The sequence below is a fragment of the Lolium perenne genome, chromosome 7, assembly GCF_019359855.2.
Source record: "Lolium perenne isolate Kyuss_39 chromosome 7, Kyuss_2.0, whole genome shotgun sequence".
Lineage (NCBI taxonomy): Eukaryota > Viridiplantae > Streptophyta > Magnoliopsida > Poales > Poaceae > Lolium > Lolium perenne.
The window spans coordinates 31,057,211-31,129,299 of record NC_067250.2 but is presented as its reverse complement, the minus strand read 5'-3'; the positions used below and the strand labels follow the sequence as shown (position 1 = coordinate 31,129,299).

At 42.4% G+C, this 72,089-nt stretch overlaps 3 protein-coding genes and 3 long non-coding RNA genes across 20 annotated transcripts; 3 read left to right on the top strand and 3 right to left on the bottom strand.

Annotated features, from left to right (window-relative positions):
- The first annotated feature begins 23,636 nt into the window (after positions 1-23,636).
- Positions 23,637-26,883, top strand: LOC127319119 (uncharacterized). Its single transcript, XR_007862400.2, has 2 exons — positions 23,637-26,538; positions 26,629-26,883. It is a non-coding gene; the product is annotated as an uncharacterized lncRNA (long non-coding RNA).
- A 1,099-nt stretch (positions 26,884-27,982) lies between these two features.
- LOC127319118 (flavonol synthase/flavanone 3-hydroxylase) lies at positions 27,983-31,015 on the bottom strand. Its single transcript, XM_051349328.2, has 3 exons — positions 30,841-31,015; positions 28,433-29,253; positions 27,983-28,314 (listed from the first exon to the last, which is right to left on the bottom strand). The coding sequence occupies exons 2-3, from the start codon at positions 29,222-29,224 to the stop codon at positions 28,102-28,104; spliced, it is 1,005 nt and encodes a 334-aa protein (XP_051205288.1). The 5' UTR covers positions 29,225-29,253; positions 30,841-31,015; the 3' UTR covers positions 27,983-28,101.
- Positions 31,016-35,744: 4,729 nt separating this feature from the next.
- On the top strand, positions 35,745-37,225 carry LOC127319115 (uncharacterized). The gene has a single exon (XM_051349325.2). The coding sequence runs from the start codon at positions 35,836-35,838 to the stop codon at positions 36,859-36,861; it is 1,026 nt and encodes a 341-aa protein (XP_051205285.1). The 5' UTR covers positions 35,745-35,835; the 3' UTR covers positions 36,862-37,225.
- A 129-nt stretch (positions 37,226-37,354) lies between these two features.
- Positions 37,355-44,348, top strand: LOC127319114 (protein FAR1-RELATED SEQUENCE 5). Of its 4 annotated transcripts, XM_051349323.2 has the most exons (10): positions 37,355-38,698; positions 38,809-38,910; positions 39,669-40,931; positions 41,013-42,624; positions 42,697-43,173; positions 43,256-43,314; positions 43,409-43,498; positions 43,593-43,670; positions 43,776-43,853; positions 43,947-44,348. In XM_051349323.2, exons 3-10 carry the CDS (start codon positions 40,551-40,553, stop codon positions 44,154-44,156), a joined length of 2,985 nt encoding a protein of 994 aa, XP_051205283.1. In that variant the 5' UTR covers positions 37,355-38,698; positions 38,809-38,910; positions 39,669-40,550; the 3' UTR covers positions 44,157-44,348. The 4 variants fall into 4 exon arrangements, with proteins under 4 accessions (XP_051205283.1, XP_071679512.1, XP_051205281.1 ...); XM_071823411.1 differs by having other exon boundaries at positions 38,773-40,931; XM_051349321.2 differs by having other exon boundaries at positions 37,355-38,910; positions 40,231-40,931.
- On the bottom strand, positions 44,343-45,304 carry LOC127319116 (uncharacterized). The gene is made up of 2 exons (XR_007862399.1): positions 44,880-45,304; positions 44,343-44,779 (listed from the first exon to the last, which is right to left on the bottom strand). It is a non-coding gene; the product is annotated as an uncharacterized lncRNA (long non-coding RNA).
- A 2,600-nt stretch (positions 45,305-47,904) lies between these two features.
- LOC127319124 (uncharacterized) lies at positions 47,905-52,173 on the bottom strand. Of its 12 annotated transcripts, XR_007862409.2 has the most exons (5): positions 51,390-52,165; positions 51,226-51,298; positions 48,898-49,720; positions 48,685-48,739; positions 47,905-48,418 (listed from the first exon to the last, which is right to left on the bottom strand). It is a non-coding gene; the product is annotated as an uncharacterized lncRNA (long non-coding RNA). The 12 variants fall into 12 exon arrangements; XR_007862412.2 differs by having other exon boundaries at positions 47,905-49,295; positions 49,638-50,825; positions 51,390-52,173; XR_007862404.2 differs by having other exon boundaries at positions 48,685-49,720; positions 51,390-52,166.
- Between the last annotated feature and the right edge of the window lie 19,916 nt (positions 52,174-72,089).

Genomic DNA, 72,089 nt, shown 5'->3' with positions numbered 1-72,089 from the left:
TACTAGTAACGGAGAGCATGCAAGATCATAAACAACACATAGACATAACTTTGATAATCAACATAACAAGTATTCTCTATTCATCGGATCCCAACAAACGCAACATATAGAATTACAGATAGATGATCTTGATCATGTTCGGCAGCTCACAAGACCCGACAATTAAGCACAATGGGGAGAAGACAACCATCTAGCTACTGCTATGGACCCATAGTCCAGGGGTAGACTACTCACACATCACTCCGGAGGCGACCATGGCGGCGTAGAGTCCTCCGGGAGATGAATCCCCTCTCCGGCAGGGTGCCGGAGGCGATCTCCTGAATCCCCCGAGATGGGATTGGCGGCGGCGGCATCTCAGTAAGGTTTTCCGTATCGTGGCTCTCGGTACTGGGGGTTTCGCGACGGAGGCTATTTGTAGGCGGAAGGGCAGGTCAAGAGGCGGCACGAGGGGCCCACACTACAGGCCGGCGCGGCCAGGGCTTGGGCCGCGCCGCCCTGTAGTCTGGACACCTCGTGGCCCCACTTCGTCTCCTCTTCGGTCTTCTAGAAGCTTCGTGGCAAAATAGGATCCTGGGCGTTGATTTCGTCCAATTCCGAGAATATTTCTTTACTAGGATTTCTGAAACCAAAAACAGCAGAAAACAGCAACTGGCACTTCAGCATCTTGTTAATAGGTTAGTTCCAGAAAATGCACGAATATGACATAAAGTGTGCATAAAACATGTAGATATCATCAATAATGTGGCATGGAACATAAGAAATTATCGATACGTCGGAGACGTATCAATCACCACCACCACCGTCACCACACCGTCGTGCTGCCGGGATTACGAGGAGGATCTACTACTTCCGCTGCCCGCTGGAACGGGGAGAAGGACGTCTTCATACACACCGTACGTGTGACCGAGTGCGGAGGTACTGCCTGATTGCGGCACCGCCGGAATCTTCTACTCGCTCCTGAGAGGGGCAAGTGATCCACTACATCATCCACGCGATCCAACTCGTTAAACGCTTAGCGATCTTCGAGGGTATGTTGATCCCATCTCGTTGCTACCATCTAGTAGATTAGATCTTGGCTTGTTGTTCGTTCTTGCGGCAGGAATTTTTGTTTTCTATGCTACGAACCCCTATATAGTGATGACATGCTGCGTGATCATGCACAACGCGATCGTTGAGAATGAGCATCCTGATGGCCACAATGAGCACCAATGGGATTTCTAAGGTGAGCTGGTTGCGCCAATCCCTCGGGCATTATCCTGGGAGGAGTATCTGCATATGAATGTAGAAGTCACTGACGAGATCGTGTCCAAACACCTACAAACGGATCTGATTGAGCATCAGTGGACATTGACTGACCATGAAGACAATGCCTAGAGGAATACCATCTTATTTTCATGTAGACTTATAAAAATTTGGATGTAAACTCTTTTGAACCTGTTTATTTTGTTGTAAACATCCCAATTCATGCGGATGGGCAAATACGTTGGGCCGCTGGAGGCACTCCCAGGCGCAAACAGACGCGCGGACAAAAACGGTCATTTTCGCGTCCACCAGGCGACGCAAACGGACGCACGTGAATAATTTGGGTGTCCGAAATAGATCGCCCCGTTGGAGATGCCCTTAATTCCCGTAGAAAGATCACAACGACCATGTACTAGAAAAAAAACTACACAGGCAAAGAAACAGAAAAAGGACGCGCCCGGCCTTGAGTCACAGCAGGTCGGCCGAGTGAGCGTGGGGATAGGCCAGCCGCGTGAGTGCCCGGGGAGAGGCCGGCGGGGCGAGGGCCACCACCGCCGCAGCCCGCGCCGTTCCCCAATCCTGAACTCGACCTAGCGCCAGGGTAACAGCGGCGCGTACATGGTCGCTGCAAATTGGCAGGGTGAGGAGGAGGCCGTAGGGAGGAGTAGGAAGAGGAGGGAGGAGGCAGGAGGGATGAGGCCGGAGCATGGAGAGGAGGTAGAGGCCGGCGACGTACTCGGGACTTCGGGGGAGAAGTTCGCCAATCAATTGGGAGAGAAGGAGCGCCTGGTATGTGGTACCGCTTCGGGATGCATCGCGGCCAAATTCTAGACCAATACGGAGGTCTCACCCTCCGAATTATGCATAGAAGAAAACGCTTTCGCCGGGTGGGCTGGAATTGCCTCCAGTTTCTTTTCACCCTAATTCTATGTTTTTAAAACAGAAGGCTCGAAAGCCCAGCTTTGAATTAACAAACCCATCAACCGGCCAGGGATTACAACAGGACACCGTAACACAAGGCCCTCCATACTACACAACACCACACCACACCACACCACACCAGACCACACACTACAGCCGAAAGATACAAAGGAGCACTCTGAGAAGCTTACAACACTACGCTACAGCAGAAGCACACGCCTTGCAGAAGCGAAGACCGCTGCTCCACGGCACCAAGGACGCCAAACCAGCGGGGCACGACGAGTTACTGCTAGGGGCAGAGAGGAAGCCTTGAGCGAGGAGAAGAACCCGGGACAAATAGCACCAAACCTTCCTGTTCTCATGCCGAAGAGGGCCCCTACCCTCTCGCCATGGCTCGGAGGCGTCGAACCATCGTACATGAGAGAAGCTCACCCGAGAGCTGGAGAAGAGTAGGGCTCGAGAGCCAAGTACCTCCTGCAACACGACCGCCATGACAAGAAGAGCATGTTGGAGATATGCCCAAGAGGCAATAATAAAATGGTTATTATAATATATCTTTGTGTTTATGATAATGTTTACATACCATGCTATAATTGTATTAACCGAAACATTGATACATGTGTGTTATGTGAACAATAAAGAGTCCCTAGTAAGCCTCTTGTATAACTAGCTTGTTGATTAATAGATGATCATGGTTTCGTGATCATGAACATTGGATGTTATTAATAACAAGATTATGTCATTATTTGAATGATGTAATGGACACACCCAATTAAGCGTAGCATAAGATCACGTCATTAAGTTATTTGCTATAAGCTTTCGATACATAGTTACCTAGTCCTTATGACCATGAGATCATGTAAATCACTTATACTGGAAAGGTACTTTGATTACATCAAACGCCACTGCGTAAATGGGTGGTTATAAAGGTGGGATTAAGTATCCGGAAAGTATGAGTTGAGGCATATGGATCAACAGTGGGATTTGTCCATCCCGATGACGGATAGATATACTCTGGGCCCTCTCGGTGGAATGTCGTCTAATGTTTTGCAAGCATATGAATAAGTTCATAAGAGACCACATACCACGGTACGAGTAAAGAGTACTTGTCAGGAGACGAGGTTGAACAAGGTATAGAGTGATACCGATGATCAAACCTCGGACAAGTAAAATATCGTGTGACAAAGGGAATTGGTATCGTATGTGAATGGTTCATTCGATCACTAAGTCATCGTTGAATATCTGGGAGCCATTATGGATCTCCAGATCCCGCTATTGGTTATTGGTCGGAGAGAGTTCTCAACCATGTCTACATAGTTCACGAACCGTAGGGTGACACACTTAAGGTTTGATGTTGTAATAGTAGAACTTGAATATGGAATGGAGTTCGAAGTATTGTTCGAAGTCTCGGATGGGATCCCGGACATCACGAGGAGTTCCAGAATGGTCCGGAGAATAAGATTCATATATAGGAAGTCATTTTATAAGTTTGAAAATGATCCAGTGCATTTATGGAAGGTTCTAGAAGGTTCTAGAAAAGTCCGAAAGAAATCACTAAGGAAGGAGGAGTCCCGGAGGGACTCTACCTCCCCATGGCCGGCCAACCCTAGAGGGGGGAGTCCAAGGTGGACCCCACCAAGGGGGCCGGCCACCCCCCTTCATGGAAGGGTGGGAATCCCACTTGGGTGGGAGTCCCACCTTGGGTAGGTTTCCTTACTACATGGAAGGTTTTGGGTTCGGGTCTTATTCGAAGACTTGTAGTCCAACACTTGGGGTTCCACCTATATAATGAGGGGCATAGGGGAGGGGGGCGGCCACCACAAGCCACCAAGCTGGCCGCACCCCTTGAGGCCGGCCACCCCCTCTCCCAAACCCTAGCCGCCCCCTCTCTCCTCCACCTCTCCCGCACGCTTAGCGAAGCTCCGCCGGAGTTCTCCATCGCCACCGCCACCACGTCGTCGCGCTGCCGGAGTCAAGGAGGAGCTACTACTTCCGCTGCCCGCTGGAACGGGGAGAAGGACGTCGTCTGTTGGAGATATGCCCAAGAGGCAATAATAAAATGGTTATTATAATATATCTTTGTGTTTATGATAATGTTTATATACCATGCTATAATTGTATTAACCGAAACATTGATACATGTGTGTTATGTAAACAAACAATGAGTCCCTAGTAAGCCTCTTAACTAGCTTGTTGATTAATAGATGATTAGTTTCATAATCATGAACATTGGATGTTATTAATAACAAGGTTATATCATTATGTGAATGATGTAATGGACACACCCAATTAAGCGTAGCATAAGATCACGTCATTAAGTTATTTGCTATAAGCTTTCGATACATAGTTACCTAGTCCTTTCGACCATGAGATCATGTAAATCACTTATACCGGAAAGGTACTTTGATTACATCAAACGCCACTGCGTAAATGGGTGGTTATAAAGGTGGGATTAAGTATCCGGAAAGTATGAGTTGAGGCATATGGATCAACAGTGGGATTTGTCCATCCCGATGACGGATAGATATACTCTGGGCCCTCTCGGTGGAATGTCGTATAATGTCTTGCAAGCATATGAATAAGTTCATAAGAGACCACATACCACGGTACGAGTAAAGAGTACTTGTCAGGAGACGAGGTTGAACAAGGTATAGAGTGATACCGATGATCAAACCTCGGACAAGTAAAATATCGCGTGACAAAGGGAATTGGTATCGTATGTGAATGGTTCATTCGATCACTAAGTCATCGTTGAATATGTGGGAGCCATTATGGATCTCCAGATCCCGCTATTGGTTATTGGTCGGAGAGAGATCTCAACCATGTCTACATAGTTCACGAACCGTAGGGTGACACACTTAAGGTTTGATGTTGTAATAGTAGAACTTGAATATGGAATGGAGTTCGAAGTATTGTTCGAAGTCCCGGATGGGATCCCGGACATCACGAGGAGTTCCGGAATGGTCCGGAGAATAAGATTCATATATAGGAAGTCATTTTATAAGTTTGAAAATGATCCGGTGCATTTATGGAAGGTTCTAGAAAAGTCCGGAAGAAATCACTAAGGAAGGAGGAGTCCCGGAGGGACTCCACCTCCCCATGGCCGGCCAACCCTAGAGGGGGGAGTCCAAGGTGGACTCCACCAAGGGGGCCGGCCACCCCCCTTCATGGAAGGGTGGGAATCCCACTTGGGTGGGAGTCCCACCTTGGGTAGGTTTCCCTACAACATGGAAGGTTTTTGGTTCGGGTCTTATTCGAAGACTTGTAGTCCAACACTTGGGGTTCCACCTATATAATGAGGGGCATAGGGGAGGGGGCCGGCCACCACAAGCTACCAAGCTGGCCGCACCCCTTGAGGCCGGCCACCCCCTCTCCCAAACCCTAGCCGCCCCCTCTCTCCTCCACCTCTCCCGCACGCTTAGCGAAGCTCCGCCGGAGTTCTCCATCACCACCGCCACCACGCCGTCGTGCTGCTGGATTCAAGGAGGAGCTACTACTTCCGCTGTCCGCTGGAACGGGGAGAAGGACGTCGTCTTCATCAACACCGAACGTGTGACCGAGTACGGAGGTGCTGCCCGATCGTGGCACCGTGATCAAGATCTTCTACGCGCTTTTGAAAGCGGCAAGTGATCGTCTACCGCAGCAACGAGAGCCTCCTCTTGTAGGCTTTGGAAATCTTCAAGGGTTAGTCTCGTTCATCTCCTCGTTGCTCCCATCTTCTAGATTGCATCTTGGCTTGGATTGCGTTCTCGCGGTAGGAAATTTTTTGTTTTCTATGCTACGAATCCCTACAGTGGTATCAGAGCCAGGTTTATGCATAGATGGTTGCACGAGTAGAACACAATGGTTTTGTGGGCGTTGATGCTTTTGTTGTCTTTAGTTTGAGTACTTTGCATCTTTGTGGCATAGTGGGATGAAGCGGCTCGGGCTAACTTTACATGACCGCGTTCATGAGATTTGCTCCACGCTCGACATGCAACTTGTATTGCATAAGTGGCTTTGCGGGTGTCTGTCTCTCCTACTATAGTGAAGATTCAATTTACTCTTCTATTGACAACACTAGTATCACCGTTGTGGTTCATGTTCGTAGGTAGATTGGATCTTACTCGAAAACCCTAAACCACGTAAAATATGCAAACCAATTAGAGGCGTCTAACTTGTTTTTGCAGGGTTTGGTGATGTGATATGGCCATGATGTGATGATGAATATGTATGAGATGATCATTATTGTATTGTGGCAACCGGCAGGAGCCTTATGGTTGTCTTTATATTTCATGTTGAGTATTATTTCAAAGTAGTTGTAATAGTTGCTACATGCGGTGAACAACCATGAAGACGGCGCCATGGACCTTGACGCTACGCCGACGATGATGGAGATCATGCCAGTTGATGATGGAGATCATGTCCGTGCTTTGGAGATGAAGATCAAAGGCGCAAAGACTAAAGGGCCATATCATATCACATATGAATTGCATGTGATGTTAATCCTTTATGCATCTTATTTTGCATAGAACGCGACGGTAGCATTATAAGATGATCCCTCACATTAATATCAAGATAATAAAGTGTTCTCCCCTCGTATGCACCGTTGCACAGTTCGTCGTTTCGAAGCATCTCGTGATGATCGGATGTGATAGACTGAACGTTCACATACAACGGGTGTAAGCCATGTTGCACACGCGGAATACTTGGGTTTGCTTGACGAGCCTAGCATGTACAGACATGGCCTCGGGACAACGGAAACCGAAAGGTTGAACACGAGTCATACGGATGATATGATCAACATGTTGATGTTCACCATTGAAGCTACATCATCTCACGTGATGATCGGTTTTGGTGTAGTGGATGTGGATCGTGTACCACTTAACAACTATGAGGGATATTGTATTAAGTGGGAGTTCATTAGTAATTAGATTAAAACATGAACTAATTATCATAAACATAGTCTGAGTAGTATTTTGAATTAATTTGTAGTATTGGCATCCGTTTTCTACCAAGCGCTAGTCTTATAATTGAGATAGAAATACTGTTAAAATCTGACAAGAAACTTTACGGACTGGTACCGTATTGTTAAAGAATCAAGAAATGATTAAGTCCTATTGCATACTTTTAGTAAACCTCACATTATTGATTCAAAGAGCTATGGTTTCAATTAGTACCTAAAGTTATCTTGTCTCCGTAAAACTTGAAGTTCAAATCTGTTTGAAAAGTAAGGAGCTGAAAATTTTGTTTTCAGAAATAATCAAGGTATGAGATATATGTGATATCTAAGACCTTATTGCAAGATGATAGAATATAATTTGGTGAGACTACATAAACTCATAAGTTTTATGGGAATGTAGGAAGGTTGAAGACGCAAGGCGTCCCAATCCTCCAACTATTGGGGCACTAACGATATTCGCATATCCATGAAGTGATCGTCCTTAGTATGCACCGTAGCTAAGACTCGTCGTTTCGTAGCATCACGTGATGATCGGATGTTATAGATTCTACGTGTGCATACAACGGGTGCAAGCCAGATTTGCACATGCGAATACTGAGGTTAAACTTTACGAGCCTAGCATGTACAGACATGGTCTCGGAAAAGTCGTCATGATATGATGGATAAAATTATGAGTGAAATTGTTCATCATATTACAAAGTTACTAATAGTGAAATCTGAAACACTTGTCATATGATGATCAACATCAAAGTAAGAACCTCAAGGTTATTGGTATTTGACCAACAAACCTAGAAGTTATTGAAGGTGAAGTATTTTCTGAATAATGAGGAAAGCTAAAAGAGAAACTAAAAAAAAAGATATTTTGGCAGAAAGAAAAGAGAAGACTAGAAAGTCTAGCTCAGGTGTATATACATGATATACATGTTATGGTTGTATTCCTAGTTTGGTCACACAATGAAATTCTTTGGTATTAGTACCATATTGGTTGGTATGAAATGTCATACAAAACAACGCAATACAAGAATACAATGGCCTAAGTGACTGACAAGGAATATGATAGGAATGCACTTCTGGAACAAAAATAAAGTGTTATTATGTTCGTCATTGGCATCCTATCTAGCCCTTAGAATTTATAATAAAGAACTTAATAATTGTTATTTTGCTCTGGTCAAATGAAAACAATGAGTTGTTCAAATTATGACATTACTCCATGTACGATGGATAAGTTATTATAAATCTTAATGGTGAAACACACATACATAATACTGACGCTAAAATGCTATAAGGCAAATGATTTAAATTCCACTTATTTGTGGAACCGCAATTTAGGTCATATTAGAAAGGAACGCATGAAGGAACTCCATGCAAATGGATTTTTGGAGTCATTCGATTTTTGAATCGTTTGGCGCTTGCAAATCTTTTCTAAAGAGAATGACTGAAATACCGTTCATAGGCCAAGAGTTGAACGGGCAACTAACTTAGTGAAAAATACATGATGATGTATGTGGTTCACTGGGCATAGGTTGTGCGGGAGATTCTGCTACTTCATAAAAACTTCCAACAATGAATTGAGTATATATATGTGGATATATTCGATAAGGAAGAAGTTTGAAACATTTGAATGGATTCAAATAAATTTCAGCATGAGGTGGAAATCATCGTAATAGAAAAGTCAAATATCTATGATTGGATCATAGTGGAAATATTTGAATTACGAGTTTTAGCGAACATCTAAGAGAGTTATGAAATTGTTCTATAACTCACGTTTCTTGGAGTATCATAGTGATGATGGAGTATCCGAGAGATGTATCCAAACCTTGTTGGGTCAATGATGAGATAAAATATTGATGCTATTATATTTTTATGGATTATGCTTTAGTGACTACCGCTTTTACACTAAATAGAGCATCATCATGATCCGTTGAAATGACACCATACGAGTTATGGCATGGGTATGAACCCTAATAGTCCTTTCTTAAATTTTGGAATGCATAGCATAAAGTAAATAAGTTTACAACCAAAATCGGATGAATGTCTTTATTGGTTATCCCACAGAATTGATTGGGAATTCTTTCCACTATGGAGACAAAGACAAAAGTGTTTGTCGATATTTCTTACTTATTTCCAAGAAATTGTTTTTAGCGAAGTATTTGAGTGGGAGGACAATAAAACTTGATAAGGTTTATGAACACGAGCATAATGATCGAGTAGCGCAGCATCGAATTGGTTAGGAGCGGCCACGACGATCATGGCTCCCATGTCTACAAAATGTTATAGTCATGGAGATCGAAGTACTTATTGAACCTTGTAGGTATGGTTTACTTTGTGATCAAATAAATGATTTATGAACAAAGGATTGTTTTTGAACAATGATAAACCAACTACATACAAAGAAGTTATGATGGGCCCTGACTCCGTTAAAATGGCTATACGTCATGAAATCCAAGATAGATGAATACTTTTTGAAAGTAAACGGATCTATAAAATTGATGAACTTGGATGGAATATCCTTGAATAAGCTCGACTTGTCGAAAAGTTGTTTACGACAAAGTTCAAAGAGTTGACTACGATAAGATTAGATCTTCCGTAGCAATGCTTATAGTCTATGTGGATTATTCTAGTAATCGCTACATATTTCTTTCATGAGATATGATAGTAGGATGGCAAAATACATTACTTAACAGAAGTGTGTATTAAAGGTGTATACAAGATACAACCAATTGTTTTGCTAGTCCGTGGAATACTAGATAGGTAAACGAACTTCAATTGGATGAAGTGAGTATCACGGAGTTGGAATCTTCACCGGATGAAATAGTCAAAGAGTTTTTGATTTCATCAGAAACGATGAAGAGGCTTGCATTTGCAAGAAATTAAGTGGGAGCGCTGAGACATATTTATAATACTTTATGTAGATACATATAGTTGGTTATAAATGATGTAATTATATACTTTATTATAAAAGGTTTCATTGAGAATTAACTTCAATGAGAGGATATGGACTGAAACATATTTAGTGTCAAGATCTATGAAGATAGATTGAAACACATAATAAGTTTAAGTCAAAATACATAGAAAGAATATTGAAGTAGTTCAATATAGAAATATTAAGAAAATGTTCTTGTCATGTGAAGTTTTAACAAAACTTGAGTGTATCTGACACTCAATGAGTAAAAACACATGAGTGATTTAGATCACAATTAATATGTACACAATCAGATGTCCTGTGCTCTAAAATGTTAGGAGCATATACCAGAATGATTCATGTGATAATCATTGGACAAACAGTAAGAATATCCCTGTGTACTTTAGAAGAACCAAGGATATATAAATAGTTTTGTATGGAGAAATGACAAATAAATCTCTGTAAGGTGTTACACCGATATTGGTTTTGTCACATATAAAAATAAAATTTCAATCTCAAAATTAGGCTAAGTGTTGTTTAAAAGGTAGCACAATGCTAGATTTAGATGAGTTCTAAATGTTGTGACGGATTCTACAAACGAAGGCAGAATATGTCATTGTTTTGACAATGACTGAGGATGTTAAGTCAAGAGGTTCTTTGAGAACTTGGTGTAGTTCCGATAGTGTCAGAACTTTGAAGCTATATTGTGTATGACAATATTAGTGAAATATTTCAGACCGCGGAATTAAGGTTCCACCAGAAGACCAAACATATTTAATGCCGACTCATTTAGAAAATGAGTGATGCGTTGAGACGCAAATGAATTGCAAAATACATACGTTTCTGAGCATGTCAGATCCGTTGACTAAAACTTCTCCCGTGAGCAAAACATGATAAAGCACCGGAAGACCAAGGTGTTATATCTTTACAAATGTAAACTAGATTATTGACTCTAGTGCAAGTGGGAGACTGTTGGAGATATGCCCAAGAGGCAATAATAAAATGGTTATTATAATATATCTTTGTGTTTATGATAATGTTTATATACCATGCTATAATTGTATTAACCGAAACATTGATACATGTGTGTTATGTAAACAAACAATGAGTCCCTAGTAAGCCTCTTAACTAGCTTTTTGATTAATAGATGATTAGTTTCATAATCATGAACATTGGATGTTATTAATAATAAGGTTATATCATTATGTGAATGATGTAATGGACACACCCAATTAAGCGTAGCATAAGATCACGTCATTAAGTTATTTGCTATAAGCTTTCGATACATAGTTACCTAGTCCTTTCGACCATGAGATCATGTAAATCACTTATACCGGAAAGGTACTTTGATTACATCAAACGCCACTGCGTAAATGGGTGGTTATAAAGGTGGGATTAAGTATCCGGAAAGTATGAGTTGAGGCATATGGATCAACAGTGGGATTTGTCCATCCCGATGACGGATAGATATACTCTGGGCCCTCTCGGTGGAATGTCGTCTAATGTCTTGCAAGCATATGAATAAGTTCATAAGAGACCACATACCACGGTACGAGTAAAGAGTACTTGTCAGGAGACGAGGTTGAACAAGGTATAGAGTGATACCGATGATCAAACCTCGGACAAGTAAAATATCGCGTGACAAAGGGAATTGGTATCGTATGTGAATGGTTCATTCGATCACTAAGTCATTGTTGAATATGTGGGAGCCATTATGGATCTCCAGATCCCGCTATTGGTTATTGGTCGGAGAGAGATCTCAACCATGTCTACATAGTTCACGAACCGTAGGGTGACACACTTAAGGTTTGATGTTGTAATAGTAGAACTTGAATATGGAATGGAGTTCGAAGTATTGTTCGAAGTCCCGGATGGGATCCCGGACATCACGAGGAGTTCCGGAATGGTCCGGAGAATAAGATTCATATATAGGAAGTCATTTTATAAGTTTGAAAATGATCCGGTGCATTTATGGAAGGTTCTAGAAGGTTCTAGAAAAGTCCGGAAGAAATCACTAAGGAAGGAGGAGTCCCGGAGGGACTCCACCTCCCCATGGCCGGCCAACCCTAGAGGGGGGAGTCCAAGGTGGACTCCACCAAGGGGGCCGACCACCCCCCTTCATGGAAGGGTGGGAATCCCACTTGGGTGGGAATCCCACTTGGGTGGGAGTCCCACCTTGGGTAGGTTTCCCTACTACATGGAAGGTTTTTGGTTCGGGTCTTATTCGAAGACTTGTAGTCCAACACTTGGGGTTCCACCTATATAATGAGGGGCATAGGGGAGGGGGCCGGCCACCACAAGCTACCAAGCTGGCCGCACCCCTTGAGGCCGGCCACCCCCTCTCCCAAACCCTAGCCGCCCCCTCTCTCCTCCACCTCTCCCGCACGCTTAGCGAAGCTCCGCCGGAGTTCTCCATCGCCACCGCCACCACGCCGTCGTGCTGCCGGATTCAAGGAGGAGCTACTACTTCCGCTGCCCGCTGGAACGGGGAGAAGGACGTCGTCTTCATCAACACCGAACGTGTGACCGAGTACGGAGGTGCTGCCCGATCGTGGCACCGTGAGCAAGATCTTCTACGCGCTTTTGAAAGCGGCAAGTGATCGTCTACCGCAGCAACGAGAGCCTCCTCTTGTAGGCTTTGGAAATCTTCAAGGGTTAGTCTCGTTCATCCCCTCGTTGCTCCCATCTTCTAGATTGCATCTTGGCTTGGATTGCGTTCTCGCGGTAGGAAAATTTTTGTTTTCTATGCTACGAATCCCTACATCGTCTTCATCAACACCGAACGTGTGACCGAGTACGGAGGTGCTGCCCGATCATAGCACCGTGATCAAGATCTTCTACGCGCTTTTGCAAGCGGCAAGTGATCGTCTACCGCAGCAACAAGAGCCTCATCTTGTAGGCTTTGGAAATCTTCAAGGGTGAGTCTCAATCATCTCCTCGTTGCTCCCGTCTTCTAGATTGCATCTTGGCTTGGATTGCGTTCTCGCGGTAGGAAATTTTTTGTTTTCTATGCAACGAATCCCTACAGTGGTATCAGAGCCGTGTCTATGCATAGATGGTTGCACGAGTAGAACACAATGGTTTTGTGGGCGTTGATGCTTATGTTGTCTTTAGTTTGAGTACTTTGCATCTTTGTGGCATAGTGGGATGAAGCGGCTCGGGCTAACTTTACATGACCGCGTTCATGAGATTTGCTCCACACTCGACATGCAACTTGTATTGCATAAGTGGCTTTGCGGGTGTCTGTCTCTCCTACTATAGTGAAGATTCAATTTACTCTTCTATTGACAACACTAGTATCACCGTTGTGGTTCATGTTCGTAGGTAGATTAGATCTCACTCGAAAACCCTAAACCACGTAAAATATGCAAACCAAATTATAGACGTCTAACTTGTTTTTGCAGGGTTTGGTGATGTGATATGGCCATGATGTGATGATGAATATGTATGAGATGATCATAATTGTATTGTGGCAACCGGCAGGAGCCTTATGGTTGTCTTTAAAATTTCATGTTGAGTAGTATTTCAAAGTAGTTGTAATAGTTGCTACATGAAGTGAACAACCATGAAGACGGCGCCATGGACCTTGACGCTACGCCGACGATGATGGAGATCATGCTCGTTGATGATGGAGATCATGTCCGTGCTTTGGAGATGAAGATCGAAGGCGCAAAGACTAAAGGGCCATATCATATCACATATGAATTGCATGTGATGTTAATCCTTTATGCATCTTATTTTGCTTAGAACGCGACGGTAGCATTATAAGATGATCCCTCACATTAATATCAAGATAATAAAGTGTTCTCCTCGTATGCACCGTTACCTGATTCGTCGTTTCGAAGCATCTCGTGATGATCGGATGTGATAGACTCAACGTTCACATACAACGGGTGTAAGCCATGTTGCACACGCGGAATACTTGGGTTTGCTTGACGAGCCTAGCATGTACAGACATGGCCTCGGGACAACGGAAACCGAAAGGTTGAACACGAGTCATATGGATGATATGATCAACATGTTGATGTTCACCATTGAAGCTACATCATCTCACGTGATGATCGGTTTTGGTGTAGTGGATCTGGATCGTGTACCACTTAACAACTATGAGGGATGTTGTATTAAGTGGGAGTTCATTAGTAATTAGATTAAAACATGAACTAATTATCATAAACATAGTCTGAGTAGTATTTTGAATTAATTTATAGTATTGGCATCCGTTTTCTACCAAGCGCTAGTCTTGTAATTGAGATAGAAATACTGTTAAAATCTGACAAGAAACTTTACGGACTGGTACCGTATTGTTAAAGAATCAAGAAATGATTAAGTCCTATTGCAAACTTTTAGTAAACCTCACATTGTTGATTCAAAGAGCTATGATTTCAATTAGTACCTAAAGTTATCTTGTCTCCATGAAACTTGAAGTTCAAATCTGTTTGAAAAAGTAAGGAGCTGAAAATTTTGTTTTCAGAAATAATCAAGGTATGAGATATATGTGATATCTAAGACCTTATTGCAAGATGATAGAATATAATTTGGTGAGACTACATAAACTCATAAGTTTTATGGGAATGTAGGAAGGTTGAAGACGCAAGGCGTCCCAATCCTCCAACTATTGGGGCACTAACAATATTCGCATATCCATGAAGTGATCGTCCTTAGTATGCACCGTTGCTAAGACTCGTCGTTTCGAAGCATCTCGTGATGATCGGGTGTGATAGATTCTACGTGTGCATACAACGGGTGCAAGCCAAATTTGCACATGCGAATACTGAGGTTAAAACTTTACAAGCCTAGCATGTACAGACATGGTCTCGGAAAGTCGTCATGAATTGATGGATAAAATTATGAGTGAAATCGTTCATCATATTACAAAGTTACTAATAATGAAATCTTGAACACTTGTCATATGATGATGAACTTCAAAGTAAGAACCTCAAGGTTATTGGTATTTGACCAACAAACCTAGAAGTTATTGAAGGTAAAGTGTTTTCTGAATAATGAGGAAAGCTAAAAGAGAAACTACAAAAGATATTTTGGCAGAAAGAAAAGAAAAGACTAGAAAGTCTAGCTCAGGTGTATATAAATGATATACATGTTATGGTTGTATTCCTAGTTTGGTCACACAATGAAATTCTTGGGTATTAGTACCATATTGGTTGGTATGAAATGTCATACAAAACAACGCAATACAAGAATACAATGGCCTAAGTGACTGACAAGGAATATGATAGGAATGCACTTCTGGAAAAAAATAAAGTGTTATTATGTTCGTCATTGGCATCCTATCTAGCCCTTAGAATCTATCTATTATATTATTAAAACAACAAACAACCAACGGTGAAGATAGAACTAGGATGCACAAACGGTGGGGATTTTCCAACCAAAGCAATCCACATGCAAGAGTCCATCAGATCCATCGCTTGATGGATTTCCGTTTCTAGCACGTCAAACAGTGACAATCAGATCCATGTTTCACGGATTTCCGTTGGAACTGCAAGCACATAAAACACAAAACGATCACGTTTGATGGATTTATTTACAAGACAACTTCTCCACGTATGCACATTTGTTCAACAACCGTGATATTGGTGTCGCTAAGCCCAGATTGATGAACAACGCTGAGGGATATTAGTGCAACGACGACGCATATCTAAGGGACAACGATGCCGGCGCTGACGACAGCGGCACCAGCGACCAGATAACACAGTGGAAAGCCATGAAGGAACTGAGCTTGGGGCGACGCCGGCGGCTCCGGCAACCACAAAATAATGCAAGAAGCCATGAAGCAGCTGCCAAAGTCATGCCATCGATGACGCCAACAGATCCATACAGACTCGGCTAACAACGGGCATCTTCAGGACCAGGACGATTGGCTAAGGCAAACGATGCAAGCACATCCATGCGCACAGACGATGCTCTGCAACATCCGACGAATAAAAGTCCCAATTCCCAATGGCAAGTACCAATACAGGCCGGAGATGATCCATCCGCCCTGGCGACAACTGGTGAGTCGAAGTCGGGACAGCAAGTATCCAATATAACCAAGAGATCAAAAATAAGCCGAAGCGACGTCCCGTGAATTAAGTCAGGATGATAAGTAGCCATTACACGCCGGATATTATCCATACGCCCAAGTGTGAATCGGAGTCAGGACGGCAAGTGTTCAATATATGCCGGAGATGAACGGCGAAGTGACGTCACGACAACAAGTATCCAGCACACAGCTGAAAATTCAAAAAAAAAATGATGCGACGGAGATGCAGCAAGCCCAGCGGATAATCAAAAGTACGGCGACAACTCCTTAACCATGGTAATAATTAATATCCGTAGCCACCTCTTTTTCATGTGCAAATTGATCTATGACGAACTATGTTTTTTTTTCTGAAACTGCTACTATGACAGCAATGTACTCTATTAGTAGTCTCTTCATGCCTTCTACAGTAATAACTACATAAAGCATGTTTTCATTACTGACCACTTCCTTTTGCTTACCACCGAATAGTTAATTCACCTACAGTACTTCCAAAAATGCAACCATATATCTTTAGAGTCAAACACGTTATTTGGATCTGCCAAAATAATAAAGCGATTAGTGGGCAGATCAATGACATAGAGACAGAGGTGAATATATGGGCAAAAAAGCGATAAGCACTAGAAGATCCTATAATTCAGAGGTGACAATACGATGCGTCATATCAAGTAATCCTAGCACCGAGCCTTTTCATCCACGTAGAAGTGGAAGAAAAATAAAGATAGATGGTGGTTTCTATTTCATCAGCGAGACGGTCACGCGATTGTTTCGTCATTCTAGGCACCGTTCGAATTTGTGTCGATTATGGAATCTCGAATTGTAAATTTCTAGGATTATTTTCCGCCCTATGAATTTCTCATCGCAATGCCAAAATATATGCTTCATCCCATACTTCTGATCAAAAAAATTCGGGAGAATATGATACAGCCATACAAGTTATTTTATGGCCGCGTGGCCTGAAATATTATTCTTTCTTTGTAGATTTTGCAGCATATAAGAGGAATCAGAGGGTATACCTGATGTGATTAATTGGTTCAAACATTTGTTCTTGAGTTTTCTTTCTACTCCAGGGTTTCCACGTGAGGGTTTGAATGAAATTTTGTGATTTAGAGCAAGTTTGATCAATCTGATTATTTGTTGCTTCTTAGGCGACAGCCAAGGCAGGCGCACCGGAGTAAACATGATTGGTTCCATGTTGTTTATTTTGCTCTAAGAGAAATTTCTTTTGCAGCTCAGATGAAGTTGTAGTGGTGAAAGAGGTGAGCACTCAAAAGGTACAAACCGACTTAATTTGTTAAAGATTTTCTTCTTCTTCTTCTTCTTCAATTAATTTCATACCAGAAAGATCTATTGGCTCACATATGTTCCGAATTTACCTGTTCACAGTAAATGCAATCAACACAGCTTCGTCACAAGAATTGCAAATGACACTTTATCTTCTTTTTGCAGGGATGAACATATCTTTATGCCAGAGAATATATACCTAATAAAGATAAATGATTATTATTTGTTTCAATCCGTTTCTGCATTGTCGTGTTCCTGGAAACAAATTGGGCTCATCGTTCTATCATGTAATTTTGGTAAGTCTAAATTCAGTTTATGTTATTTCAAAATCACTCCACTACTGATAGAATTAAATTTCAAATTATCGTGTTTTTTACTTGGTATATGCGATGCAGACCTTATCCGGAAGAAAAATCCCATAGTCGAAGACTAAGAGAATGCCTACTTATCCTTTTGGCAAGAGAGCATAAAATTGTTGCCGTGTCTTCTTAACATCTACTAATGCTAGCCGCGGTTCATGTAAAATATTACAGTCTTTGTTTAGATATTATTTTGTTCTTTATTTTTTGATGCCCTTTTGGATAATTGTATGTGAAATACTGTATTGCGGGATTTAGAAAATTATTATGGGTAAATTTTATTAGCTTTTAGATCTTGCATTTTATTTATGGTTGCTCAAACAATAAGCACATGAAAGGAAATAGGATATATATGAACATTAAAAATGTGGTTGCTAGCCGCGCAATTGCGCGGGTGACCCAGCTAGTTTATAATAAAGAACTTAATAATTGTTATTTTGCTCTGGTCAAATGAAAACAATGAGTTGTTCAAATTATGACATTACTCCATGTACGATGGATAAGTTATTATAAATCTTAATGGTGAAACACACATACATAATACTGACGCTAAAATGCCATAAGGCAAATGATTTGAATTCCACTTATTTGTGGAACCGCAATTTAGGTCATATTAGAAAGGAACGCATGAAGGAACTCCATGCAAATGGATTTTTTGAGTCATTCGATTTTTGAATCGTTTGACGCTTGCAAATCTTTTCTAAAGAGAATGACTGAAATACCGTTCATAGGCCAAGAGTTGAACGGGCAACTAACTTAGTGGAAAAATACATGATGATGTATGTGGTTCACTGGGCATAGGTTGTGCGGGAGATTCTTCTACTTCATGAAAACTTCCAACAATGAATTGAGTATATATATGTGGATATATTCGATAAGGAATAAGTTTGAAACATTTGAATAGATTCAAATAAATTTCAGCATGAAGTGGAAATCATCGTAATAGAAAAGTCAAATATCTATGATTGGATCATAGTGGAAATATTTGAATTACGAGTTTTAGCGAACATCTAAGAGAGATATGAAGTTGTTCTACAACTCACGTTTCTTGGAGTATCATAGTGATGATGAAGTATCCGAGAAACGTATCCAAACCTTGTTGGATCAATGATGAGATAAAATATTGATGCCATTATATTTTTGTGGATTATGCTTTAGAGACTACCGCTTTTACACTGAATAGAGCTTCATCATGATCCGTTGAAATGACACCATATGAGTTATGGCATGGGTATGAACCCTAATAGTCCTTTCTTAAATTTTGGAATGCATAGCATAAAGTAAATAAGTTTACAACCAAAATCAGATGAATGTCTTTGTTGGTTATCCCACAGAATTGATTGGGAATTCTTTCCACTGTGGAGACAAAGACAAAAGTGTTTGTCGATGTTTCTTACTTATTTCCAAGAAATTGTTTTTAGCGAAGTGTTTGAGTGGGAGGACAATATAACTTGATAAGGTTTATGAACCTGAGCATAATGATCAGAGTAGCGCAGCATCGGAATTGGTTCCGGAAGCGGCCACGACGATCATGGCTCCCATGTCTACAAAATGTTATAGTCATGGAGATCGAAGTACTTATTGAACCTTGTAGGTATGATTTACTTTGTGATCAAATAAATGATTTGTGAACAAAGGATTGTTTTTTGAACAATGATAAACCAACTACATACAAAAGAAGTTATGATGGGCCCTGACTCCGTTAAAATGGCTATACGCCATGAAATCCAAGATAGATGAATATTTTTTGAAAGTAAACGGATCTATAAAATTGATGGACTTGGATGGAATATCCTTGAATAAGCTCGACTTGTCGAAAAGTTGTTTACGACAAAGTTCAAAGAGTTGACTACGATAAGATTAGATCTTCCGTAGCAATGCTTATAGTCTATGTGGATTATTCTAGTAATCGCTACATATTTCTTTCATGAGATATGATAGTAGGATGGCAAAATACATTACTTAACAGAAGTGTGTATTAAAGGTGTATACAAGATACAACCAAGAGTTTTGCTAGTCCGTAGAATACTAGATAGGAATACGAACTTCAATTGAATGAAGTAAGTATCGCGGAGTTGGAATCTTCACCGGATGAAATGATCAAAGAGTTATGATTTCATCAGAGACGATGAAGAGGCTTGCATTTGCAAGAAATTAAGTGGGAGCGCTGAGACATATTTATAATACTTTATGTAGGTGACATATCGTTGATTATAAATAATGTAATTATATAATTGATTAAAAAGGTTTCATTGAGAATTAAACTTCAATGAAAGGATATGAACTGAAACATATTTAGTGTCAAGATCTATGAAGATGGATTGAAACACATAAAAGTTTAAGTTAAAAAGTACATAGAATGAATATTGAAGTAGTTCAATATAAAGAAGGTGTTCTTTTCATGTGAAGGTTTTACAAGACTTGAGTGTATTTGACACTCAATGAGTAAAAACACATGAGTGATTTTAGATCACGAATAATATGTACAATATCAGATGTCCTATGCTCTAAATGGTTAGGACCATATACCAGAATAATTCATGTGATGATCATTCGATAAATAGTAAGAATATCCCTGAGTGCTTTAGAAGAACCAAGGATATATAGTTTTGTATGAGTAATGACAAACAAATCGATGTAAGGTGTTGCACCGATATTAGTTTGGTCACATATAAAAATAAAATTTCAATCTCAAAATTAGGCTAAGTGTTGTTTAAAAGGTAGCATAATGAGCTAGAAGTTGTCTATGCTAGATTTAGATGAGTTCTAAATGTTGTGACGGATTCTACAAACGAAGGCAGAATATGTCATTGTTTTGACAATGACTGAGGATGTTAAGTCAAGAGGTTCTTTGAGAACTTGGTGTAGTTCCGATAGTGTCAGAACTTTGAAACTATATTGTGTATGACAATATTAGTGACATATTTCAGACCACGGAATTAAGGTTCCACCAGAAGACCAAACATATTTAATGCCGACTCATTTAGAAAATGAGTGATGCGTTGAGACGCAAATGAATTGCAAAATACATACGTTTCTGAGTGTGTCAGAATCGTTGACTAAAACTCTCCCTAGGGCAAAGTATGAGCAACACCAGAATGCCATGGGTGTTAGGTACTTTACAAATGTAAACTAGATTATTGACTCTAGTGCAAGTGGGAGACTGTTGGAGATATGCCCAAGAGGCAATAATAAAATGGTTATTATAATATATCTTTGTGTTTATGATAATGTTTACATACCATGCTATAATTGTATTAACCGAAACATTGATACATGTGTGTTATGTGAACAATAAAGAGTTCCTAGTAAGCCTCTTGTATAATTAGCTTGTTGATTAATAGATGATCATGGTTTCGTGATCATGAACATTGGATGTTATTAATAACAAGATTATGTCATTATTTGAATGATGTAATGGACACACCCAATTAAGCGTAGCATAAGATCACGTCATTAAGTTATTTGATATAAGCTTTCGATACATAGTTACCTAGTCCTTATGACCATGAGATCATGTAAATCACTTATACTGGAAAGGTACTTTGATTACATCAAACGCCACTGCGTAAATGGGTGGTTATAAAGGTGGGATTAAGTATCCGGAAAGTATGAGTTGAGGCATATGGATCAACAGTGGGATTTGTCCATCCCGATGACGGATAGATATACTCTGGGCCCTCTCGGTGGAATGTCGTCTAATGTCTTGCAAGCATATGAATAAGTTCATAAGAGACCACATACCACGGTACGAGTAAAGAGTACTTGTCAGGAGACGAGGTTGAACAAGGTATAGAGTGATACCGATGATCAAACCTCGGACAAGTAAAATATCGCGTGACAAAGGGAATTGGTATCGTATGTGAATGGTTCATTCGATCACTAAGTCATCGTTGAATATGTGGGAGCCATTATGGATCTCCAGATCCCGCTATTGGTTATTGGTCGGAGAGAGTTCTCAACCATGTCTACATAGTTCACGAACCGTAGGGTGACACACTTAAGGTTTGATGTTGTAATAGTAGAACTTGAATATGGAATGGAGTTCGAAGTATTGTTCGAAGTCTCGGATGGGATCCCGGACATCACGAGGAGTTCCGGAATGGTCCGGAGAATAAGATTCATATATAGGAAGTCATTTTATAAGTTTGAAAATGATCCGGTGCATTTATGGAAGGTTCTAGAAGGTTCTAGAAAAGTCCGAAAGAAATCACTAAGGAAGGAGGAGTCCCGGAGGGACTCTACCTCCCCATGGCCGGCCAACCCTAGAGGGGGGAGTCCAAGGTGGACTCCACCAAGGGGGCCGGCCACCCCCCTTCATGGAAGGGTTGGAATCCCACTTGAGTGGGAGTCCCACCTTGGGTAGGTTTCCTTACTACATGGAAGGTTTTGGGTTCGGGTCTTATTCGAAGACTTGTAGTCCAACACTTGGGGTTCCACCTATATAATGAGGGGCATAGGGGAGGGGGCCGACCACCACAAGCCACCAAGCTGGCCGCACCCCTTGAGGCCGGCCACCCCCTCTCCCAAACCCTAGCCGCCCCCTCTCTCCTCCACCTCTCCCGCACGCTTAGCGAAGCTCCGTCGGAGTTCTCCATCGCCACCGCAACCACGCCGTCGTGCTGCCGGAGTCAAGGAGGAGCTACTACTTCCGCTGCCCGCTGGAACGGGGAGAAGGACGTCGTCTTCATCAACACCGAACGTGTGACCGAGTACGGAGGTGCTGCCCGATCGTAGCACCGTGATCAAGATCTTCTACGCGCTTTTGCAAGCGGCAAGTGATCGTCTACCGCAGCAACAAGAGCCTCATCTTGTAGGCTTTGGAAATCTTCAAGGGTGAGTCTCAATCATCTCCTCGTTGCTCCCGTCTTCTAAATTGCATCTTGGCTTGGATTGCGTTCTCGCGGTAGGAAAATTTTTATTTTCTATGCAACGAATCCCTACAGAGCACACCTCACCGGCCACACTACCGCCGCCCTTGAACAACCTAGAGCAGCAGGAAAGCCACCGGACACAACAGCAGATCACAGGCAGTGGCCATCGAGGCCTGCTGACGTGCAGTTGACACACGTCCGTTGGGAACCCCAAGAGGAAGGTGTGATGCGTACAGCAGCGAGTTTTCCCTCAGTATGAAACCAAGGTTATCGAACCAGTAGGAGTCAAGGAACACGTGAAGGTTGTTGGTGACGGAGTGTAGTGCGGCGCAACACCAGGGATTCCGGCGCCAACGTGGAACCTGCACAACACAATCACAATACTTTTCCCCAACGTAACAGTGAGGTTGTCAATCTCACCGGCTTGCTGTAAACAAAGGATTAAATGTATGGTGTGGAAAATGATGTTTGTTTGCGAAGAACAGCAAAGAACAGAGTTTGCAGTAGATTGTATTTCAGATGTAAAAGAATGGACCGGGGTCCACAGTTCACTAGTGGTGTCTCTCCCATAAGATAAATAGCATGTTGGGTGAATAAATTACAGTTGAGCAATTGACAAATAGAGAGGGCATAACAATGCACATACATATCACGATGACTACTATGAGATTTAATCAGGGCATTACGACAAAGTACATAGACCGCTATCCAGCATGCATCTATGCCTAAAAAGTCCACCTTCGGGTTAGCATCCGCACCCCTTCCAGTATTAAGTTGCAAACAACAGACAATTTCATTAAGTATGGTGCGTAATGTAATCAACACAAATATCCTTAGACAAAGCATTGATGTTTTATCCCTAGTGGCAACATCACATCCACAACCTTAGAACTTTCTGTCACTGTCCCAGATTCAATGGAGGCATGAACCCACTATCGAGCATAAATACTCCCTCTTGTAGTTACAAGTATCAACTTGGCCAGAGCCTCTACTAGCAACGGAGAGCATGCAAGAACATAAACAACACATATATGATAGATTGATAATCAACTTGACATAGTATTCCATATTCATCGGATCCCAACAAACACAATATGTAGCATTACAAATAGATGATCTTGATCATGATAGGCAGCTCACAAGATCTAACATGATAGCACAATGAGGAGAAGACAACCATCTAGCTACTGCTATGGACCCATAGTCCAGGGGTGAACTACTCACACATCAATCCGGAGGCGATCATGGTGATGAAGAGTCCTCCGGGAGATGATTCCCCTCTCCGGCAGGGTGCCGGAGGCGATCTCCTGAATCCCCCGAGATGGGATTGGCGGCGGCGGCGTCTCTGGAAGGTTTTCCGTATCGTGGCTCTCGGTAATAGGGTTTTCGCGACGAAGGCTATAAGTAGGCGGAAGGGCAGAGTCGGAGGGCTGACGGGGGGCCCACACCATAGGGCGGCGCGGGCCCTCCCTGGCCGCGCCGCCTTATGGTCTGGCCACCTCGTGGCCCCACTTCTTATCCCCTTCGGTCTTCTGGAAGCTTCGTGGAAAAATAAGACCCTGGGCGTTGATTTCGTCCAATTCCGAGAATATTTCCTTTGTAGGATTTCTGAAACCAAAAACAACAGAAAACAACAACTGGCTCTTCGGCATCTCGTCAATAGGTTAGTGCCGGAAAATGCATATAAATGATGTAAAGTGTGTATAAAACATGTGAGTATCATCATAAAAGTAGCATGGAACATAAGAAATTATAGATACGTTTGAGACGTATCAAGGCCCAAAGCACTCGCATCCAAACAACTGAAATGAAGATCCAAATTCCAATTCTCCAATTTCAAGCCTAATTCACTGCATCCAAACATATCCGCATAAAATATTGGGGGGTGGGGGGGGGGGGTCGCCCCTCTCTCCGCCCATGAATGTAAGTGTTTATCAAAGTCATGAAGAGCTCTGCTAGTACTAAACATGTCATTCATTAAGAATTGGAGATTTAGTAACCTTGACCCGTTTCTACAACCCAACTTTTCCCTTTGAGAACAATACATACATAACCACATACAAAAAATAGCATGCAGAATTTTTTTGTCAGACCACTAATTTCTTTGCTAAAAAAGCACTCAAAGTTTAGCGTTTTACTATTTTTTTTGAAACAGGGGCAAAAGCTTTGCCCCTATCTATTAATTAAGGAGAAGTTTAGCAAGTTTACAGAAACCACAAATACGTTACAAGGTACAAGATACAAGAATTACTCTCCCGACATCAAATCCCCCAGGCGTTTTGCACCCGCTAACACCCAAAGTTTAGCATCTCTCCTAATCTTCTCAAAAAACAACTTGAGCGGGAGCTTGCTTGTTACGGAAAACCCTCGTGTTCCGCTCGCACCAAATCTCCCAAGTTATGCGCAAGGTGAGAGTTGACATGGCCTTGCGGTTTGGAGCACCTCTGGCCGCCATCCCAATCCACCATTCCTTCATGCTTAACCCGGCCCAAAGGGAGGTATCAACTCCGCTGATTCCAAGCCAGCTCACAACAAGGGCCCAAAGCCGTTTGGTGAAATGGCAATGTATAAAGAGATGATTGACAGATTCAACACATTGTTTGCAAAGAGGGCAAAGGCCACAATTGTGCCAACCGCGCTTGGCTAACCGATCGGCCGTCCAAACTCTATTTTGCGTGGCGAGCCATGCAAAAAACTTCATTTTGGGAGGCGCCCAAGCCTTCCACACCGTGTCGTACATAGGAGACTTGATCAATCCTAAGAATTGCACTTCATAAGCTGATTTAGCGGAGTATTGGCCGTTGGACGTAAGCCTCCAAGAGATGTCATCTTCTACAAGCTCGTTGAGATGGATGGTGGACAAATGTGTCCAAAGCTCAAGGAATTGGTTGAAGTGTTCAATAGTGAAGTTCTTCTCAAGGTCAATTTTGGCCACCCAAGAATTTTCATGCAAAGCTTTGGCTACCACCCAATTTTTGCGCTTGGATATGTCGAAGATTTGGGGTCCAATGTCTATAGGCCTCCCCCCCCCCCCCCCCGAGCCAAGGAGCGTGCCAAAATGGGGTTTTATTTCCATTCCCAATGGTGATCTCGGTTGCAGCGTAAAAAAAAAATCCATATCCTCTTTGGTGCAAGGGTTGCCAGATCCCGCCCAAATCCTATTCGGATCTTTCCATTGAAGCCAAGGCCAACGAAGTCGAAGTGCCGTCGCGAAGTTTCCCAAATGTAGGATTCCAAGACCGCCCAACTTCTTGGGACGGCACACCGTGTCCCAATTGACTTTACATTTTGCGCCGGTAGTGGATTCCTTGCCGGACCAAAGGAAAGCTCTTTCAATCTTGTTGATGAACTTGATAGTGCCCGGCGGTAAGGCAAGGGGAGTGAGATGGTAAATGGCTTGAGAGGCGATGACCACTTCACCAAGGCGGCATGGCCGGCTGTGGTGACAAGCTTCCCATTCCAAGTTGGCAAATTTCCGGCGCACTTATCCTCAAGGTGAAGGAAGTCCGCCCTTTTGAGGCATCAAACCGAACGCGGCAGTCAGGGCGGAGCTAGAACTATTCATAGGTATGCAATGAATACCCAATATTTTTTGGAATTTCTTTTCAGTATATAAGCTTCTCTATGCATGTATATGTATATTAGAGTTCGTCTGTACGTGTTTAACTCGTAAGAAGAGAAACAACACGCTGGTAACGGCCATCCTGAGTTCAACCCATCCAATCTGGGCCGAAAAACCCCAATTTGGGCTTTCACCGGGCGGTTTCCCCTTAGCTGGGCTGCAACCAATCGAACCCAGGTCCTGCCAGCGACGAGAGGCATGGAATCAACAGCCTCGACGCGAACTGCTCCTCTTGCCTCATCCTCTTCGTTCAGCCCTGGCAATGGATCTCGCCGCCGCCACTCGCCATACGACAGGCGTCCGGACGACCGCCCCCTCGGCGCTGGCCAGTCCTGACTCCCTGCCGGCTGCCGTAAAGGTATGGACCGAATCCCGCTGCCCCCCATTCCCCGCATCTTTGATGCCTCACGCCTGGCCCTGACCTGCCTGACGCCGCAAAACTCGATAGGAACGGGCGTGCCGACATTTCATCTGAATATCGGCACGATCGTCGACTAGTGACGGCGGCGCTGCAACACCATGCAAAAACTAGCAGTAGTTCATCACCACTGTCCGGTAGTGAATTCAGAAGACACAAGTGATCAGTTCACTGTTCACGGTAAGAACAGCTTCAGTTCACGACATCTCATTGGTTTGACAAATACAAATGACTTGAGTATAGTGTTCATCAGTGTAATATAATTTATTATTCTGAACCTACATATATTATATTATTGTGTTGGATTTTTTAAAACCCGAATACCCAATATGAAAATCCTGGCTCCGCCACTGGCGGCAGTCCAAGGTATCTAAGGGGAAAGGACGCGCGAGCAGCCGGGACGCCTTGAAGAATATCATCGAGATTCAAAGCGCCGCAACGGATGGGAACCATACAACTCTTTTGAAAATTTGTACATAGACCGGTCACCTCCCCAAAACTGTAGAGAATTATCTCCAAATTCTGAATATCCTCCTTGTAAGGGGCCACAAAAACTGCCGCGTTTTACTACTTTGGCCCTCCCTAGCAAAACCTATAAATGTTCCACCGCCCCTGGTACAAAATTCCTGCCTCTGACCCTCCCTACGAACATGGAGTATGAACGATGAAAAGCACGCGGCACGATAGATGGAGCCATGGAGGAAGGGACCAAACCAGACTGCCAATGCATTTCTTCAGTTACTACTAGCGGTCAATAGGATCTGTCATGGTGTGTATTTGATCGATAGATGGACATGTGTAGTTCGTCTGGTGATATGAAGTTGAAACTTCCCAATGCAAATAATAACGCTTCATCTTAATTCGTGTATCACTTACTCCAAATTTGAGCATGTACATCCAGCTAGGGTCATCCTCTTGCCAAGACAAGCTCATAGCGGCCGGAAGGTGGCCGGCAGGCCTCCCGGTGGGTGATGTTTTTTCTCAGCTTTTTTTTATTGATACTAAATTGCTGATGCTCAGTAGTAGATTGGTTGTAGTTGATTCCTTCAACTGGTGATTTTAGATGCTGATTATTTCGAAGTCAAAGCTGAAACCTGCCCTAAGGCAAAACTGAATCTGGGCAAGCTGAATTTGACAAGATGCAAACTAAACCTGATGGTTCGAGTTTTTATAGAAAATTGGAAAAGCTCCTCCGTGTGCCAAAATTGGCTAGCTCTAGGAGCAGAGATTAGATTTATGTCAATTTTGTATGTTTTGCATGTACCGTGAATTGTAAATGCTTTGTTCACGTATCCAAGTCTAAATTAGTTGGATCGTGGCAACACACCAACTTTTAATTGGAGTAGAAGTGATTTAAAATGTAAATATAATGAAAAAAAGGCTGTAGAAAACTCAAGATGGTATAAATTTAGATAAGGTATAGTGTACAGATTAGCTCACAATGAGTTTGACGCCAAAGATTGGAATTGTATTCAAGCTCCTTAGGAAAGGGTTTTCTCTTAATCATAGGGGTAGCTTGTTGAACTTGCAGTACTTGTAATGCTTGAACGTATTGGCATTGTACTTGGCCGGGGTCTCGTCGGTGACGAGCTGGTGGTGAGGCCCGACAACTTGCTCCAGGGGCGGCTCCAAGAATACCGGCCACGACATCCGCGTCTTCTCCTTGCTTACCATCGCCCGGTGCAGCGCTGCCTTGTACCTCCCGTTGCTGAAAATCTATAATCACCATAATATAAGAATACGCATGCCAAAGCAAAGCATTTGATCCGATCGACGGTGCTATGTAGTTAGCTAGTCAAGAAAATACTACGTAGAGCACTAGTTAGCTACTTGCCTCGATCTGGTCGCCAATGTTGACGATGAGGGCGCCGTGCACGTAGTTGACGTCGTACCAGTGGCCGTCCTTGGACACCTGGAGGCCCTGCACCTCGTTGGGCACGAGGACAGTGAGGGCGCAAAGATCGGTGTGCGGCGTGACGCCGAGCGCGAGCTCCGGCTGCGGGCATGGCGGGTAGAAATTGATCTTCTGCAAGAACATCACGTCGTCGCCGCCCAACGCCTCCGCCATGGCGCCCTGCTCCAGCCCCAGCTCCACGGAGAGGCTCTCGAACAGCGTCCGCGTCAGCCGCTGCATGTGCCCGCAGTAGGCCTCGTTCGCCTCCCTGTATCCATGCGGATCCTTCGGCCACATCTCGAGGTTGACCGCGGCCGGCGGCGCGACGATGTTGAAGAGGAAGTCGCCCCACACCTTCTTGTCATCGGGTTCCCGCCCCAGCGTGGAGCCATAGCCCTCGGTCCTTTCGGAGGCCGGGTCCAGGGCGTACCGCTCCTTCTCCTCCTGCGGCAGGGCGAAGAACTCACGCCCCACGCGCTGCAGCTCCGCCACAGCTTCCGACGGCACGCCGTGGTTCACCACCTGGAAGATCCCCCACTCCCGAGCTGCCTCCGCGATGCAGCAGCCGGCGTTCCACATGGACATGTCTATCAGGGGGAGCTCTGTGGCCGCCGCCGCACCGCTGAACGTGGTCGTCGCGCCCGGCTGCTTGTGCTCGGGCTGCACGAACTCCGGCGGGAGCGTGTCCAACAAGGACGCCAGCACCTGCACGCTCTGATCCATCCCCGCCATTGATCGAGTTGTCACAGTCCTCGCTCTGGCTGCAACACAAAGAAAGAGCACGCCGGCTGAAGATATTTGCAGCTCCCGCAAGTATGTGTTAAACGCTTTCCATGATGTCAGCTGCCCCTTTTTCTCTTGCTGCACAGTTAAGTTTGCTTACTTAAGACTTAACTACTTTCATTTGCTTTTCTAACAGCCGTAGAGAGGTAAAAAAAACGGATGTGTGTCCGTAGTATCCGTAACATAGCATGCACAACTTAATATTTTCTCTGGCTCTAAATATTTATCGCGGGTTCAATGGATCTAAACATGTTTTGGTCTATTTTAACTACTCTAAAACCGTGACAAGTATGTAGGCCCGAGTGTATTCCTAGACCATCAATTTAACCGAAGTAGTATAAGGTATATATTACAAAACATACTCCATACATTCCCTTAATTAAGGCGTGAAAGTTTTGTTCATCTTCTTCTAGTTGTTTTATACGCACACGATCAATTTTAAAGGGGCTGATCCTGCCACGAGAGATCACCGATCGCTGAAGAGGTAAGAGAACCCTAGTCGCATAGGTAGGAAAAGCCAAATGGTGTTGTCGGTCTCAAAAGAACATAGATAGTGTTTGGTTACCTATGCGACGCATAGGTAGGAAAAGCCAAATGGTATTGTCGGTCTCAAAAGAACACAAAGAGTATTTGGTTGCATGCATGAGATTCAGAAATGCACATTTTGGATATTTGGTTTCCTATGATAAACACTCCGCAAAGGTACTAATAAAAAAAAAGACTAACTAGAACAAATATTTACGGAGTAGATATTGTTGAAAAATGTGGTTATTTATGGGACACAAGTTAACTATGAGAATGTAGTGCTTCCTAAAACAATTCATGACTATTAATGAAAAACAACTAAAATAAGATTAATACATTTTAAACTAAAGCCGCAACATGAATTATGGAACGAAGCGAGTACCTAGTATTGCCGCTATCTCCTGACATAGAATAGGTACTCGCTGTGATCCACCATTGATTCACCCAAAGTTGCATGGTAATTTCCGTTCCAGAAGCATCAGCTTCCTCCCGGTCGAATTCCTCAAATCGGTACAACGGCGATTATCCCCACCCTAGGGACCTATCCCACACTATTTTCGCGTTCTACCAAGTCAACAACGATAATGGTGCTCGACGGGATCCCACACTGTGTTCGCGTTCACCGCGTAGTCGACATGCAAGTACCAGCGGAGTGGGTACCGTCTATTTTGAGACTTTGAAACGCGTTCAATTGATTCATTATCCCCGAATCTTGAAACGGATCAAATGCCTTTATTATTGACGGTTGAGATAGTTTCCAAGCACACGAGAGTTCCTCACACCAAGAAGCCTTCTACTACTCCTATTACTTACACAACTCACACTAATTAAGGTGATTTTTTGATATGAATTAAGGTGATTAATTAGTGGTACCACACTACCACCAGGCACCAGCAGTGATTAGAGAAAAGTAGAGGGGCTCTAACCAGGTGGAGGCCCTGTGTGGTTTACACTAGTACTATAAAATGTCTCCTCGAGCAGTACTTCAACTTCTGATGTGTTACCGCTGTTCAATGATGAGAGGAGTTTAGAGGACTAACCTGTGGACGCTGCTCCTGATGTGTTCGTCAAAACGCTGAACCTCACCGTGAGGTATAATGGGATGTGCCTCGTGCTCCTACGGTGAGGTTGAGCTTCGTGTTCCTCGGTGGGTTGAGGGTGAGAAAGAAGACGTCTCGCACGGTCACGCCCGAAGCGCTACATATACATCGCCAACCTATTATTGTCCTCCGAGCTCTTTTATGCACTTTGCGTCAAGTTAACGTTTGGACTGCGCCCTACCAGGTACCAACTGCACCGGATCACACCACATCCAACACGCCAGCATTTTTTTTAGTGGATGCTGGAGTAGATTAATTAATGGCCAGGGGCTGAAGCTACCATTTTTTTAGTAGAATATATAGCATCAAGTGACCTTAGTTTTATTCCTGCAGACATGAATTATTGGCCGCCAAACTCCAACCTAACCTAGCTAAACCTAATATTTAGTGTTCCGTAAGCCAAACTCCACTAATCTTCCAATATTCTATATATTTGTGACCTACATGGTGTAAAAAATATAATAATTTCTCTACATTATTACTGACTATGTGTGCGAGCCTAATCATGTATATATCGACAAATAAGCACTATAGGTGACGCATGCTAATCACCAACTTTCGATTAAGAGCAGCAATGCATGTCTCCGGCGAGCTGGGGAAAAGCTACTCTCTCCCCATTCATAATATAAGATGTTTGCTTGCGAGGGCATCACCTTTGACAGGTTCATGCTCTTGATGAAATAAATTTATGATGTCATAGATAACATATATTTGAAATTCTACCATAAAATTATATAAGGTAAAACATCACATTTGTGGTATTATTTTTCAGACATTTTGATTTGTGAAGAATAGTTACTATGACATTTCAAATATTACCATGTCACATATTCTATAATTTCTATTTTATTTTTTCATAATTAAAAATCCACTAATTTTTGGACTCGGCATCGAAGGTGTAACCTTGCGCTAGTGGATTTTTATCGTGACAATCTAAAATATTGTTAGAATAATAAATTAGCAATACAAATATAACTATCGTTTATTTTACCGCGTCGTAGGCTCTCACCTGGAGTTTGAAGCAGTATAACCATAAATTTGTATCGACCGTCTTAGAAGGGATATGTCTATCTTGAAATTACCATTTGAAAAAATCGTAAATATATATGTAGCCAAACATGGCTATGAGCTTTAAATCCAAAATCATATAATAATGTACTTCTAATCATATATAGAGTTTTTTCTAACATATTTTTTCGAAACATTGCACTCTATCGAATCTAATTTATCTAAAATGGAGGAAGCACACCCGACGGAATGTATGTTTGATGAACACACATTAGTATGTGGTTAACATAAGTGAGTGTGATTAGGGCAATGACCATCCATATTACCTGCAACGAAGTTGTGGAGAAAGATTTGTTATCCAACCTTTCTGAGTTAAACAATTGTGAAGCAAGATCCGTCCCCAATATTTATGGTCTAAATTTCGATTTATCTATCCACTATTTAGTGTAAATGTAAAGATACATCTAAATTTAAATAAATTTGTTACATCTTTCTCTAATATTTTTTCTTCCAATTGTTTAAATATTCTCAATTCATGTCTAGTATAAATCACTTCACACTATTTATTCTAATTTTCACCATCGTCTTCTGGGCTACCCAGCTCGACGGGAGGACGACAACGGCAACCTGCACAATACCTCCTCCTCACGGACACTCTCGCTCAGCTCCCGCATGCAAGGCCTATGGCACATGTAGTTACTGAAAAACTGAATTTTAATTTTAATATATTTCACGTCCTAGTCTACAGATCTTGGCATGCACGTGTGATTTCAGAAAATTTACGCACACGGCACTTCCGGCGCTGGCATAGTACATAGCTATCTCATTTAAACTTTTTTAAAAACTGATCTAAACAGGACCCGATAGGCAAACATACACGTACATATATGCCTCAATGTAGATCTCACATAGACGTGATCAAATAGGACTCTTACAAGGAAAATATCCTTTACTCTCGCATGGAAAAGACACTTTGGTTTTCATGTTTTTTTTCCTAAATTATACTTTTACGTGACTTAGACTTCCCCATCTCAAGTAAAAAAATCTCAACCGTCAGTTACATGCCCAATTAGGGTTATCTGGATATTTTGTAAAGAAAATAATAAACGTGTCAAGTTCACGTCCAAGTCACACATGTGTACATAAGTTTACGTAAATATTTATCTCTTATTAAATCCTGGTCACAAATTATAGATCTAATGATTAAAAATAATTTGGATGATGTGGATTAATCTCGTGTCTCTATTTATAACCCCGTATTTTGCTTTTAGGACATCACCTTTAGTACTTTAAAAGTGATTATTATTTACTTTTATATTCTGTAATCACTCTCCATCTCGTTAACCTCCTTCGCCATTAAAAAATACATTATGTTTAGATATGGACATATTTCTAAATGCTTAACTTTGAAAAAAATTACCTGATTGTATTTTCAAGGAATAAAAAATAATAACTATGAAATTTGTTTTATAGCAACTATTTATTAATTTACCGTGAATTTCCCTGATGTATCTTGATAGTGAAGTCAATATATACGACCAGACTTTTTAGAGAAATGTTTGAATAGCCGACTCACTTCTTTGAGAAATGCAATTTACATTATTTTGTTACAGCCATTTTAGATTAATTTTATTCTTATAGAAAAAATAGTATGCATGTAATCCTGTATTTTCCAACAAATAAGGAATAATTGTAATAAAATAATTTTGTATGTCAACAAATTATTATTTTACGTGAAATATATTAAATTTGTTTGACCACGTGACATATATACGTGGTGCGTCGTGATAGTGCAGTTAATATATACATTGAACATTCCTTTATTAAATCTAAAAATACAGAATTTATAGCTAAAATTATTCTAAACATATTACATTTGTTTGACCACGTGAGATATATCCGTGGTGCGTCGTGATCGTGCAGTTAATATATACATTGGAATATTTCTTTATTAAATCTAAAAATACAGATATTACAACTAAAATTATTCTACTTGTTTTTGCCCACGTACGATTTTTTATATATCCTTTTTTTTGGTTCATGAACTTTTTTTAAAGCGGGCCGGAAACACACGTATGGACTCTATTCATAGGATACTCATAGGATACGTATAGCTTGATTGAACGATGAGTAAAATTTAAACCTTAGACTAAGAGTCCACGTCGTTTACTTGTCCCTCTTTTTTGGCTCGTGAACTGTTTTCACGGCCGGCCGGAAACACATCGTACAGAACTCTATTCACTACATATCGCTTTAGATTAAGAGTCCACGTCATTTAAAGTTAAAACTATGGCACGTCTTCTCTATGTATATAAACGTGTCAAATAGATCTATAAAGTTACGTAATTTAATAACTTTTCGTTAAATCACAGCCATTACTTTTATATCTAATTGTTAAGATAATTTAGATGGTGTGGCTTAACGTGGTGGCTCTATTAAACATCTTTATTTTGCTTTTAGTATATAATAGATAGATAGATTTTTTTAATAGTGAATAGAGGAAGTAGCTAACTGTATACTTTTGATTCGACACAGTTTGCCCTTCGCAACTTTATATGAAAGTAGTTGGCGCTACATGTGACATGACACGAGAAGATATCTACCGCAGCTACCTAACAAAGATCCCGATTAGCTCGTTGTGGTTACGATTTGCGAGTTGTTTGCGAGTGCCGTCAGTGTGCAGGACGTAGTCTAGTGAAGCCTGAAATCGACGAGATGGATATTCAGAGACGATATATGATAAAACGTACTGGCAGGATGGCCTTTTCCTAGTGTACCAAACATGTCCAAGGCTAAACCACTCTGGCAGCTTCTTGGCGGCTAGTTCATCTCATGTTATGTTGTGCACTATATCGTCTAGCTGGATCTTTGCATTAGCTTCTTTTTTTCTACTTAATTTAAGTTAAAACACCGATACTTATTATGAATGGAATGGAACATTTTTTCTTATTATTTTTTTGGCTGGTCATGCTTTTAGGGATCTAGAAGCAGTATAAAAGTTGAAACCAACCTAGGCCAAACTAGGCCAATGGGTCGGGCTTTGGCATGCCGGGCCGCAAGCACGTGAATTCAGTCCGGCACAGGCCGACATGGTACGTGGCTAAACGGACCCGTGTTGGACCATCGCACATCGGTGCCGTGCTTGGGCCGCGGCATCGGGCATGCGGGCCAGCTCGGTACGGCCCGTGAGGCACGCGATTGTGGGAGCGGGATTGTGGGAGCAGGAGTGCGCGATCGGGAGTGCTGCGCTTTTTTAGAGGGTAAGCGATGAGGACGAAGAAGGTGCTAAAAGATTATTTGAAATTGAAGCTAGACGAAGAAGAGCTTCCTCCATTTGGACGCACTACACCAAGCATGAATGTGAGAGGAGGATGGTGTCAACAGGTGTAGAGCCGTGTGGAATAGATGCCAACAACAATTCAGTTTGCATCGCGTACGAGGGCACGGCCACTTTGAGGCATGACATGAAGAAGCGATAATGTAGTTTAGATCTTTAAAGCAGTTATGATCTTTTTTCTTATCTCGGAATGTAAGGTTTTCTAATGAGAAGTCATATTACTGTTTTCTAATAATTCGTTCTTGTCCCATATGAAATCGTGCCTCATATTACTGTTTTCTCAACTTTTTCCAATTTTTTGGGACAGTTTCAACGTTGGAAACAGAAAACAGGAAACGCAGGCCTTTTTGGGCTCCGCGAGTCAAACGGGCCGACGTGCCAGCCCGGCTCGCTTCGGTGCAGTGCAGTGCAGTGCCAGGTTTGGCCCAGCCCACCCAGCGTGCCGCCGCTCGACGTCGGTGCAGACGTCAGACTTGACGTGTTTGGATCTCCCTACGCGTCTAGCTTTCCCATACGAGTCCTCCCGATCCCCCCGTCGTCTCCGTTATCTCCCGAATCAATCCAGTCGAAACCCTAACCCTAGCCCCGCCATGGCGCCCGCCACCAGATCCGTCGTCCTCCGCCTCGACGACCTCGCCCTCCCGCCGCGGTACCTCACCGTCGCCTCCGACCTCCCGGTCTCCCACCTCCTCCGCTCCCTCCCGCTCCCCTCCTCCTCCTTCTACCTCACCTCCGATGGCCGCCCCTTCTCCCCATCCGCCCCCGTCGCCGCCCTCCCGCCGTCCGCCTCCCTCCAGCTCCGCCTCCGCGCGCTCCGCGGCGGGGGCGGCGACGGCGGCTCAACCTGCGCCGAGTCGCGCGACTGCTACCTCTCCATGTACCTCGCCAAGAAGCCCGACAAGGCCGACCCCAACGAGGCCCGCCTCTCCCGCTTCACCTGCTGCGCGCTCTCGGGCGAGCCCCTGGCCGCGCCCGCCGTCGCGGATCGCCTCGGCAACCTCTTCAACAAGGAGCCCCTCGTCGAGGCGCTCCTACACAAGCGCCTGCCCAAGGCGCTCTCGCACATCCGCGGCCTCAAGGACATGATCCCCATCCACCTGCACCCCAAGCCCGGCGCGGCCGACGAGGAGGTCCGTTTCCAGTGCCCCGTCACCGGGTTCGAGTTCAACGGCAAGTCCCAGTTCCTTGTGCTCCGAGGATGCGGCCACGTGCTCAGCGTCAAGGCTCTCAAGGAGGTGAAGACGCCCGGCTGTTTGGTGTGCCATAAGGAGTTCGAGGAGGCCGACAAGATGCCCATCAACGGGACTGAGGAGGAGGTGGCGGCGTTGAGGCAGAGGATGGAGGAGGAGAGAGGGAAGTTGAAGGACAAGAAGGATAAGAAGCTGGCCAATGGCCTGAGTGGGAGTAAGCATGCTGCTCCGGCTGCTATAGCAGACACTGAGAAGTTGGAGAACGGGAAGAAAGGGGAGGCTGCCCCAGCAAAGCGGTATAAGGCTGCCGATCATGCACCGGCTTATGCAAACAAGAAAGTGTATGCGTCGATTTTCACTTCCTCCAACAAGTCCGATTTCAAGGAGACCTACTCATGCCGCTCACTCCCCCTGGGAAGGAACTAAATTGCTGTCAGAGAGGTGCCAGTGGTATGGAGGTTAACCTCTTGTACCTGACTCGGTGATCTGTTTACTACCATGCCTCTTCTCCCACAAGTTCTGGCATTGTTGTTTCATAGTTGCTGTTCTTATCTATGCTGGATTGCTGTGTGGAGCTTCCTATTGTTCGCTCCTGGAGAAGTAATATGTTCCTATAAAATTGTTTGTGAAATATGTAATAGTTCAAACTGTTAGCAAGTACTCCATCATTGGGTACCTCAGAGGACCTCTCAAGGTAAATCCTAGTGTTCTTTGATGCAACATCCACTGTATCTCTGGCTACACAGTTTCATCTGACGATTTGTTTGAATAAAGATGTGATTTATGTACACACCTAAGTGGTCTCTCAAGGTAAATCAAATGGTCTCTATGGTTTTCATTGTTGTAACTTAATTGTTCCGTTTCATCTATCATCTAATAACAGTATAAATGTGCATCTCACTTGTTGTGATGTATAGCTGTTGTCCATGAAGTATGGTGCTAACAAACACAGTTAGCAGTATACCTTTTACTGCCCATGTTAACATAAGCATGACACTGGCATCACACTCTAGTTACTCTTTGCATGCTTCGGTACATCTGTTGTCAAATTAACCTTGGAAATGGTGAAAGTTTGCTTAATTCGCTTCGCTTCTTTCACTTTTATCTTTTATTTCCATAAATACGACATAAGACATGTTCAGTTATGAGCGTGTGCGCGTTGTATTTCTCACTATTCATTTGGCCTTTTGGTTATACTAATGTGCTGAATGTACAGGTTTGCTAATTGTGGAATTTATGAACACATTCAGAATAGCTAGGATATCAATAGTTCTGCACTGTTAGCACACTGCTGAACAGAATTTTGCAAAGAATGATAGGGTGCATAAATTTATTTAAGAATCAAGACAACAGTTGATTTTGGCAAACAAAAAACTTGACAATCAGTTTCTAATTCTATCTAGATGTAGAAAGAATAATGAAACATGCTCCTATCAAGTGCACACATCCAGTGTTGTGCGGATAGTAATTCTATTCCAGTTTTGGGGGTACTGACTCATTGACTTGTAGCGACTAGCTGGTCATGTAAGATGTAACCTCCTTAGCATAACGTATGTTGTCCTGAAGTAGGACCGAGGACCATATTTGCATGTCAGAAATCCAGAATTCAGTACTCCCCCCATTCCATAACTCCTGTTGCAAATTTTGATGTATCTAGACATATTTTGTGAATAGATACATCTGAATCTGCAACAAGAATTATGCTATGTAGGGAGTACAAAGCACATCAGATGTGGACTAGGAGTAGGAATTTAGAATTCATAACTTGGTTCTATTCAGATGGGAGTCAGGTTGGGAGTTAAGTCTTGACTTATGGAGTAGTCGAACAAATAGTCATGACTAGCCCAGCAACCCTCACTCATTGATAGAGATTATGTGCAATTCGAGGAATGCAATGTTTTGATTTGTTTTTAGTTGGCACAATGGTCATGGCATAAGAAAAGAAGAATATTAGAGCACAATTCTTGGCTTCAGATCTCATCAGATTGCTACTATGCAGTGTTACTTCATCGCACATTGCTGATATGCATAGTTTTTCTCAGCCACCTCATCTTATGGTATGCATTTTGTACAACACTTGACAAGCTGTATAATACATATACAAAAGTAGTTCCATTTACTCAGCTGCTTGAGTTTGTTATGTCTTCTCTTGGTGCTATTACTCATTCTGTTAGTGGATATATTGATTATTGAAAGCATGCGGTTGATCACTTCAGAAAATTATTTTAGGAGATGGTGTGGCATTGTCGCTTCTACTTGGACGGTATGGTACTTCACGATGTTGGCATTGTCAGAGAGATGCAAATGTTCTTTTTTCATAGCCTCCTCTTCTTGAAGGATTTCGCTGATGGTGCACCACCAATATGCGGGTAGGTGGGTTGTCATATGTGGTTAACATACTGGGCGGGAAACTCACGGAGTCAGAGACGTTGTTATCCCTACAATGATGCATGGATCCTGGATTTATGTGAAAAGGTAAGTTGGTGATTTCACTATAGGCACATCCCTTTAGTCTTTCTTTAGTCTTCTTTTTTTTGCCTTCATGTGTTTTACCTGTTGATTATAGTATTCTTATCTCCAGTTTAATTGTGTTACGACAGAAGATTGTCTTAGTGGCAGATGTATATCCCCTTTCTCTTAGTCATGCTCTGCCACTGCATTTCTTGTTTGTTAGGATGCAATTTGATTTCAGATGGCTCAAATATTGATGTCTATTATTGTCCCACCCATTTCTTCCACCTAACATTTCTCGATGGCTTACATCAATGCTTTATATTGAATTCATTTGCATCAAGAAAAAACATAGAACCATATCTTGGCAACAAAGAAAAAGACCCTTTAGTAATTACTGTAAATTCTGATACCTCAACTCTTGCATAAGATAACCAATTCTGTGATAAAATTATGACCACGATTATATAACTATGTACCTGATATCCACATCAATAACTGTCAATTCCTGCATATGGATGGCCGTGGATTTTAAAAAATTGACTCGAGAACTGAGGCAATCTGGTCGCAGCAGAAGGGTGGGTCGCTTAAGACACTCGTGGGACCAGATTGCTCTTGTTCCTAACACAAATAAGATATTTCTTAGAAAACTGGTTCTTAACGGCATCTATCATCTGCAATTTGGTAATGTTGTCCACGTCTCTCTGCTGTGTGTTACACATTGTATTTTATGGAGTGGACATAACATTGTATACTTCAACGTTTCACATGCATTCCTGCAGCCACCAATCTGCCGACAGGCTGTGTGGTGCTCCCCGCCGTGGCATGTGTTCCGCTGAGTGCGATAACGGGTGCAATGGCGCAGCACGGGTCACAGTGGAGAGGGTTTAGGGCTGCCCTGCCGTGGCCGAGCTCGCAGTGTCCAGGAAAGAGGGGCAGGGAAGGAGTACCAGTGGGGGCATCGCAGGCTAAAGGCCATTAAAGGGGGGCAGTTAAAACGGTAGACGATATGGCACCAATTGTGGGTTAGTTGCAGTTGTGCTGCAAGCGATTGCTGCGGCCGGATCAGCTGCACCCTGTCCGAGCTATATCTTCCTAGTGAGGTTGATTTGTGGGAGCTCAGCAGGCAGGCGCCACGGATGAGGCCGAGAGGGTGTTCTTCGACGGTGGCATGCGGGCGATCTGGCTGCGAGCCTGCTGCTCGGGCTTTGCTGGAGAAAAATTTGCTGGGAACGGGCCGCACACTTCCTCTCTTAAGGCCCCTCTTTAGATTATGACACGTCATCGTCCGCACGCATCTCAAAGCTGCTTGGAATCCCCTAATCAGTCGATACGTATCTGCAGGGACTGGGCGTACCGATACGTATCTGCAGGGACTGGGCGTACCGATCGGAGGAAAAAAAAAGATGATACGTTGTATCCCTAGGCGTGGTATATCTGATCTCATCTGTAACCGGACATGAGGCAGATCGTGGTGAACAAAAGTAGCTAGCTTGCATTGCATCTGGGAACTACTCGCCGCCGGCAGCCGCCTCCAACTTCTAGCTAGCTTGCTATTGAAGATAAAGACCATTGCATCTGGAAACTACTCGCCTGGAAACTACTCGCCGCCGGCAGCCGCCTCCAACTTCTGGGCGTCCGACGTTGCCGCGGCTGTAGTGGTAATGTCCACCGATCGCGAGGTGATAACACGAGTTGAGACCGCCGATGTCCAGTACAACGCTGCTGACACCGGACGAGAGGTGATCGCAGGAGCCGATATCGCCGATGTTCCGCACAACGCGGCTACCGCCGGGGGTGAGGTGACCAGAGGAGCCGACGTCTCCAATGTCCAGTACGACGCTGCCGCCGCCGCGCAACCGGTTTCCTCCTTCGCAGTTGACTCATCTCAAGATCATGTTACCATGGCCACCTCCTCACCCCTTGCTGGTGACAAGACAATGCACACACCAACTGAACGGGCTTCCACGTTCATGGCGACGATCCAATCAAGCTCAACTCTTTCCGGCGTGAAAGCTTCAGCTACAATAGCAAACTCCAATGAGGTACAAAAGTGATCTATGTATTTGTGCAAACAAAATCATGACTTATTCTTATCAATTAAGTTTATATATATTTTTGTGCAGGTGCATGGTACTAGTTCTGAATCACTACTTGTTCCTAAAGTTGGAATGGCTTTCAAGTCGGAAGAAGATGCATACGAATTTTACAACGAGTATGCCGGTAAGATTGGTTTTAGCATCCGAAAGAGCCACTCAAAGTTGAGACCTGATAAATCAGTATATCAGAAACATATAGTTTGTAGTAATGAAGGGGAAAGAGGTACTCATTCGAAACATGACACTCTGAAACAAAATGCTGCCACAAGATCTCGTTGCGATGCCCGTATTCAGTTTAGCATTACTCGCGAGGGAGTTTGGACGGTGCAAAAGGTTGTACTTGAGCACAATCATTATCTCGCAAGTCCAGATAAGAGACATATGTTGCGGTCACAACGTCGTTTGGTAGAGTCTGATAAACTTGTGATTGGTCATATGAGGGAAGCAGGATTAAAGCCCGCCCAAGTGTTCAACTTTTTCAAGCAGTGGTATGGAGGACCTCAGCATGTACCTTTCTTGCGGGTGGATAGCAATAACTATATTGGCCGTGAGCGAAAGAAGTATTTGGATGTCAATGATGCACAAACAATGCTGGAATTCTTGAAAAACAAACAGTTAGAAGATCCTTCTTTTTTTTATGCCATACAATTAGATGAGGAGGATTGCCGGATAGCTAATTTCTTTTGGGCTGATGGTCAAGCTATCATGGACTATGCTTGCTTTGGCGATGCTTTGTCATTTGACACCACTTTTCAAACAAATAAGTTTGAAATGCCCTTTGCACCACTTCTTGGAACTAACCATCATAAACAGACAATTCTTTTTGGAGCCGCACTATTATTTGATGAAACCACCGATTCATTTATATGGCTCTTCAACACATTTTTAACAGCGATGTCTGGCAAACGACCTGTTACAATCTTCACAGATCAATGTGCCGCTATGGCCAAGGCAATTGACAAAGTTTTTCCAGGCACGAAGCACCGTCTCTGTCTTTGGCACATTTATCAAAATGCTGCCAAGCATCTTAGCCATGTAATTTCAAATCATCCTCGATTTCTTGCTGACTTTAAGAGAGTTGTATACCTTGAAAATTCAGTGGCATACTTTGAGCAGAAGTGGCAAGAATTATTGATTACTTATGATCTTGTGGAGAACTCATGGATACAAACTCTATATGGTTTGCGTGAGAAGTGGGCTGCGGTGTACCGCAATGATTCATTTTCTGCTGACATGACCTCAACTCAAAGAAGTGAAGGTATGAACAATGTGTTCAAGAAACAATTTCGCAAGAAGCTCTGTGTTTCAGAGCTCTTAGTAGAATATGAGAAGTGTGCTGCTAGCCTTCGTGAAAATGAACTAGATGCAGATTTCAAGTCACGAAAGTCTAAACCGGTTCCTTTTGTAAGAAATTTACCTATGTTGAAGATTGCAGCTGAGTCATATACAAGGAGGATTTATAATGATTTTGAGGAGGAGTTCAAACAACAACATTCAGTCAAGTGCGAAAGTATTTCCATAGTTGGAACAATCAGAACATATAAGGTCATGGCGATGCCATTTGAGGATGACGCACTAGTTATCTTTAATCATGAGGATGTGACCATATCATGTTCCTGTAGAAAGTATGAATCCAAAGGTATGCAATCAGATTTTGTCAATTTTTTAATATATAATAATATTTCATAACATGTGTGTATTTATGGCATAGGTCTATTGTGCAAGCATGCTCTGCGAGTGTTGAACATCAATGAAGTTTTCACTTTGCCATCGCAATATATACTACACAGGTGGACAAAATATGCAAAAAGAGGTTATTCTTCGAATAACCAGGACAGTCCTCAAGACACTTTACAAACACGCGCTGCTCGCATTTCTCGGAAAGCAACCGCTGTTGCACTTAAGTGCTCTGTTTCAGAAGAACTTCTTGTAGAATTGGAGAAAGCTATAGATATGCTAGATCTAGAAGCAGATGAATCACTAAGCCAAAGAGGACCAGCCAAACCTGAAAGTGTTCGTATGAATTCGAATGTGTCCAATGACTTTATAACCAATGGAAACATATCATTTAAAGTTCCCCAAGCAATAAAAGGTCCAATGGTAAAAAGAGCAAAAGATGCACTTGAAAAGAAAGGAACAAAGAAGGCAAAGACAGGAACAAAGAAGCCAAAATCTGGAACAAAAAAAGGTACTGCTACACCAATTGTTCGTTCTCTCACAATTGCACAAGCAGTAATTGTCTCCTTATTTATATGGTTCATCAATACCAGGTGTTGCAAACAAAGTAAAGGCTGATACTACGCTCGGAGAAGGCCATCAACCGTTAACCGTAAGACAGATTACTCTCAGTTCTTTAATATGTTTCATGTAATTCAATTGTGCCACAATTTTTGTAAAACATTTTAATACTTATGATGCCACAGGGAACTTTTGACGCAAATACAGGAACTAATATAGCAATTCCACACATCCCAAATAATATGTATCACGGACAAAATCCTCTACAGTTTACCGTAAGAAAGATTCATGAGGTTTTTTTTTAATTATATTGTACCAGAAGAACTATACTCGATTTCGTAACTTTTCATGACACGTTGATCTTTTCAGGCAGGAATAGGTCCTAATATTACAATGCCGCACTACTCTAATAATATGTTTCATGGACAAGGTCCTCTACAATTTACTGTAAGACAAGCTACTCAAGTTTTTCTTATATTTTTATGTAGCATAATTTTGCAAGAACAACTCTAAACAATTTAGGTTCTTTTCTTGACACATGGATCTTTTCAGGCAGGAACAAGCTCTAATATTACAATGCCGCACTTTTCTAATAATATGTTTCCTGGACAAGGTCCCTTACAATTTTCTGTAAGACAAACTACTCTAGTTTTTCTTATATTTTTATGTAATATAATTGTACAACAAAAAGTCTGAACAGTTTGCTAACTTTTCATGGCACAGGGATCTTTTGAGGCAAGCACAAGTTCTAATAGTACAGTACCACACTTCACAAATACTACCTTTCACGGAGATTCTTCGACCATGTTTCGTCCATTCATCCAAGGAGGATACACTGAACTTCTACTTCAAACTGATCAAGCTTTGGAGGTGCTACACCCTTCGCGAAGATTGGATTTTGATGAACCAACTCCTGGAGGACGGAAGGAGTAGGCATAGTAGTAATTTTTTTCCTTCATGTGGTCAATGGCCTATGTTTAAATGTTAGTTCTGCAAGTAAAATATACATAATGTTGCACTGGATCATTAGAGCGAGTACTTCTTACCAAATGATCTTATACTTGAGGGGAAAAAACATATGTTCACTCATTCATGAAACTGAATATAGACATGTACACATAACAATTGTTCCTTTTTGCGGATTTTTTTTTCATTGATCAGTAATTGACAAAGTTTACAGACTCGACAAATACATCAGGTAAACTGTTTGGGATAGACCCCAACCAGAAACTTTTTTGCCTTGAACTTCTAGCTAAAGCAGCTACAAAGTAAGCTGCTCAATTACATCCTTCCTATTTTTCTACACTCGAAACAAGCAAACTCTGTTTTTGGATTGCATCGATCACACCTGTATTGTCAAACTCCAAGATGAGAGATCATGTAAAGGGATCTGGAACCCCAGCCGACAAGCTTTATATGCATCTTCAAAGATGTTTGGAACCGAGGGAACCTTGCTAGCATTCTAGCGCTCTACTAGCAAGCTTTCTATACATGGAAGATCAAAGCTTTGCTAGCTGAATGTGAGGAAGTCTAAAATTACTGAACAAGTTCACTGCCTGCACACAGAACACCAAAGTTCAGTTAAAAATTATAGGAGCAAATACAAGTGGGGAAGAAAGTTGTGGAATCGCATGGGCTGAGTTTGGTTTTTCTGACATTGGATTCGGGCGCACGATGGCGCCGTCGCTTCCGCGAGAAGCAACACAGCCGCGGCGGGGCGGCTTGTCAGCAGAAGGCGGCGGTGAGGAATCGGGCGCTCACAGGTCCATCGCTTCCGCAACACGGAGATACCAAGCTGGGGCAGGTAGTCACCGGAAAATCACGGCGATGAGGCGGACGGTCGCCGGCGCCGGCGCCGGCGTGTCCGTGAGATGCAGATGCACTAGGGCGCTGTGCTTTCTTTTCATGGAAGTGTACGATTACAAAGACTATACTGTACACAGCACTACGCCCAGCTGCAGATACGTATCGACTGATTAGGGGATTCCAAGCAGCTTTGAGATGCGTGCGGATGATGACGTGTCATAATCTAAAGAGGGGCCTTAAGAGAGGAAGCGTGCGGCCCGTTCCCAGCAAATTTTTCTCCGGCTTTGCTGAAGGGGGAACCCACCTAGCATAGGGATCGGTGGGACCCACCCACGCACCAAGTGGGCCTTCCGGCTGGCTGGCCACCATGGCCGAGTGGGAGAGGGAAAGTCCTCTCTCCACTCGGTTTTGGAAGTGGGAGGGAGGAGCTTTCCTTTTCCTACTCCAATTCACTTCGGAATTTCCTTATTTGGTTCCAATATGAGTTTGACAAGGTTTGACCGAGAGTCCAATTAGGATTCAGAGATCCTATGGCCTCTCGAGTTCGAGCTTTTATATACGGGAGCCCCGGGGCTGACCACAACATCATAAGTCCACAAGAGCCACACAACCCCGAGCTCCCCGAGATCCCCACGCCCAACACCGCCGCCAAGCTGCCGCCACCGCCCATCGCCGGCCACCTCGTTGTTGCCCGTCCTCATCCGTCCTCTGCTGTTTACCTCCGTTGTTCCTCAGACCTCCGCTGGTGATCACTGGAATCTCGCTGGAACTCTTATTCCGGCGAACTCCGAAAAGATAGTCCGGGCGAAGCCCTATCGGATTTGCACCAAGTTCGTCATCATGCCATCGTGACGCCGGAGCGATCTCTTTACCTTGACTCCAACTTGCTGGAGCAAGAAGGGGTCGACGTCGTCAAGCCATACGTGTGCATCACCTCGGAGCCGCCACACAAGCGACGGAATTGATCGAGTTGGATCACCAAGATTGAACGGATCGTGATCGTCTACATCGACACCAACCGTTAAGCTTCCACACCCGATTTGCAATGGTACACAAAGCAAGTTATCACATTGTTACATGCTACCACATCGTTACATGCATCTCCTAGATTAGCTCTTTGTCGTTTATTCGTTTTTGCGTAGGAAATTTCTTTATTTTCTATGCTACGAATCCCTACAGAGATCTCCACCGACGACGTTCTCCTCTCCATGAGCCTGCCCCAAACCCTAGGTTGACCAGCGGGATGGGGAACGTCGGCGCGGGGATGGGAACCGCTCCACCTCCACATGTCCTCACTAGCCTTCATTCCTCTTTGAGGCATCTTATGGCAACAACTGAAGTCTCGATATTTTGGTTTGATTTGTTCATTTGTTACAGATTTTCATGTAGAGTTGGTAGCGCTTAGGCCAATTAGAAATATAAACATACCCATTTTTTGCTAAGTTTAAGGCCAATTGTGGCAAAGACGATTGACTGACATAGACTCACGTCACTAGACGGTGGCATCCGCTGGGGACCCTCGCCCGCTCTCTCGTCGCAGCCGCTCCTCAACGCTGTAGCTGAACTGATCCACCATGCAGGGCGACATCCATGCAAGGGGGTGAGCACTACAGTGGCATGGTGCAGTGATGGATGAGCTGACCAGATAGAGGAATTCATTTTAGTAGAGACTAGTACAAATGCCCGTGCGTTGCCACGGATGAACAAATTTTATTTTTTAATGTACACATATATTTCGCAACTCACTATGAAAATTTTACAACAAATCAGGAATATCATAATGTACTACAACATGATAATACCAAACGCAATAACAAGACAACATTGTTGTGCATCCGTGTGGTTGCAAGTTCTAGGTTTCTTGTTATTCTTCGGCGGTAAGTCACACACCTATATTCTGAGCCATCATAACTGTTAACTCAATAACCTCTTCTTTTAGATGTATAGTACAAATGTCCGTGCGTTGCCACGGGTATCAAAACAAATCAGGGATATCATAATATACTACACCATGATAATACCAAACGTAATAACAAGATAGCATTGTAATGCATCTGCATGATTCTAAATTTTAGATCTTCTTGTTACTCTTCAATGGTAAGTCCCACACCTGTGTTCTAGGTCGTCATAACTGTAAACTCAACAACCTCTCATTTTGGATGTATTATTGTCTCACAAAACATGGGTGCTCGAAACACATGTATAATTGAAGGAGTGCTTCTTTTCTAATTAGTCTAAACAACACTTTGATATTCATAAATATCCAGAGACAGCCCTAGATTGTAGCCTTCTGTGTCAAACATACAAAAGGGGATTATCAAATCTTCAATAATAGTTGAGGTAAAAAAAAAAACTCTATCGTTAGGGCAATGGTGCGAATGCTACTTTTTTTAGGCAGTAATTCCTTAACCGCTCCAAAAAGAGGATGACCATGGAAACCAAGAAAAAGGGTTGAATGCCACGGGTCACAAATGTAAATTTGATGCACATGAAAGTTCACATGTATGAAAACAGAGCCACGTAATATTCCAAAAATAACACCATTCTTAAAATTTTACTAAAAACCACATGTTTGTGCAACGCACCTCTCCACAGATGTACGTTAAGCTACTCAAAAGGCAAGAAATCTAGAAGTCACATCTACCATAGTAATTTATCAAAATATATTCTTAAACGAAACATACTTATGTATATTTCGAGCAAAAAAATATAATTGAACATCACAATATTAGCATTTGTTGCATTACCAAAATAATGGATGGTCCTCTAGATACATGGTGCATTGTCTGATGCACAATTTATAAATAGATTGTAACATAACGACATCATTGAACTGGTTTCTGAAAAATGAAATTAATAGATGCAAACTATCCAATGTAAAAGATCATGAATTTTAATTTCTAGATCTCGCGGTAACAATGTTGGAGGAACTGGGAATAACATAGTCAACTCGAACTATACAATGAGCCAAACAATCATTTCTACTATACAATTTGTACAGGCAGAAACAACAGCATGCTAGATATGGGTCGTGCATCATGATCTCTAAGAGATAAGTATGACTTGAGTTTACATTTAGTAGTCACACACCAAAATAGTCCATATTAAACCTGTCAAATTCCTGTGTAACATTGCTTCTTGAGCGGAGAGATTCGTGTTGATTACTTTGTGCCCTTTGCCCAGCAATGAGATGGGTTGTTTAAGGAGCTGAGCACAAAAGGTAGAATTAATGCATCCTCTGCACATTACTTTGTTCTATAGTCAGCCTCTCATAATCTCAACTTTGGAGCAATTGATCTTGCCGGTGTGTATTTCCATAGATGACCAAGAGCCTTGAGCATATGCCACGCACCGCATCAACTTAAGCATATCCACATCAAAAAACATAACTGGCATGTGAGAACAAAGATCAACTACGATCCAATGTGTACATTACAAATGAGTTCTGACATCATAAGTTGTAGATAGGCAGGAAAATACAAAAAATGAAACATATAAATTGATTAGTTTAGAAACATGTATTAGGATACAGTATAAAAAGCGACATGTGAGTTAATCTGTTTCTGTGGATGCTACTACAATTATAAGGAAACCAGGGTATACGACAAAAGTCATAACATGGATATAAGGGACACTGTGTGAATAGAAACCAAACCTGGTTAAGAAGTAATTTAACATGCCAATTTCTTTGAATTTGAGAAGATATCAAACTGAAATGGGAGGGAATCCAGTAAGACTATAAGAAAATGACTGTCTCTTGGAATTAAAATGAATGAACATAATCATTTTCTTAGCATCCAATACTGCTAGCTGATATATATTGAACTAATAAATGTAGAACACAATAGTTGTTCAAACCATTGCCTACCAGCAAGTTTTAGCCAATGGAGCGTGCAGCTTCAGATGCCCACAGACTCAGACATTCACAAACAATCCCCAATCACTTAGGCCAAACACCAGAATTAAGAAAGCCCCAATATGTAGAACAAGAAACCAATGCCCAATGGTAATCAAAGAAAATCTCAGAATCCAAATCACCCAAGGGAGACTACAGCGTACGTGGGAGCAGCAGGCCAACTTCAGTTAGTGCACACTACAAAAATCATCAATGTTTCCAACTTTTCATGCATCTATCATCTAGTCATCTCGCTTGTCCAAATTAGCAGCTTAAAGTGAGGAATGAAAAAAAGAAATACCTTCGTGTATATTTACCCGCGAGAAAACCTATTGTGTAATGAAGATTTTTCCTAATGTCACTGATTTTGCCTGCTAAAAAATCTTATCAAACTCACTAAAGTTTTCCAGCAAGTAGTGGAAGCCAAAATAAAACACAAATCTGTTGTAAAACGGATTCATACTGGATCTAGATCTAGATGGATATTAGAACACAGTGGATCTTTTGAAATAATTAGAACATGTGGAATAGCAGAATTACATGAAACAACCCATAATTTCTTTTCCTTGATGAGGTGACTATCCTAGATTCTCCATCCGGACACACCAAAATTCTAAAGCTAGTCACGGGCACCCTTACTTCGACATGGCCGTTGTATGCACGGATGCTAGGACGATATATTTAGAAAGTTTCTTTCCCGGTGAGGGACTCACAATGCTAGGACGATAGTCCGCTGCTCCAACCGCCTTGGTCTCAATGGACGCCCCATCCACTGTTGGTACAGATCCAAGCTCACCTGTTGTAGTATCATGATTAGGTGACCATGATAGCAAGTTAACAACCATGCAATCCACATAAGTGGATAAGATGTAGCATTATGACAATATAAATGTGCAAGCCCTCCAGTACATCATTTGGAAACCAAAAGGCACAAACTCACGTCAGTTTGAAGTTCATAAATTGTGTAAATATGTCTACTCAGCCACCATTTTGCTGGATTTACCTTTGCGACTTCGATTTTTGGTCTTTTAAATATATTTCTACAAATATCACATAGTTTACTGAACATACTTTCCACACTTTGTTATGTAGATACCGCTAATATGTAAAATATACCACTTGTATGTCATAAGTAGGAGCTGCTTCCACTCCAATTTAATTAACCTCGTCATGCAACAATGAAACCTAAGAAAAGTCTAATGGTAAGTGGCCATCATAATTTATTTATTTTTCAAAAGGAGGCTGAACCCTCATCTTCTACCGAATACTATAAAATAGCAAGATAAACATTGTTGAATAAATAAAGAAAGCCGAGTATCTGCTTAACTGACGAAATGTTTCAAACTACTTAAGGAAAAATGGGGTTTCATGTCAAATGCTACTATGGTCGGACACTCTAAACTTGAGGAGATTCCTTGGGAAGAAAGGGGAGGAATGAAATAACCACTTATAAGAGGAAACCTGACAAACACGCTGTAATTTTGAACCAAACATTCTTTCAAAAACATATCTTGTTATTAAAGGCCATCAGCACGTTTCCACTTCGCTGCACATCATATCTTGATCTTGGCACAGTAGTTTGCATAAGGCACATAATATACAATTATTGAATAAAAATAAGAATAAGATTAAATAGTATCACTTCATTGATAATCACCAAAGTAACCAAAGTTCACCCCGGCTAATATTACTGCCAAAAGATGGATGAGAGAACCGAAAGAGTTGACGAACCGAAAATTTCACATACTTAGTATGGTGGATCAAATACAGATTTAATAGTTGGAGTGTACTATTTACAGGCTCAACCAAGTTTCTCAAGCACCTGTAAAACCAAAATGTGACATCGTTTGCGATGTAGAAATGATCAAACCGCTAGCATTATAGCAATCATCAAAGCTCCCCTGAATTTGTAGAATGGTAAGTCAGCATTTGTAGAAGTAGCAGCAGGCCAAGACAAAGTATATATAAAAAATGAATCAATCATAGCTTATGTTGTAGGATATCAAGTGCTAGTAGCAGGAAGCAGTTGGGTATTACATCATGAGATCAGGTAACTGTACAATTCAGTATGATGTCGTTGTATCCTTGAATTTATGGAAAATGAAAATGCATCATTCGCTTGGAACCACATGTTATTTGGGTATGTACAAATCAAATGTCGTTCTACCTTTAATGAAACTAATGAACCTCACAAATTCATTCGCTGAGAAGCGTAAGCGTACAATTGACAAAGCTAAATTTGATTCATCAGACATTCCTTATGAACCTACTTTTCTGCAAGACTCAGGGAAGAAATAGTACCTGACCCTCCAACGAAAATCCCCCCAATGAAATGAATGACGAAGGCTTGCTCCGAGGACTTGGGGCTCAACACCTACACATCCATCGTACCATGAGTCCATGACAAGCAATAAGAATCAAAAGATAAGGCAATGGTAATAGTGGAAAGAGCTTCCGAAACGCACCTTGATTTTGGTCCAACCTCATGTCGAAGCCTAGTACTCGATAGACTGCTTCGCTGTCTCCGTGATTACCTTGCAGACCGGCCGCCGCCGCAGTGAGTGACACATGGCTGTCAGATCCAACGACACCAACAACCGGAGTGGCCAGATCTGGCGACGCCAAGGACGGGCGCGACCAAATTCTGACGAGATTGCCAGCGTGGAGGAGGGGCGCGGTTGGGCGGCGCGATGTTCACAACCGCGAGATGATTGACGCAGCGCGCTTGCGAGCTCCTCAAGCCTGCCGAGGGTGCACTTGCTCCGCGATTAGAGCGTCGGTAAGGGACGACTGCCGCCGGTCATTGGGGCGCTTTAGGTCGGCCACCGGGCATGTGCCATGGGGATGGCGGCATCAGCGAGGTGGGCAGAGGAGTGAGCGCAAGAATTGCTGGGAGGAGAAATCGTACAGACTGTTGAGGACGGGATAAAAAACAGTGGAGTAGACGTAAAAACCGGTGGAGCGTAGTCACCGCCGCTGATGTCTGTGTTGTCTTCCTCACGCCCCGGCGCCCATCGGTCTGGCACCACAACCATCGATCTGATCCTCAGGCAGGCCGTCGGCGGGAACAAGCCAGCCACTCAGGGTAGACGGCGTGGCGGCGTCCGGGGGCTCAAGCGGCGGCGTGGGAAAGCAGGCGGTTGGGTGAGGCGTGGCGGCGTGAATCTTGGGGACGGCACAGGGAGCCGGCGCAGCGGGTCATCTCCAGAATCTCGAGAGGCAAACGATAGAGAAAGTATAAGTCATGGATTGTGGGTTAATTCCAAAGAAGTTGAGGGGCTAAAGTGCAAATGAGGCCAGGTGGGCGACCAAAACGACGACCAAAGCAGGGGAGAAGGGGGAACATGTTGCTTCTTTTTTAAGTAGTAGAGATTGTTGTCTCGCAAACCCGTGGGTGTTGCAAACATAGGTACTGAAAGAATACTTCTTTTCTAATTAGTCCAAACAGTTTTCTCAAACCTCTTCAGCACATGCAAGTCAAAGAAAAATCATGTGAAGCATGATTGTGATCGTTATTTTATTGAACGTCGTGTGTTGCTATGGCCCGCTCAATTTTGTTCTTGCCACACATGTTTAAACAGATACACATGAAAATTATGTTTATAGACAAAGATAGCCATAAAACATCCCAAAAAATTGTTTTGACTAAAATATAGTTTGGTAAAAGGGAATAATTCAATATCATATGCACTTCGGTTGTATCCTTTTATGATTTGGCTTACTACGATTGTCTCTCCAAGATTTTCTTGGCATGTCTCCAAGAAAAACATGTGACTGCGACTCCACAACCGTGCATGTTATATTGCTATGGTACCAAAAAAGCGAGGTTATGACATCATCTCTCTCTAGTATTATGTTAATGTTAAACCGCAACTACAAAAATGCTTGCAACTATGAAATCCACATTATCAATTTTATACCACTTAACACGCGTTGAGCCAAGGTAAATCTAAAAAAGGCGGCACTCTAAGTTACTACGTAGATTAAAAAATCATTTTCAAGAAAGAAAAATGATATCATAATCACAATACATCTTCATCTTCAGAGTAATAATATGTATACATGTTAAGAGGAGACCCTAAAACAAAGACAAATGATCTCACTTTTCGTACAGGATGTAAAGCTCAAACCGAAAGAATCTATTTCCGAACACAAGTACCACAACTACATTGCTTCACAACTGCCTTAATAGCTCGCTGGCGTCTTCAAAACACTTGCAAATGCAGAAGAGGACTGAATCGACCAAAAGGTAGGATCACAGATAAATAAATATCAGGAACTTCATCATCCACCGCGTGACTTAGCCTTGGTACACACCCGTCTACTCTTATCACTGTTAGCTTAACAATGTATATGTAAATGTCAACTGGTCACATCAAGCCAAACTAAAAAAATATGTTTTTCATTATGGTGCAAATGAATGGGGATGACTCTGAAGAAAAATAACACTCATTTACTTACTGAAAGAGGTAGTACCATTGTGTGTACCATATAACAGGGAGGTGGGGCAGCGGGATATCAGGGATGTGAGAGAGTGGGAGGCGGACCTCCCATTCCCTATAAACAGTTCATCTCAAAATTAAATCTGGCCAGGACACGTGTGCTGCTCAGAACACGCCGAGTCTGGTGGCGGGCATCTTGATTGACGCGGCAAGCGTGGGCATGGCAGTCAGCATCCTTGATGTTCCGTGGTCTGCACTTAATCTATCAGCTGAATAAAAGTAGGAGAAGCAGAATATTAACATCCAACAGTTTAGAAAATTTGTTTACCTTGCTCTGTTTATCTGATTCAAATTAGGAAGATGAAGAGCAGAATAAGGCTAAGGCGCCTTACTCCGATCCGTACCCTGCACGCACACACATAGAAGTAGCACAGGTCCGCAGAGACGACTCATGAAGGTAGGGGAAAGGGAGGCATGTAACATCGATGGTGATTTACCGGCACGAGGAAGGCAAGTGGCAGGTGGGAGCAGCACAGCGCCAGCATGAGCATAGTCCATGTGGCTCCCGTGCGCCACCGCGGCTGGCCGGCTGTCATCGTCATCTAAGTCGAGCTACCCGACTTCATCCGCACAGGCGTCATGGGGTGTCCCGAGGGGCTAAACTGCAAAATGCGCAGCGACGGGATGGACGAAACTGAGTACTGCGTGACGATGAAAGTGTTTGACGTATTGTGCCTGGGGAGAATAGTGAACCAGTTTAGTCTTTTTAAGTAGTAGAGATAGAGATAGAGAAATCAGCGACCTCTGTGAAAAGGGAGAGGTCACTATGGTTGTCTTTCGGTGAAAGCTATTGATCTCCACGGCCCCTTCTCCTTCAGGTGGCTCCTTCCCCCCAAAATCTTAAGATTAAGTTTCATTCCTACAAATTTTCTTGTTGTCATATATTGCTGCCATCTAGTTTGAACTATTCACCGCCAATTTATTAAGCAAGACATAAATAACATTACTTTATAAATATTACTTAGTAAGTTTTATATCAATTCTAAATTAACAGAATTTAATTTCATTCTAATCTTAACAACTTATTTACGCAAGCTGTAAGCAAATATGCAAAATGTCTCAAAAGTGAAGACTGTCATTTATTCATGCCTCTAATTGAAGCACATTTCTCAATGACATGTGCACCCGCTTGCTCCGAATTATGTACGAAACACGAAATCGCAAGAATTGGATGAGAACTCTACCATATGGAAGGAAAAATTTAAGAATCCCACAAAGGGCGAGAGGTTCCCTTATTTACTTTTGTTCGTCACTCAGAGACCTCCAGATTCTGTGACACCCCTTCCTTCCGATGTCTATATTCTGTAAGCAACACAAAATCACAGGCAAACATGCGAGAGGTCTGATAAGAAAACTAAGTTTCATCTATCCTTTTAGATACGGCAAAAATTCAATTTACTCTGAACTGTCGATGTGACAATAGTACTGATCCTATCCAGACCTCAAGCATCGGACTTGATAATAATATAATACACGATGGTATCAAGCTCAACTTCACCATGAGAACAGACATCTACGATGTTCTCTAACTCAAAAGGAAATCCCAGGACCAATTCCGGTATGTACGTACACAGCAATAAAATTGGTTCAGGAAACTTACTGTACGGTGTGTATGTACACAGCAACAACATTGGTTCAGGAAACTTACTGTACAGGGAAATATGGTAGACTGGCTTATGTACTCCGTATGAGGCACGGAAGTTAAACAGACAACATATATCATATTCAGCGAAACAATTGTGTTATGACTTCCTTGAAAAATGTTAACGGCCTCTAAAATAAGAGCACACCAATATGTGAATCGGAGTGAGAGAGCTGATGTTACCAAAAGATAAGAGAAGGCGCAAAGTTAAAATGCTAAATCATAATGGTCATATTATACCAATAAAGGTAAGAATATACTATGGTGTACATCTCTTCTTTACTCCTTGGAAAGGTACCTTTGTACTCTTTACATGATACAAAGACCACGTTTAGTCCTTAATCGCATATTATGTGTTTTTTGTATGTCCCCCTTAATCGCATTAAATAGGAAATGTCTCGAACCTTACATGGTGGAATATGTAGCATAAGCACCCAGGCACTACGAAGCACCGATACGGCGAGACAGATACGTCGATACGGATACGGGGATACGCGATACGGCAATTTCTAGAAACAACAATACGGCGATACGGCGATACGGCGAATATACATATAAAATTAATGAAATGCTATGCAATGACTTGTGAAGTCAAAGAATAATTGAGGCGGCGGTGGAGAGAATGATTCCAGGTTGCGGGGATGCGATTCTAGATGGCAGCGAGCGACTCTAGACGGCGACGGTGGCGGTGCACTCACTCCTAAGGCCTCAATCCAAACCACTTCCATAGTTAATCAAGCAAATAGATAGATAGAGCACTGACTATTAGGGTCACTAGTGGGCTTTGATTGGGCTTCCCAACATTCATGTGTCCTAGCCGTGTCGATGATGTCCCTGGCGGTGTATCGGTATTTTTTTTTCTTTTTAAAATCGGAAAAGCCGATACTCCTGGGATACGTGTATCGCCCGTGTATCGGGGTATCGGAGTATCGGCGGAGTATTATACGCGGACATGGCAGACTTTGAAGTATCGGTGCTTCGGAGCCCAGGCATACTAATTTGGATACGTGTTATATCAGAAAATAAATGGGCAAGCAACCTTTTACCTAAAATCAAAAGGCTAGCGAAAGATAGTCAAGTAAATCATGGAAAGATTTTCCTTCCCTGTGCATTGTGCATTGAGGACAGGTGTGGCTTTGGAAGACAATTTATGTTCCGTATTGCATCATATCACTTTCTATCCATACCATTTACAGCACAAATATGATCATAACTTAATCTAAATGTTCATAAATAGTAGACACAGTGGGAGCAAACAAAATATAACTAACCTCCGGGAGTTCCAGAACTGCTTCAGAAGAACCAGGAAAATTGTTGAATCTCCTTTGCATCATTGAATAGAAACAAAATATAACTAACTTCAATTTTAGATGATCCATTTTCTTCAAAAGCAAACATCACTCTGCCTGCCATCAGGACAAAAGGATTTAGGATCCGAGAATATGTGGCAGCAGAACAGGCTGTGCCCCTTTGAAGATGAGTATAACCAGGGACAATTAAGTCAACATATTTTGAAGCAAACAAAACCAGAGACACCCCAACTTTTAATCATGTTATGTGTGAACGTAACAAAAAAAACACTTGAAGCTCATTTGACTGACCATGTTGCTAGGATAGTAAACCACTATCTCGCTCACCCAATTTCACCTTTATGGTGCATTTGTTCAAATAGCTCCAATATAACTGAATGAAAATGGCAAGAGAAGATGATCACCCATAAGCTTCGGTGCCAGCTACAAGATCACCTCTAAGCGGCAAAGGCTTTATTAGATTTGTTTGGTTAGGTGTGCAATTTCACTTTATTGCCCCATCTATTGTGTCGCAATTGACGTCCAAGAGGTAATCGCCCCATCTTCCCTTCTTCTTATATGGGCCTGCCGATATCGTTCACCTCCCTGTCTAAAGCAAAGCTACAAGGGTTAATTGACAAAATTGCCAAAAGATTGGGTGTTCAAATGCGTCAATAAAATCTGAAGATCATTCTCTTGGCTTGGATCAGAGGATATAAAGGGCGCAAATTGTTTGGTGGAATGGGAGCAGGTCTGCATGCCAACTCAGTGTGGTGACCCCATGGTACCTAATTTCAAGATGAGTTGATGTACCAAAACATAAGAGAAGACGCAAATTTAAAATGCTAGATCATAATGTTCTTATTATACCTGTTGTGAACTGCGAGTAAAGAACCAAAGTAGAAACCGTACTTAGATGGTATTGAAAATGACATCTTTCTTTACCAGCTGCCTGGAGATAGCAACACCTAATGGGTGGAAGGAAAAAATATTATACATGTAGAGAAAACATGAGTAATAGCTCTATTGGGTTGCAAAAATAATCCAGAACACAACTCATGTCATACCATCACAATTCTGGAACAGAGCACAGTTGTTCATAAACTGTAGTGAAAAAGAAGGTTTTGTATTGAAATGAGCCAATCATGATCCTTAATCTTTTAGCACCTACATGTAATGTACTTTGATTTTTAAAGAGGTTTTAGCTAACTGTATGATCCTTCATCTTTTAGCACATGTATGATCCTTCATCTTTTAGCACAGTTGAATGTAATCAAAGTATATGGTCAAATGGTTTTAATCAACTGAGAATATCACCAACATACAACAAGAATAATCAAAAAGTGTAATGTTTGAGTTAATGTCCAGCGCAGTACCTTCGTTGAAAAACATCTACATGCTCCTCCCTTTGGCTTCCGCCGACTAAATCACCAACCTAGGAAACATGATATGCAGAAGAAAAGTTATTGCCACATAGAGCTTCACAATGTAGGATCCGATTAACAACAGAGGTTGAGAAGAGGAACGGCTGAGGGTATGGGCGATGTACCTTGTGTTGTTGAAAGGACACGGATGTCGCCTAGAGGGGGGGGTGAATAGGCGATTTAAAACTTTTACGAGATGGGCTTAACAAATGCGGAATAAAACTAGCGTTTACTTTGTCAAGCCCAAAGCCTATAAACTATGGTTCACCTATGTGCACCAACAACTTATTCTAAGCAATGGTTCACCTATGTGCACCAACAACTTATGCTAAGCAAGACAAGCAACTTATGTGATAGCAAGATATATATATATATATAACTTCAAGCACGATGGCTATCACAAAGTAAAGTGCATAAGTAAAGAGCTCGGGTATAGGAATAACCGAAGTGACGCGGAGAGAACGATGTAGCCCGAAGTTCACACTCTTGCGAGTGCTACTCTCCGTTGGAGCGGTGTGGAGGACAAGTCACTCCAAATGCACGAGGGCCACCGTATTCTCCTCGAGAATTCCCACCAAAAGGGATGTCCTCGATCCACTATGGGACCTTAGGAAGGTCACCGAACCCGCACAAAGCTTGGGGCTATCTCCACAACTTAATTGGAGGCTCCCAATAAATTGCCACAAAGGCCTTGCCCTTGAAGATTCTCCACAACTTAATTGGAGTCCCCAAGAACACCACTAAGATGCCACAAAGGCCTTGCCCTTGAAGATTCTCCACAACTTAATTGGAGTCCCCAAGAACACCACTAAGATGCCACAAAGGCCTTGCCCTTGAAGATTCTCCACAACTTAATTGGAGTCCCCAAGAACACCACTAAGATGCCACAAAGGCCTAGAATCCGTCTAGGGTTCCAAGAACCCAAGAGTAACAACCTTCTTGCTTTCACCTCCACGAATCACCGTGGAGAACTCAAACCGATGCACCAAATGCAATGGCAAGAACACCACAAAGATGCTCAAGTCCTTCTCTCTCAAATTCCAACAAAGCTACAAAAGCTATTGGGGGAATAAGAGAGGAAGAACAAAGAAATTCACAAAGAACACCAAGATCAAGATCTAGAGAGTTCCACTCACAAAGAGATGGATTTGATTGGTAGAAATGTAGATCTAGATCTCCTCTCTCTTTTCCCTCAAGAATATGCAAGAATCATGGGAGGAATCAAGAACTAGGGCAAGCTTTGAAGTACAACAATGGAGGAGAGAGAGAGAAAGTGAACCAACCAGCCCAAGGAGGAAGAAGGGGGTCTTATATACCCCCTCCCAACGAAATATGACCGTTTGGGGCCTCCCAGGCCGGAAAATCCGCCCCCGGGCCGGATTATACGCCCCCCGAAATCGCCCCTGGACTCGGGCCGGATATTTGGCCGGATATTTGCCCGGAATTGGCCATTCGGGCTGGATTATCCGCCCCCCCCCCCCCTCCCCCAGAAAACTGCAGAAACACCAAAACTAAAACGGGCATAACTTTATCATCCGGACTCCGATTTTGATGATCTTGGGCTTGTTTTGAAGCTAGGAACAAGCTCTACAAGATCATGCAGGAAACCATCATAGTCCAACAAGGGAGGATAGAAACAAATGATGAAAGGTTTGACCTATCTAAAAAAGACATACCGGTAAAACCTCCAATCTCGAAAATGCAACAAGTTGCCCGTGCAAAAACCATTCTTGATGAACTAGAGCTTGTCATGAGAATAAGAACAAGCTCTAAAACATAACATGGATAAGATCCAAATAAAACCAAGAAAGATGATGAACCAAACTCGAAAACGCAACAAATGATCTATGCGAAATCCGTTTTCGATGAACTAGAGCTTGTCATGAGAATAAGCACAAGCTCTAAAACATCACATGGATAAGGTCCAAATAACAACCAAGAAAGATGATGCAAGGATGCAAAGGTTTGAGCTCTCTACGAACGATATGATCGAGTTACTCACTCGAGAGCCCTCTTGATAGTACGGCAACTAAACTATAAACCGGTCTCCAACTACACTATGAGACCGGTGAGAAAGAAACCCTATCAAGAGCAAACCTTATACTTGCGCATTTCACTTGAGCTCGATGACGACGATCTTGACCTCAACAAGATGGAACACCTTTCTTGCTTGTGTTTGCTTGACGAAGTCTTGTGGATTGCTCCCCCATAATCTACCATGAGAGAGCTTCTTCTTCGGCGCATCTTCACATAACCATGACCACCATGTGGATTGCTCCCCAATAATCCACCATGGGAGAGCTTCTTCTTCGGCGCATCTTCACATATCCATGATCACCATATGGATGGCAAGACTCAAGCAAAGGACCTCTTCGAGATGGCTCATCTTGAACTTGCACTTCATTTCTCCATGGCAAGCTTCAAGCTTATGAACTCTTCGAGTTGGCTCATCTTGAACTTGCACTTCATTTCTTCATTCTTCATCATGTTGATGTCTTGAAGTAACTTGAGGTCTCACTTCATCTTCATCTTCAAGACATACTTGACATTTGATATCCTTCATCAATTTCTTCTTATTGCAACCTAATACAAACATGTTGATGTCTTGAAGTAACTTGAGGGCTCACTTCATCTTCATCTTCAAGACATACTTGACACTTGATATCCTTCATCAAATTCTTCTTATTGCAACCTTGAAGCCAACATATGGTTCAAGAATTGCCTATGGACAACTCCTACAAATATAACTCAATGCAGACATTAGTGCATAGGGATTGTCATTAATTACCAAAACCACACATGGGGGCTCCTTGCACTTTCAATCTCCCCCATTTTGGTAATTGATGACAATCTCTTTGAGAGGGTTTATATAAGGAATTTAAGTAACAAATAAGTTGAATATATAGAGCAAACTCCCCCATAATATATGCATGTGTGAATGATCTTGACTTTCATTGCATATATTGGCATTCAAAGCCTAGTGGAGTTTCCTCTAAATATTCAACTATGCAAAGCAACAAGATGCAATGCAATAAAGGCACATGCTTAAGCACAAAGTAAAGACATAACCAAATTCCCTTAAACCCTCCAAACTTCTCCCCCATTGGCACCAATTGCCGAAATGGGTGAAAAATTTAGAAGGACAATATAGTGAGAGTTCCTCCATAGCGTGTGCATTTCTCATAATTTGAGTGGAATCAAATGCACATATCCAATGACGAATATTCGGAAGGAATCACACTATAGATAGGATCAAAGATTGCAAAAAGATAACAAAGTCAAGAAGCTTCAACAAATGAAGCAAGCAACCAAATGAACCACAAAGAGGATACCAAAAGAAAGATAGATATTATGATAAGATCAAGAAGATTGCTCTAAATAATATGAGGAAGCTCCCCAAGGTTTGTGCACAAAACTAGACAATTTGCATTGAAGTATAAAGTGCACAAACATGGAATCATCACTCCCATAATATCATTCAAAAACAAAAGATACCAAGTGAATCAAACTCTAATGATCACCACAAGATAGTGCTCTAAATCAAATGAGGAAGCTCCCCAAGGTACATGCATAAAATAAAATGTTGCATTTGAATAAAATATGCATAACATGGAATCCTCGCTCCCTCATTACCATTTAAAACACAAACATTTGCAATAGATCATAGATAGAAAATTAAGCTTACCACTTGCAACAAACAAATGGTTGAGCAACAAGTAAGAGGCACCATAATAAAAGGCTCAACCAAGAGGATATGTGAAAGGCATGATAAAGCATATTATAAGACTATTACAAGGATGAGCAAAAAGCATCATCATAGTCTTCAATGAATTATATTGCTTAGCATGACCAATCAACACGCAACAAATAAATAAGATATCGAATGGAGATGTATCATCTCTTATGTGTATAAGTTTCTCTAAGTGAGTAATATCACAAAGATATTTATCCACAAAGAAACATGCACACACAAAATAGATACACAAGAAATATAGCATGATATCCAAGACAAAGTCATGCAATATACCAATAAGAATTTTTGCTTAATAGCATGGCCAAAGGCTCAATTTTATCTTATGGTACATTCATGAACTTCAACCATAAACACATAAAATACATCACAAATATCCACAAGGGATAGAAGATAGTTGGGATACTTTGAGAAAGGCAACAAGTATCACAAACGAGGATACTAAAAGAAATAACTCAATTTGCACTTTCATCGATATTGCACATGTGAGAGGCTTGAGGAATTGATATGCAATAAAATTGCTAGATAGGCATAGATGGGATGGGTGAATCATGATCATGATTTTATATATTTCCCAACATATGTGCTCATCTCAAACTACTCACATTCGCAATAAAGAGGTTTCGTTAAGACTTTTGCAAGAAGCACAACATTTGCAAATCAAGAGATTCATGCCAAGATGCAACCATAAGGTTGGATACAAGAAAAGTATGCATGAGAAGATACTTGTTACCAAGATAGCATTGGTGTGGATGTAGTAGATATGTGTTCGTTGACCATCCTAGCTTGCCTCAAGTTACCATTGAGTCACCACTTCTTTCCAAGAGTGAGACAAGCATCCAATGCATATCCATTGTACCTAACACAAAGGTAAGTACAAAATGGTCCCCAAACTAATTGGGTCCGAAGTAGTTAGACACACTACAACATATAGGACAAACTCCACAATTCTATGTGCATATAGATATGAAATTGAATTTCATGCACATCTTAGCTAAATTAGGATTTGATGGAGTTTACCCTATATATTGGATCAATGAAAGTGACACATGCCATAAGATATACATATATTAAATATGCATGCACAATACTTTCAAGGACCAAAGGAAGATATAATTTGGACAGAACACCAAATAAATCAAGAGACAATGGTTGCCCAAATTATATCAAAGAATCAAATCAACACAAGATTGACTCCAAAGACTTATCTCATTATAAGAAGCTAATTAAGCCTAAGCACAAAGGAATGAGATAACCAACTCCCAAGAGAGCAAGGTTTCCAACAAATAAACCAAACCCTCGACACTTTTTATGATGGCACAAAGTACCAAAAGGAAATTTATGTCTCCCGAAACCAAATTTTTGATAATGATCAAGAGAAATTTAAGCATTATAACAAATATAGGAGAGCTCCCCCAAGATTAGTGCATTATCTAGGATTTAGAATATGGATACAAAATGCACAAAACTAGGATCATCACGCTACCTATATCTACTAAAAATGCTAAGAAAGTTTGAATAGACAAATTAGATCCATGAGATGCAAGGAAGACACATGGGAGTCAAAGCACAATAAATTCATGACAATAAATAAGGCAATTTAAACACAAGAGCCAATGTAGATATGATCAATAAATATCTACCTCATAATTTATTACCACTTGTCCTAGGACAAGAGGTATTAGGAAATATTTCCCGGTGGTAGTTTGTAAGTATACATAAGATCATATTTACAATGAATAAAACATATGGTAAAAGATAAGAGTTAACCATCATGCAAAGATAGTTTCTTGATAGCTTCAATTAGTCATACCAACATGCAAAGCAATTAATAGTATTCATACCAACATGCAAAGCAATTAATAGTATGAATTGAAGCACAAGGTTTTCCAAAAATGTATTGAGGGACACGTTGTGAAAAACAATGCCAAGAAAAACTTTCACAAATAAGATCCACACAGATATTAGCAATGAAGCCATTTAAGCAAATTGGAGCTTGTTTGAGCAAACATGCCACATAGGAGAGAGATAATTTACGGTATCAATTCTATGTGACACAACCTCAAATGTTCACATTTTCTAGGCTTGTAATATGCACAAAGCTTATTACTCCCCCATAATGTGATAAGGAATTTATTTTCACAAGAGGCAAAAAAAGATCCAAGTAGAGATATTAATGGACATTAGAATTTGAATTTCTCATGAAGATGACATACCACATAGAGACTAGATAATCTTGCAATATCAATTCTAAGTGATATTCCTCATGTACACACATTGTTAGGATCATGAAATTCCCAAAGGAAGATCACTCCCCCAAAATGGGATAGTTCATTAATCGCTCATAAGAGCCATATAAGATACAACAAGATGCAAAGTGGCTCCAACACAAACACAAATACATGGTGTGCAACCCAACATGCATAGACTTGATTTCTCAAGAAAAGAAAGTAGGAAGCACAACATATACAAACACATGTTAGGAACAAAAACTAACACATGCAAAGGGGCGAGTAACTTTCAATATAAATGAGTTGAGCACATGTTACCGCAAGGAGGAACATTGAATATATGATAGAAGCAAGATAACCAAGACTTCGATTGAGATAATATAAATGATGAAGATCCCTTAATTCTTCATGGTGGAGCCAAGTCTCCAATGCCCTCCAATAAGCACCTATTGATCAAGTTTTGGATTGTTGGTCCCCAACTAAGTTGGGTCCTAAGAGGTTAGTCACAATAGGCTTGGCAACCCAAATGGTTCTTTTCTTGACACCACTTTGAGCACCAACATATTTGGCAAACACATTGCCACCCTCATCCTTACGAAGAGAATAAACATCATCAATGGTGATAGAGTTGGATGAGGTACCAATAGTGCAAAAGGAGGAGATATGGCCTTTCTCACGGCATATGTAGCAAGTTCTTTTCTTCTCCTTCTTCTCACTAGATTTCTCCACAATGGGAGCATTGGCTTGATTCTTCTTGGGAAGTGGCATTTCTTCAACTTGAGGTTGAATATGAGTTTGAGCTTGAGGCCACTTCCCTTTTTGCTTCTTCTTCAAAGGGCAAGATCTAACATGATGCCCTTCAATTTTGCACTTGAAGCAAACAATCTTGGCCGGGTCTTTGACTTGTAATTGGCCCTTCTTAGTCTTGTTGTTCTTGGACTTGTTCTTGTTGTTGGAGTTGAATCCAAGTCCACTCTTGTCATTGGGGGATTGTTGCACACTTAACATCTTGTCAAGTTTGCATTTCCCTTCATGACCCTTTACCAAGTCGTTCTTCAAAGAAGAGACTTGGGCCTTGAGCTCTTTGATTTCCTCTACATGGTTAGCAACAACACAAGTACTAGAGGAAGTAGAACTTTCATTGTTAGAGCAACAAGGCAAGGAAGATAATTCATCACAAGATTTAGCAATATTATGAGTGGATGAATTACTAGGACTAGCACATGGCAATATAACATTTTGAGTATTAGTGCTAGTACCCACATGAGGCTCACAAGGTGTTTCCTTAGATATTATAGCCTCATGAGCTAACTTTAGCCTATCATGAGAGGCTAGAAGATCCTCATATGAGCTAGAAAGCTTTCCATGATTTTCTTCCAATTTCCCATAATTGCTAGTTAGCAATTTAAGTTGAGCCCTTAGCTCAACATTCTCCTTCAAGATAGATGCTTCACAAGAAGTAGAGTTAGTAGCACAAGCATCATTATTAATAGAAATGGGAGAAGGCAAGTTGTCATGCTCTTTTAGATAAGAAGCTTTAAGTTGCTCATGCGACTTGGTGAGTTTGGTGAGCGCACTCTCAATAGCCCTTGAGCCCTTTTTGAGTTGCTCAAAATCCTCAAGGAGTTTAGCATTAACAAACACAAGCTTATCATTTTTTAGCTTTAGTTCATTTGCCACCTCAAGAGCTCTATCATGGTTTTCCTTTTCTCTAGACAATTCTAGAGCAAAGGTTTCCTCAAGAGCTTCCTTGGTGGTTTGTTCTTCTTCAAGTTCATCCTTTAGAGATGCCACATCATCGGCATACTCTCGTTCAAGAGCACCCATTTTATCAATGGTGTTCTCATGCATCCAAATAAGTTTTTGGCTCTCAATAGCGGTAGTCAAGATTTCAAAGAAGTGAGAGCAAGCAATTTTATCTTTGCAAATAACCTTGAAAACACTCTTACCCTTATCGCGTAGAGAGACAACCCAATCCTCTTCTTCATATTCATCATCATCCTTATCACCATGAGACATATTAGGTTCCATGGTAGGAGGTACCGTGGAACCCTTGGCCATAAGGCATATATGAGGACCGTGAGATAAAGATGAGGAGTTACTTGAGGCTCCTTTCAAGATCTTGTCTTCACCAATAGAATCTTTGGTTTCCTCTACATTGTTAGAAACACAACAACTAGAGGAAATAGAAGCATTTTTATCATGGCCACAAGACAATGCAAGCATATCATCATTAGATTTATTCAAGCAACTTACACATGATATGCAAGGACTATCAACACAAGCATGTAAATCATTTCTAGTGCTAGATGTGTTTGAGTCCGTAGATGAAGCATTGCAATGAGATAGAGATGAAGAATCATCAATAGTAAGCTCAATACCAACATTGCAAATTCCATCACCACTCACCATATCATTACTTTGTGTCTTGCCACACATTGGTGAAGTGGATGAAGATGAGAACTCATCACGGCCGGAAGTGGAAGCAATACAATCATCCTTAATAATATTGGACACATCATATTTGTCTTGAAGCTTTGTCCATAATTCATGAGAGCTCCCAAAAGGCATGATTGACGAAGTAACTACATTGCTCACAACAATGGAAAACACATGAGAAGCAAGAGCATCGAGGCAAGAGTTTTTCTCCTCCTCAAGAGATAAATTTTGAGGATCCTTAGGAGAAGAAAAACCCATGCCAAGATATCGCTCCATGTCCGGGGACATACCCCGTAAGATTTTAAGCACATAAATTTTCCATAGATCATAATTTGTGCCATCAAATATAAACAAGTTATTGTGCGCTAATCCCCTAACCGACATCTTTACTCTCAAGGCGGTGAAGCCTAAGAATGAGAGACCTTGCTCTCATACCAATTGAAAGGACACGGATGTCGCCTAGAGGGGGGGGTGAATAGGAGATTTAAAACTTTTACGAGATGGGCTTAACAAATGCGGAATAAAACTAGCGTTTACTTTGTCAAGCCCAAAGCCTATAAACTATGGTTCACCTATGTGCACCAACAACTTATTCTAAGCAATGGTTCACCTATGTGCACCAACAACTTATGCTAAGCAAGACAAGCAACTTATGTGATAGCAAGATATATATATAACTTCAAGCACGATGGCTATCACAAAGTAAAGTGCATAAGTAAAGAGCTCGGGTATAGGAATAACCGAAGTGACGCGGAGACAACGATGTAGCCCGAAGTTCACACTCTTGCGAGTGCTACTCTCCGTTGGAGCAGTGTGGAGGACAAGTCACTCCAAATGCACGAGGGCCACCGTATTCTCCTCGAGAATTCCCACCAAAAGGGATGTCCTCGATCCACTATGGGACCTTAGGAAGGTCACCGAACCCGCACAAAGCTTGGGGCTATCTCCACAACTTAATTGGAGGCTCCCAATAAATTGCCACAAAGGCCTTGCCCTTGAAGATTCTCCACAACTTAATTGGAGTCCCCAAGAACACCACTAAGATGCCACAAAGGCCTTGCCCTTGAAGATTCTCCACAACTTAATTGGAGTCCCCAAGAACACCACTAAGATGCCACAAAGGCCTTGCCCTTGAAGATTCTCCATAACTTAATTGGAGTCCCCAAGAACACCACTAAGATGCCACAAAGGCCTAGAATCCGTCTAGGGTTCCAAGAACCCAAGAGTAACAACCTTCTTGCTTTCACCTCCACGAATCACCGTGGAGAACTCAAACCGATGCACCAAATGCAATGGCAAGAACACCACAAAGATGCTCAAGTCCTTCTCTCTCAAATTCTAACAAAGCTACAAAAACTATTGGGGGAATAAGAGAGGAAGAACAAAGGAATTCACAAAGAACACCAAGATCAAGATCTAGAGAGTTCCACTCACAAAGAGATGGATTTGATTGGTAGAAATGTAGATCTAGATCTCCTCTCTCTTTTCCCTCAAGAATATGCAAGAATCATGGGAGGAATCAAGAACTAGGGCAAGCTTTGAAGTACAACAATGGAGGGGAGAGAGAGAAAGTGAACCAACCAGCCCAAGGAGGAAGAAGGGGGTCTTATATACCCCCTCCCAACAAAATATGACCGTTTGGGGCCTCCCAGGCCAGAAAATCCGCCCCCGGGCCGGATTATCCGCCCCCCGAAATCGCCCCTGGACTCGGGCCGGATATTTGCCCGGAATTGGCCATTCGGGCCGGATTATCCGCCCCCCCAGAAAACTGCAGAAACACCAAAACTAAAACGGGCATAACTTTAGCATCCGGACTCCGATTTTGATGATCTTGGGCTTGTTTTGAAGCTAGGAACAAGCTCTACAAGATCATGCAGGAAACCATCATAGTACAACAAGGGAGGATAGAAACAAATGATGAAAGGTTTGACCTATCTAAAAAAGACATACCGGTAAAACCTCCAATCTCGAAAATGCAACAAGTTGCTCGTGCAAAAACCATTCTTGATGAACTAGAGCTTGTCATGAGAATAAGAACAAGCTCTAAAACATAACATGGATAAGATCCAAATAAAACCAAGAAAGATGATGAACCAAACTCGAAAACACAACAAATGATCTATGCGAAATCCGTTTTCGATGAACTAGAGCTTGTCATGAGAATAAGCACAAGCTCTAAAACATCACATGGATAAGGTCCAAATAACAACCAAGAAAGATGATGCAAGGATGCAAAGGTTTGAGCTCTCTACGAACGATATGATCGAGTTACTCACTCGAGAGCCCTCTTGATAGTACGGCAACTAAACTATAAACCGGTCTCCAACTACACTATGAGACCGGTGAGAAAGAAACCCTATCAAGAGCAAACCTTATACTTGCGCATTCCACTTGAGCTCGATGACGACGATCTTGACCTCAACAAGATGGAACGCCTTTCTTGCTTGTGTTTGCTTGACGAAGTTTTGTGGATTGCTCCCCCATAATCCACCATGAGAGAGCTTCTTCTTCGGCGCATCTTCACATAACCATGACCACCATGTGGATTGCTCCCCCATTGAAAGGATCGTATGCCGCACCTAGAGGGGGGGTGAATAGGTGCTAACCAATTTTTAGTTCTTTTTCAATTTAGGCTTGACACAGAGGTAAATTCTCTAGATATGCAACTAAGTGAATTTACCTATATGGCAAGGATATCAACTAAGCAAGATATAGCTACGCAATATATAGGAGATAGAATGGGATAGAGGTAACCGAGAGTGGAGCACGCGATGACACGGAGATGATTCCCGTAGTTCCCTTCCTTTGCAAGAAGGTACGTCTACGTTTGGAGGAGTGTGGTTGCTACGCAAGCCAAACCAACAGCCACGAAGGCTTCACTCAGATCTCCTGTGAGCAACGCCACGAAGGCCTAGCCCACTTCCACTAAGGGATTTCCTCGAGGCGGAAACCGGGCCTTTACAAGGTTCTTGGGGCACACATCCACAACCGAATTGGAGGCTCCCAAATCTGTAACAATACAACAATCAACAACAACACATCAACACAAATCAACTAGGGAACCAAATAGGAACACTAGCATGAGATCCCTCAAACAAATGAGGGGGAAATGAGAATCGCTTTGGTGTAGATCGGTGGCTTCTCCTTCGAATCTCCAAAGATCAAGAACTTTGGTTGGGGGAGGAAGGAGATCTTGCAAATCTTGTGTTTCTTGAGGTGGCTCTAATGGTGATGAAGCTTGGCAGATTTCTTGTGCAATGATTGAGCAACTTGTCCCTTTGGAGAAGAGAGCTATTTATATGATTGGAGCTCTCAGATATGACCGTTTGGACCATTTCTCGTAAGACCGGAAGTTCCGGCCAAGAGGGCCGGAAGTTCCGGCTGGCACCGGAAGTACCGGCCAGGAGGGCCGGAACTTCCGCCAGGAAGATTCCTCGTCAGGCAACCTGTCAGAAAAAGATAGGGGCGGAACTAGGGCGGAACTTCCGGTGACCGGAAGTTCCGGCCAAGTTCCGGCCAAGTTCCGGAATTGCCCGAAAACCTTACTGGACAATACTGAGCCACAATTCCACATTTCCGGAACTTGCCCGGAAGTTGGGCGGAAGTTCCGCTGACCGGAACTTCCGGCCACTCGCGCCGGAACTTCCGGCCAGGGAACAAAAATAGCAGAGAAAACTGTGCTGACAGGGCTTCTGCAGAACATACCAGGGCGGAAGTTCCGGCCCAGGCGGAACTTCCGCCAGAGATAAAAACCCTTCAGATCATCAGAACTGGCAGACCATCTCGCTGAGCAAAAATATATTCCGAACACTTGTATCTGTCTACATCAACACACATAAATATATACCTAGTGTTGACATCAAACACACAAAACCCAAAAGGGCGGGAAATGTTCTTTCAATCTCCCCCTTTTTGGTGTTTGATGACAACACAAGTATTTGCAGGGAATGAAGTAGCAAACCAACAATGTGCAAGATGTAGAGGAGCTCCCCCTAGATATGAGCATTGGTATATAAGAAGCTCCCCCTATATCTTGCACCTATCTTCCATGGGTTAGCAAAAAGGTCATGCACAAGACAATATAGAGATAGGCATATGGATAATAAGATCATGCACACATAGATAACCCTGGAAGACTCACAAACGGAGTTTACGGCACACATAGATAATGGTTCCAAACACATAGATAGAGTTTACAAGCCAAAAACAACTAGGACATAGTTCGACACCACAAGATAAATAGAATCACAAGCGATAAAAATCAAAACCAACACGAGCTTGTGACTCCCCCATGCAAATACCCAACAGAGAGCAACCTAATAAGGTTCTCACTCTCCCCCTTTGGCACCAAGGCACCAAAAAGGGAAAGGAGAAACTACACGTCCCAAGGTTCGGCGTTAGCCCAGCCGGGAGGGAGGTTCGATGGAGCGCCGGGGTAGGGAGGAGTGTGCGGGGGAGACTCGATCTCAAGACCATCTGGAGGGAGAGGCATGCCATACTGAGAGACCCACTCCTCCTCCGGAGTGATGTTCTCCTCGGATCCGGGAGGAGACACATCCACCGCAAGAGCCCTCATGATGCTCTTCTGACGAACCCGAGACTTCTTGGCTTCTGCATGCTGCTGATACTGACGGTGGTTGACTGCAGAGGTGAGGCAAAAGATCTGTCTCATGCGGCGAGCAAGCTTAGAAGCCCAGCTTGGTGGCTTCTCATCCATGGGAGTAACATCTTCTATCGGAGAGTTGTGGCGCTTGGTCCTCAAAACCTTCACTTCATGGGATGTGATACTGAGGGGAATGGAGTGAATGAGGGAGCTCTCATAAGTACTAACCCAAGTGTCCTCAATGAGCTTCATAATGTATGGGGCAAACGCGGGAAGCTTCTTCTCCATCACACATGACCACATCTCATGATAGATGTAGTCCATCACATCAAGCCTCTCACCGGTGCCCCTCTTAGCAAAAGAGTTTGCCATTAGATCCACTTCATAGAGATGTAGCTCATCAAGGTTGCCACCCTTAGGTCCAATGGTTTCCCGGTAGACTCTAAGCATAATGTCCCAAGTTGGGAGAAGATCCGCACTCTTGCCCGGAATACCCCAACCTTTGATGTAGAGGGGCTCCAAGACTTCTCTTGTGTGAGCAAAGGAGCTATCATGGCACCTCCAACCATTTGCATCTATGCCCGGGAGTCGAGGGTATCCAAGGGCACTTCCAAACTTAGCCAAGTTAGACTCAAGTAGCCTTTCATGAGACATCCACCGGAAGGTTTTAGCTTCATCCGATTGAAAATGGACGGTGGCATAGAATTGATGAATCAACCCGACATCATAGTCCTTGTTGAGCTCCATAATGGGGTAGAGCCCAAACTCTCCACACATAGCATAGGCTTCTTCAAAGTACCTAGAAGCGGCCATCTTCCCGGTGTCAATGGCATGTTGCGGGGCTAACCCCTTCTTGAATGGCACATACACCTCATAGAAAATCTCCTCTTGAGTCTTGTTGTGAAACCGCTTATCCCCAACCCTATTGTTCCGAGGGGTGAGGTAAGGGTTCATGTCACGGAGCTCCTTGTACTCAAGATATAGCATGTTCTTCACGGATACATGGACATTCTTGCCACGAACAAATGGATGTCTTTTGCCTTTGAGAAGATTGCTGACGAGCGGTGAGCTTGGATGGCCTAGTTTGCTCAAGTTCTTCCTCAATCTCGTCCACGGGACCTTTGTTCCTCTTCTTGGAAGGACCTGGGATGGAATCAACATGATAGGAATGATAAATGAGTGCACACTACCAAGGAAGCCAAAAACCAGAGCCTGCACAAGATATTGAGTAACAGCAGAAAAATTCGCCAGGCCGGAAGTTCCGGTGAGAACCGGCGGAAGTTC

Coding starts and splice junctions, on each gene's coding strand:
- LOC127319118 (XM_051349328.2), bottom strand. CDS start 29,224: ATGGCGGGGATGGATCAGAGCGTGCAGGTGCTGGCGTCCTTGTTGGAC. Junction 28,315..28,432: donor ACATTGGCGACCAGATCGAG/GCAAGTAGCTAA, acceptor TGGTGATTATAG/ATTTTCAGCAACGGGAGGTA.
- LOC127319114 (XM_051349323.2), top strand. CDS start 40,551: ATGTCCACCGATCGCGAGGTGATAACACGAGTTGAGACCGCCGATGTC. Junction 42,625..42,696: donor TAGAAAGTATGAATCCAAAG/GTATGCAATCAG, acceptor TTTATGGCATAG/GTCTATTGTGCAAGCATGCT. Junction 43,174..43,255: donor AAAATCTGGAACAAAAAAAG/GTACTGCTACAC, acceptor CATCAATACCAG/GTGTTGCAAACAAAGTAAAG.
- LOC127319115 (XM_051349325.2), top strand. CDS start 35,836: ATGGCGCCCGCCACCAGATCCGTCGTCCTCCGCCTCGACGACCTCGCC.